This window comes from Anser anser (genome assembly GCF_964211835.1).
Source record: "Anser anser genome assembly, chromosome: W".
Classification (NCBI taxonomy): domain Eukaryota; kingdom Metazoa; phylum Chordata; class Aves; order Anseriformes; family Anatidae; genus Anser; species Anser anser.
This window is the reverse complement of record NC_139731.1, coordinates 12,146,647-12,218,333: the sequence shown is the minus strand read 5'-3', so window position 1 is coordinate 12,218,333 and position 71,687 is coordinate 12,146,647. Positions and strand designations below refer to the sequence as shown.

At 47.7% G+C, this 71,687-nt stretch overlaps 1 protein-coding gene and 1 pseudogene across 2 annotated transcripts in view; both read left to right on the top strand.

Moving 5' to 3' along the window:
- Window positions 1-25,855: 25,855 nt before the first annotated feature.
- On the top strand, window positions 25,856-50,889 carry LOC310888763 (aquaporin-3-like; the record flags this gene model as incomplete). Its single annotated transcript, XM_083815831.1, has 5 exons — window positions 25,856-25,954; window positions 37,433-37,559; window positions 37,730-37,867; window positions 39,362-39,480; window positions 50,677-50,889. Coding segments are annotated over 4 exons (483 nt in total), but the record flags the coding sequence as incomplete, so codon positions are not given.
- Window positions 50,890-68,781: 17,892 nt separating this feature from the next.
- Window positions 68,782-71,687, top strand: part of LOC310888577 — a 4,819-nt pseudogene continuing 1,913 nt past the window's right edge. The window contains exon 1 of the transcript XR_014589231.1: window positions 68,782-69,314. The product of XR_014589231.1 is annotated as an uncharacterized misc_RNA (transcript). The remainder of the gene's footprint in view (window positions 69,315-71,687) is intronic.

Here is a 71,687-nt window from a genome sequence, read left to right as displayed (position 1 = left end):
AAAAAGCTTCCTTCTGGAGCAATTGGTGCTTTTCCAATTGTTGTGGTTTAACCCAGCTGGCAGCTAAACACCACACAGCCGTTCGCTCACCCTCCCCCCTCCCTCTCTGGGATGGGGGAGAGAAACGGGAAAGTGAAGCCGGTGAGTTGAGATAAAGACAGTTTATTAAGACAGGAATATAATAATAACAATAATAATAATAATAGTGATAATGATAATAGTATTAATAATAATAATGTGTAAGAAAACAAGTGATGCACAACGCAATTGCTCACCACCCGCTGACCGATGCCCAGCCTATCCCCGAGCAGCCGGCCCCCCACCCCGGCCAGCCACCCCTATATATTGTTTAGCATGACGTCAGATGGTATGGAATACCCCTTTGGCCAGTTTGGGTCAGCTGTCCTGGGTCTGTCCCCTCCCAGCTCCTGCTGCACCCCCAGCCTGCTCGCTGGCAGGACAGAGCGAGAAGCCGAAAAGTCCTTGGCCTGGTGTAAGCACTGCTCTGCAACAATTAAAACATCAGCATGTTATCAGCGCTCTTCTCATCCTAATCCAAAACACAGCACCCTACCAGCTACTAGGAGGGAAAATTAACTCTGTCCTAACTGGAACCAGGACAGATATCCACCCCTTATTCCATACCATTTATGTCATGCTCAGGTTACACTCTTTCCAATACATTCTAATTAATCACCATTTTCATCTATGATATATAGCAATCATGGTAGTGATGACATATAGTATTATATAATAACTAACATACTACAATTCAACTCATGGGCTATTCTCACCCAGTATCAAATCCCCTTGAGGTACACACCGGACCTCCCCATTCTTTTGCATTACCCACCAAGTGCATCCAGGTCCCTGAGCAAAAGCAATTCCACGAATGGGTTTGCCTTTTCCTGAGGCAGGAGTAGCCCAGACTGTTTTACCCAGCATGTTTCTTACGTGCACTACAGGAACTTTATCCCCTTCTACAGTGCGTAAGAGTTTTGTTTGGGCAGGTCCAGCTCGGTTGGCAGATCCCCTGGTATTGACTAACCAGGTGGCCTTTGCCAAATGTGTATCCCAATTTTTGAATGTCCCAGCACCCATTGCTTTCAGTGTAGTCTTCAACAGTCCATTGTATCGTTCAACTTTTCCAGAGGCTGGTGCATGATAGGGGATGTGATACACCCACTCAATACCATGTTCTTTGGCCCAAGTGTCTATAAGGTTGTTTTGGAAATGAGTCCCGTTGTCTGACTCAATTCTCTCTGGGGTGCCATGTCGCCATAGGACTTGCTTTTCAAGGCCCAGGATAGTGTTCCGGGCGGTGGCATGGGGCACAGGATATGTTTCCAGCCATCCGGTGGTTGCTTCCACCATGGTAAGTATGTGGCGCTTGCCGTTGCGGGTTTGAAGGAGTGTGATGTAATCAATCTGCCAGGCCTCTCCATATTTATATTTCAGCCATCGTCCTCCATACCAAAGAGGTTTTGACCATTTGGCTTGCTTGATTGCAGCACATGTTTCACAGTCATGAATAACCTGTGCTATAGTGTCCATGGTCAGGTCCACCCCTCGATCACGAGCCCATCTGTATGTTGCATCTCTACCTTGATGGCCTGAGGTGTCATGGGCCCATCGGGCTATAAATAATTCACCTCGTTCAGCAATATCTAAAGCCAGCTGAATGGCTTTCACTTCTGCAAACTGACTCGATTCACCTTCTCCCTCAGCAGCCTCTGCAACTCGTCGTGTAGGACTCCATACAGCAGCTTTCCATCTCCGATGCTTTCCCACAATACGACAGGACCCGTCAGTGAACAAGGCATATTTCTTCTCATTTTCCGGTAGCTTGTTGTACAGTGGGGCTTCTTCAGCACGGACCACCTCCTCCTCTGATGATATCCCAAAGTATTTGCCTTCTGGCCAGTCCATAATCACCTCCAAGATTCCTGGGTGACAGGGTTTCCTATTCGAGCCCGCTGAGTAATCAGTGCAACCCACTTGCTCCATGTAGCATCAGTTGCATGATGTGTAGAGGGGACCCTTCCTTTGAACATCCAGCCTAGTACCGGCAGTCGGGGTGCCAGGAGGAGCTGCGCTTCAGTACCGACCACTTCCGAAGCAGATCGAACTCCTTCATATGCTGCCAATATCTCCTTTTTCCCAGTTGTTTTCCTTTGCAATTCACGTACCCGTGCCTCTAGGGTCGCAGTAGATTTTCCATCCCATTTTCTCATGTCCTCTCCATGGCCACGTAGGTAAAACCACAGGGTGGCGCGGTGTGTGTGCCCACCATATTGTCTTCCTTGCATAGATGAACGTTTACCCCTAATAGCTGAGACACTGGTTTGTACAGGTGGGGAGGAAAATAATCTCTCTTCAAGTTGGTGGATCTTTTCAGAAAGTTTCTCCAAAGTATTCTCTTTTAGCTGGTGGACACTGGTTCGTTCAGGTGGAGGGGAAGGTAAATTCTCTTTAAGTTGGTGGACCTCTTCAGAGAGTTTCTCCACAGCCGAGACACAGGCCTGTAGGGAAGAGGAGAGATTTCCTTCGTACTGCCGGAGTAATTTAGCCACATCATTCACTGGGGGATTCTCCTCCGCTGTCCTGGTTCCAGTTAGGACAGAGTTAAGTAGCTCATAGTAGCTGGTAGGGTGCTATGTTTTGGATTAGGATGAGAAGAGCGCTGATAACATGCTGATGTTTTAATTGTTGCAGAGCAGTGTTTACACCAGGCCAAGGACTTTTCGGCTTCTTGCTCTGTCCTGCCAGCGAGCAGGCTGGGGGTGCAGCAGGAGCTGGGAGGGGACAGACCCAGGACAGCTGACCCAAACTGGCCAAAGGGGTATTCCATACCATCTGACGTCATGCTAAACAATATATAGGGGTGGCTGGCAGGGGTGGGGGGGCCGGCTGCTCGGGAATAGGCTGGGCATCGGTCAGCGGGTGGTGAGCAATTGCATTGTGCATCACTTGTTTTCTTACACATTATTATTGTTAATACTATTACCATTATCACTATTATTATTATTATTGTTATTATTATTTTCCTGTCTTAATAAACTGTCTTTATCTCAACTCACAGGCTTCACTTTCCCATTTCTCTCCCCCATCCCAGAGAGGGAGGGGGGAGGGTGAGCGAACGGCTGTGTGGTGTTTAGCTGCCAGCCGGGTTAAACCACAACAGTCCTTTTGGCGCCCAACGTGGGGCCCGAAGGGTTGAGATATCGACAAATCTGACCAGAGTGTGTTAAACTAAAATTGGTATAAGTATTGGACCTGCTTAATAGTTGCTAGTCACGATGTTGATTGCCTTAATCTCCAGTCTGCTGTACCTGTATTCCAAATTGAGTTTTATAGTGCGTTACTTTCTGTATGTGCTCCCTGTTGCACTGTTTATCCTTTCCGGGCCCTGGTTTAAGATTGTTATGGTACTGTGCGGTGTAGCAATGGCTTATGAAATGATGAGATATCTGGTCACGACTTTAACCTGGTATTTGTACTCAGCACTGACGTCGACTCTATACTTTGGAACCCATATCTCGGAAACTATTAGCAATTACACCTATTGCCTGTTTTCGTTAGGGAGCCAATCTGTGAAGGGGACAGGGGAAGACATGTTTCCCTACCTGTTCACTCTCCCTTTCTCCTTCACCACCACCCTCTTATCCCCCGAGTTAGTTACGGTGGTTCTCCGAGATGTTGAATATCCTTGGGATACTCAGACCAGCCTGCTCTTGTTGTTATGTCTCCTGAATGCGCTTCAGATTTTGTGGAGGGTTAAACAACTACTTAGGAATCTCATCCGGAGACCTGTCTTGAGGCGGGATAGTTGCGAGTGGCAGGGAGTGTGGGAGGATATGGGCAGGTTTCTAGAGCAGTGGTCACCTCCAGTGTTTTGGACATTCACCCCTGAACAACTGCAAAATCCTAAAAAGCTGGCAGAATGCTTGAAAAAAAGGTGTCATGACTCTGGCAGTTCCAAAGTGACACAAATCACTGTAGCGTGCTGGGGTCTGGCTTGTGCCTATCGAGCTGCAATTGATGCTACTAGCAACCTAGCTCCAGCTCCTGCAGCCGCTCCAGGTCCAGCTCCTGCAGCCGCTCCAGCTCCAGCTCCTGCAGCCGCTCCAGTTCCAGCTCCTGCAGCCGCTCCAGCTCCTGCAGCCGCTCTAGTTCCAGCTCCTGCAGCTACTCCAGCTCCAGCTCCTGCAGCCGTTCCGGCTCCTGCAGCCGCTCCAGCTTCAGCTCCTGCAGCCGCTCCAGCTCCAGCCCCTGCAGCCGCTCCAGCTCCTGCAGCTGCCCCAGCTCGTGCAGCTGCTCCCACTCCTGTGGCTGGGTCAGAGAAACGAGCTGTAGCAGTGCAAGTTGACCCCGCAGAGGGTATTCCAACCCCTGTGGCAGACCCTGTGTCTGGGTCAGAGAAAGGAGCTGTAGCAGTGCAAGTTGACCCCGCAGAGGGTATTCCAACCCCTGTGGCAGACCCTGTGTCTGGGTCAGAGAAACGAGCTGTAGCAGTGCAAGTTGCCCCTGTAGACAAGGTGAAAAAATGGTATAGAGGCTCAGGTCGTTTAAAACGCAGACAGTCTTCTGCTAAGTCTGGGCGTAGTGAAGACGAGGCTGGGCCATCAAAGGTGCAGGAGACTGAAGATGAGGATGAGGATGGCGAAAAATCAACAGTAACTACCCGGACTCCATACCAGCCATCAAAGGTGCAGGAGACTGAAAATGAGGATGAGGATGTCGGAAAATCAACAGTAACTACCCGGACTCTACACCGGCCATCAAAGGTGCAGAAGACTGAAGATGAGGATGTCGAAAAATCAACAGTAATTACCCGGACTCTATACCAGCGTGAGCTACGAGATGTGCGAAAAGATTTTGGTCGCTGTATAGGCGAGCAGCTTGTCACCTGGCTGCTCCGGTGCTGGGACACGGGAGCCAATTATGTGGAATTGGAGGGCAAGGAAGCCAGGCGGCTGGGATCCCTTGCTAGGGACGCATGCATTGACAAAGCAATTGGAGATGGAGCACAATCTCGCAGCCTCTGGAGGCATCTCCTGTCAGCTGTGAAGGAAAGGTATCCCTTCAAGGAAGAACTTGTATGTTTACCAAGCAAATGGACCACCATGGAGAAGGGAATTCAGTACCTGAGGGAATTGGCCGTACGGGAAGTAATTTATAAGGACCTAGACGACGCACAAACATCCGCAGATCCAGATGCAGTCCGGTGTACACTACCCATGTGGCGGAAGTTTGTACAGAGTGCCCCATCATCATATGCCAACTCATTGGCAATACTAGCCTGGAAAACGGAGGAGAATCCCACAGTGAATGAAGTGACTAAAATACTCCGGCAGTACGAAGGAAATCTCTCCTCTTCCCTAAAGGCCTGTGTCTCAGCTGTGGAGAAACTCTCTGAAGAGGTCCACCAACTTAAAGAGAATTTATCTTCCCCTCCACCTGAACGAACCAGTGTCCACCAGCTAAAAGAGAATGCTTTAGAGAAACTTTCTGAAAAGATCCACCAACTTGAAGAAAGATTATCTTCCCCTTCACCTGAACGAACCAGTGTCCACCAGCTAAAAGAGAATGCTTTGGAGAAACTTTCTGAAAAGATCCACCAACTTGAAGAGAGATTATTTTCCTCCCCACCTGTACAAACCAGTGTCTCAGCTATTAGGGGTAAACGTTCATCTATGCAAGGAAGACAATATGGTGGGCACACACACCGCGCCACCCTGTGGTTTTACCTACGTGACCATGGAGAGGACATGAGAAAATGGGATGGAAAATCTACTGCGACCCTAGAGGCACGGGTACGTGCCTCTACAACATCCGCTTTCCAGGCTAGCATTGTACAACAGCAGGTACAGGTACAATACAACAACAGGTTGTATTGTAATACAATACAGGTACAATACAACAATTGTACAACTAGCAGGTACAACATCCGCTTTCCAGGCTAGCATTGCCAATGAGCTGGCATATGATGATGGTGCACTCCGTACAAACTTCCGCCACATGGGTGGTGTACACCGGACTGCATCTGGATCTGCGGATGTTTGTGCGTCGTCTAGGTCCTTATAAATTACTTCCCGTACGGCCAATTCCCTCAGGTACTGAATTCCCTTCTCCATGGTGGTCCATTTGCCTGGTAGACATACAAGTTCTTCCTTGAAGGGATACCTTTCCTGCACAGCTGACAGGAGACGCCTCCAGAGGCTGCGAGGTCGTGCTCCATCTCCAATTGCTTTGTCAATGCATGCGTCCCTAGCAAGGGATCCCAGCCGCCTGGTTTCCTTGCCCTCTAATTCCACATAATTGGCTCCCGTGTCCCAGCACCGGAGCAGCCAGGTGACAAGCTGCTCACCTATACAGCGACCAAAATCTTTTCGCACATCTCATAGCTCACGCTGGTATAGAGTCCGGGTAGTTACTGTTGATTTTTCGACATCCTCATCCTCATCTTCAGTCTCCTGCACCTTTGATGGCCCAGCCTCGTCTTCACTATGCCCAGACTTAGCAGAAGACTGTCTGCGTTCTAAACGTCCTGAGCCTCTATACCATTTTTTCACCTTGTCTACAGGGGCAACTTGCACTGCTACAGCTCGTTTCTCTGACCCAGCCACAGGAGTGGGAGCAGCTGCACGAGCTGGAGCTGCTGCAGGGGCTGGAGTGGCTGCAGGAGCTGGAGCTGGAGCGGCTGCAGGAGCTGGAGCTGGAGCGGCTGCAGGAGCTGGAGCTGGAGCGGCTGCAGGAGCTGGAGCTGGAGCAGCTGCAGGAGCTGGACCTGGAACGGCTGCAGGAGCGGGAGCTAGGTTGCTAGTAGCATCAATTGCAGCTCGATAGGCACAAGCCAGACCCCAGCACGCTACAGTGATTTGTGTCACTTTGGAACTGCCAGAGTCATGACACCTTTTTTTCAAGCATTCTGCCAGCTTTTTAGGATTTTGCAGTTGTTCAGGGGTGAATGTCCAAAACACTGGAGGTGACCACTGCTCTAGAAACCTGCCCATATCCTCCCACACTCCCTGCCACTCGCAACTATCCCACCTCAAGACAGGTCTCCGGATGAGATTCCTAAGTAGTTGTTTAACCCTCAACAAAACCTGAAGCGCATTCAGGAGACATAACAACAAGAGCAGGCTGGTCTGAGTATCCCAAGGATATTCAACATCTTGGAGAACCACCGTAACTAGCTCGGGGGATAAGAGGGTGGTGGTGAAGGAGAAAGGGAGAGTGAACAGGTAGGGAAACATGTCTTCCCCTGTCCCCTTCACAGATTGGCTCCCTAACGAAAACAGGCAATAGGTGTAATTGCTAATAGTTTCCGAGATATGGGTTCCAAAGTATAGAGTCGACGTCAGTGCTGAGTACAAATACCAGGTTAAAGTCGTGACCAGATATTTCATCATTTCATAAGCCATTGTTACACCGCACAGTACCATAACAATCTTAAACCAGGGCCCGGAAAGGATAAACAGTGCAACAGGGAGCACATACAGAAAGTAATGCACTATAAAACTCAATTTGGAATACAGGTACAGCAGACTGGAGATTAAGGCAATCAACATCGTGACTAGCAACTATTAAGCAGGTCCAATACTTATACCAATTTTAGTTTAACACACTCTGGTCAGATTTGTCGATATCTCAACCCTTCGAGCCCCACGTTGGGCGCCAAAAGGGCTGTTGTGGTTTAACCCGGCTGGCAGCTAAACACCACACAGCCGTTCGCTCACCCTCCCCCCTCCCTCTCTGGGATGGGGGAGAGAAACGGGAAAGTGAAGCCGGTGAGTTGAGATAAAGACAGTTTATTAAGACAGGAATATAATAATAACAATAATAATAATAATAGTGATAATGATAATAGTATTAATAATAATAATGTGTAAGAAAACAAGCGATGCACAGTGCAGTTGCTCACCACCCGCTGACCGATGCCCAGCCTATCCCCGAGCAGCCGGCCCCCCACCCCGGCCAGCCACCCCTATATATTGTTTCGCATGACGTCAGATGGTATGGAATACCCCTTTGGCCAGTTTGGGTCAGCTGTCCTGGGTCTGTCCCCTCCCAGCTCCTGCTGCACCCCCAGCCTGCTCGCTGGCAGGACAGAGCGAGAAGCCGAAAAGTCCTTGGCCTGGTGTAATCACTGCTCTGCAACAATTAAAACATCAGCATGTTATCAGCGCTCTTCTCATCCTAATCCAAAACATAGCACCCTACCAGCTACTAGGAGGGAAAATTAACTCTGTCCTAACTGGAACCAGGACACCAATGTACAGTAGTTCTTCTGTTATGTAAATGCTTACACTGGAAAATGGCTTCTCTACAGGAACAGCATGTGATGAACAAAGTTTATTCCTGTAAATCGGGACCAGTTTTAGGATGAGGAGTAAATCAGGCATGACAAGGAACCACCAGCGGGAACAGGCTGTGTTTCCCCAAAATAACTCTGGGGGATTCAACCCTACAGAACTCTTCTGAGTGATACGATGTATAGACTCATTTCAGGGTCACCTTTTGCTTCACTTGGTCCTGCGAGAAACTAAGTTGTGTTTTTGCAGTAGAGAACTAATTTTCTGTATTCAAAGGTAGTTGTGTAGTCATAACAAGGAGAAATGCTAAGTAGATAAGTGGACAGTAGAAGGCCTCACTGTTCCAAAATAAGGTAGAAGCTTGAGAAAAACAGGACAAGCAGTGAGAGAACAGGAAAACAAAGATCACAAATTCTCAAAACATAAAAAAGGAGGAAAAAAAGGGGAAAAGGAGAAATTAAAGGGTTGAAGAAAAAAAAATGTACATATATGGTATAGAGGAGCGTCGAGTAGCTTGTGAACGTGTAGTACTCAGCCAATGAGGAAACAGGGGAGGTGATCAGGTGTCGGGTAATAGGGAATAAAAGGTTATGATTTGTTTACTATAATGCGCTCCTAATTGGCAGGATGCTCGCCATGGTAATCGCGAATAAAATAGCTTCACAGAAGGTCCTGTCTGAAGAAAATTATTGAGAGTTTTCTCACAATTTGGGGGCTCGTTCGGGATCTTGTCGCCTACTGAAGAGTTCTTGCTACCACAGACAGGAAGGTGCACCCTGCTGATTTCAGCGGTCCTGTCGGAGGTGGCGGGTTGTCTCGGTATGGCCGGCAAAGGACCGAGACTGTTAATCTGAAGACAGGCTCTGCGAAGCACTGGGGAGAAGGGAGGCCAGCACTGACACACCACAGACACAGCCCAGACACAGTCCAGACAAGGTACAGGCACAGGGATTACTGCTGATAACCTGGACTGGGAAGCCGTGCACGGACCGAGGTAAGGGAAACTTTACCGTATCTTGCCTCGGGTTGGGTTCGGGGAGACTTGTGTGGCGTGTGAATGAGGCGCACTTTTAGTGCGAAGCGAGTGTGGAGTCCCGATCCGCGAGGTTCTGTAGTCCTGCGAGGGGACGAACGAAGTCCCCTCGGCCAGAGACGGACGAAGCGAAAGAGAGACAAGCGAAAGAGAGTCTCGGGGGTTTGGGCCCTTAGGTGTACGGTACCCCAAGCACGGTGAAGTGAGGTGCTCGGCAGTACACCCCACCTCTGTCCTAATCCTAGGTGAAGGCGTGTGGTACCCTGTGGGTGGTAAAGTCCACAGCATCATGTCAGGAAGAGATAGGAATTAAGGGTTCCAAGAGTCAGCAGGGTGGGGGTGGAGACCCTGGGATTGTGCCTAAAGATAGTCCTTTGGGGAGAATGATAAGGATTTGGAAAAAGAACCCAAAAACTAGGGAAAAAGATTTTAAAAAAATAATTTAAAAAAGGTTAGAGATTGTGTAATTGTCTGGCCTAAAAAGCCAATAAAAGGAACTTCAGTATTTTGGCCAAAATACAGGTCTGATGAAAATTCAGGCTTTGAATTTATATGTAAACATTAAGACTCCTTTTTCAGAGGCAGAATCAAGTTATGCTCCCTATAATCCTAATATTGCACCAGAGGCAGCGGCAGCTGCTCCAGGAGGGGAGGCAGGGGCTGCAATTGACGCTGTCCCTGGAGAAGTCGCGCTGCGGAAACGCAGAGCAGCGGGAGCGGAGGTGGGGGGGGGGGGGGGGGGGGGCCCGGTGGGGCTTTGGGGTCATGCAGGGGTGCCATGGGGCCGATGCCAGTCCCCCCTTACCAGCAGAGAGGTTAGGAGTTTTAAGAAGGAAATGAAGTCTTTAATTGAGGGCCTAGCAGTACAGTCAAATTCATTTCTAAGCCCTAATTTGTATTCCTGGGGGGGAAATGTCAATCTTGAGTATGTTATTCACTGGAGAAGAATGTTTAGGAGGGGAATGATTTGGCAGGCAGCTATGCAAGAATGGGAAAGAACTAACACCCCCCCAGGACCAAGAGTAATTCTGATAGAGCAGAAATATCTGCTTATCCAACTGAAATAATAACAACCCACAACACAGAAATCATATGAGAGACTTGGGGTCAGAATGAGAAAGTACTCGGGGATGAATCCTGAGGACCCAGTAGCCCAAGGGCTCTTGAAAGTTCATTTTGTGATTAAAGCCTGGCCAGATATACTGAAAAAGCTCCAGAAGGTGGGAGGATGGAGTGAACAGTGTAGGTAGTATGAAGGTGTATGCCAGGAGGGGAGATGAGAAGGAAAAGCAGAGAGCGAAACAAATGGTATTCACAGTGTACCAGGTAGTGAGGCAGAGGGTTGGAGATGATAGAGGGACTTTCGGGAGGAGTCGGGCCCAGGATGGAAAGGAGAGGAAGAGAGATGAAGGAATGGCAGACAAGAAAAGCTACCTGTGTTGCAGCCTAAATCCTAGCAGGGACAGGCTTTGAGAAGATGTTTTAAGTGTGGCCAGGCCAGCCACTTCAAATAGGAATATCCGGAGTGGAAGAAGGAGGAGAGATGGCTGTTATAAATTCAGAATAGGGGAGTCAGGGCTTCTCAGAAAGCTAGTTCCCTGATAAATGAAAAAGTGTACCTCAAGGGCTCCTCAAGTGTACCTCAGTGGGGAATCACACTACAATTATCATTGCGGGCAAAACAGACTTGGCATAGGAAGATTAATAAAATTTATTACCTATTGCTGATGGGCTGGAGCAGTGAGAAACAGAGAAACAAGCTGGGGACACCTTCCCACATCCACTCTCTTCCACCTCTTCCCTGCTCTGGGTGGCGCGGGGGGGCGGGAGTGGGGGCTGCAGTCAGTCTGTGGTGCTTCGTTTCCACCGCTCTTTCACGGTTGCTCTCCCCCCTGCTCTGGTGTGGGGTCCCTCTCGTGAGGTGCCGACCTTCCTGGGCTGGTCCTGTGTGAGTTTCTCCACAGGCAGCAAAAAACAGGCTCTTTGGAAGCTGCTCCAGGTGTGGGTCTCTGTCACAGCGTCTATTTGTCAGGAGCGGGTTGGTCCGGCTTGGGACCCCCTGGGGGTCACAAGTTCTCAAAACATAAGAAAGGAGAAAAAAAAAAAGGGAAAAAGAAATTAAAGGGTTGAAGAAAAAAAAATTGTACATATATGGTATAGAGGAGCATTGAGTAGCTTGTGAACGTGTAGTACTCAGCCAATGAGGAAACAGGGGAGGTGATCAGGTGTTGGGTAATAGGGAATAAAAGGTTATGATTTGTTTACTAAAATGCGCTCCTAATTGGCAGGACGCCCGCCATTGCAATCGCGAATAAAATAGCTTCGCAGAAGATCCTGTCTGAAGAAAATTATTGAGATTTTTTTTCTCACAGTCCTAAGCAGTGGACTTCATGAAGAGCCTTTTTCATGAATTTTAAATATTTTTCCCATTATTATAAGTCAAAGCCCAAACCCAGTTTGCCAACTTCCACGCCTGTTAGATGTCCAAGGAAACTAAATTAGAATTGCAGTTTCACCTTAAGTTTCTCAAAACACAGATGCCATCAACAGCCCTCAGCTGTGTAGACTACCACTGTTTCCAGGAGGAATTTATCCATTTTTCTAGCTCAAGATGGAGAGCTGAGAAGACCCAGACATGAAATAAACACCTGCCTCTGCCAATCTGGAGATTCAAGGCAGGATGTTGAAATCACTGCACTCAACCCTCCAGCTAGAATCGTTTAGAAAGCTTATAAACTTCCTACTCACTCACTTCCTACCCTGCCTTGCCAGGCAAGCTATAATTTTTATTTTTAATGAAATCTGCTGAACAGGTCACCATGTTCCTGTCAGGTAGATCATGGGAAGGAGATGGTCAGAGGTGTCTTCCAAAAGGAGATTTCACAAGAATGAATCCCGTCATGCTTTGACCCAGTGACCTCTCTTGGCATAACGGTGTTTGCACCAGGTGACCCAGTGCAACGACTGACTCATTACAGATTTGTGTGATTCATGCTCTTCTCCCTATTGGATTGCACCGTGTATCCTGGGATGGGGGAATGAATTTGACTTGGGTAAGATGTGGAACCAATCGGTCCAAGTTTACCCATTCAGCTGCTTGAGGATAAGTCTGGTTACTTTGTTAAACTTGTTTTTTTAATAAGAAAAATTACACTGCTGGAGGCTGATTCAGCGCTTTGCAGAAGCCAAGGAGTTCATAAGCCTGGGTTTATTCTGTGTCACTAGAGCCAGTAGGAAAACAGCTGAAGGGAAGCAGCCAAGGATTGGGTTCTTCCTTTAAAATTTCACCTGTGTCTTTCCCCTGGAGCAGAGCGATGAGGGAAGGAGTCAAGTGGCAAGGCTGAAACACAAACAGCAAACATGGAGCCTGGGTGTTGGTTTTGGATCATGTCTAGAAATAACAGCCCAAGCACAGTGAGTTTGTCATGGCACGTTGCAAGGTTCTGAAGGAGAGAAAGGGAAGGAGTAAGAAAGTGACAAACTTAGCAGACAAGTGCTCTGATGGACTGCAGTCAAAGGGCATGGGTTCAGATCTTGGTTTATCCCTAGATACTCCCACACTTTTGAGCCCCAGAAAATATTGGGATAGAAGACTGAGATTTATGGAATGAGCTAAACAGAACAAACAATGCTGTCCTGAGTTCCCTGCTGAGCTGAGCTTCTTTTTTCTCTTTGAGCTTTCCTCTGGGGGACAGTATTTTCCATAACTTAAAGTGTTACATTGCCCTTCCTTTTTTTTTTTTTTTGCCTTGATTTTTTGACACTGTACAGATTGATAAGGATAGTTCACTCTAGTTTACCTGACGCCGTGAATGACTACAGTGTTGGCACCACCACCAGGAGGTGAGGCATGAGTTCTTGTGACAGAGGTTTGGAAATTTCCTTTTTTTCAAACCCCTGTGCTGTGAAAGAGTGGCTTTGAATGTCCGTGCAAAGCAATGCTAAAGGTGTGGACATCTTGCTGTGCCCACCCAACATGAGGAAAGGCCAACAGCTCTGAGGGTCTACCACGTTGTCAGTCCTACTCCTATGTCTTTCCTTGTTTACTTCTGCTGACCCGCAGACTGCTAACCATGAGGATGGGTACCAGTACCTTGTGCACCAGGTAACAGGTCAGATGGGCTTCTTTGAAAAATTGTTGCTGATGACGCATATCTCCAGTTGTTTTGTGCTTGGGTCCTGTGTCCCTGGAGTCCAGCTGCTTGGTGTGGCAGGGCAATTCCTGCCTTAGCACAGAGAAGCTCCAGAATTGGCACCTTTCAGCCCTTATTCATACTTCAATTAATTATTGCTTCTGAAAAGATCTTCCACTTCCCCAGCATTGCATCACTGTCCCTTCCCCAAGCTCCTTCCTAGGTAATAACATGGCTCTTGGGAAAGCAATTGCATAAGGGGTTGCCCTTTATGTGAGGGAGTAATTAGAGTGTACCCAGCTCCACCTGGGGGAGGGTGAAGGACAAGTGGAGAGCTTGTGGGTGAGAGTTAAGGGGTGGGCTGGTATGGGGGACACTGTTGTGGGGGTGTACTACAGGTCACCAGATCAGGAGGAGGAGGTCGATGAGGCCTTCTACAAGCAGCTGGTAGTAGCCTCACGATCACCGGTGCTGGTTCTCATGGGGGACTTCAATTATCCAGACATCTGTTGGGTAAGCAACTCAGCCAGGCACGTGCAGTCCAAACGGTTCCTACAATGCGTTGAAGACAATTTTCTGACGCAAGTGGTGGAGGAGCCAATGAGGCGGGGGGTGCTTCTGGACCTTGTCCTTACCAACAGGGATGGGCTTGTTAGGGATGTGAAGGTTGGGGGCAGCTTGGGATGCAGCGACCATGAGATGGTGGAGTTCAAGATGGAACTTGGTGGAAGAAGTAAGGCTAAAAGCAGGATTGCTACCCTGGACTTTCAGAGAGCCAACTTCGACCTCTTCCGGGACCTGCTTGGGAGTATCTCATGGGCTAGCTTGCTAGAAGGCAAGAGTGCTTGTGAGAGCTGGGCTACATTTAAACAGCACTTCTTCCAAGCTCAGGATCGGTGCATCCCTAAGAGTAGGAAATCGGGGAAGGGGGGCAGGAAACCTGCGTGGATGAGCAAGGAGCTCATCGACAAGATCAAAAGGAAGAGGAAGGTCTATGAAATGTGGAAAAAGGGCCTGTCCTCTTGGGAGGAGTACAGAAGTGTTGTCAGGGCCTGCAGGGACGCAATGAGGAAGGCTAAAGCCCACCTAGAGATGAGGCTTGCAAAAGAGATAAAAGATAATAAGAAGGGTTTTTTTAAGTATGTAAACAGTAAAAGGAAGACTAGGGATAATGTGGGTCCCCTGCTGAATGAGGGGGGTGTCCTGGTAACAGGAGATGCCGAGAAGACGGAGATACTGAATGCTTTCTTTGCTTCAGTCTTTGCTTCAAGGACCCCCCCCCGGGACTCCTCGACCCTGGCGGGAGGAGAAAGGGTCTGGGAAATGGAGGGCTCCCCCCTGTTTGACGAGAGAGTGGTTCGGGAGCGTCTGAGTGGGCTCAACGCACACAAATCCATGGGTCCCGATGGGATGCATCCACGTGTATTAAGGGAGTTGGCAGAGGTGATTGCTGAACTGCTCTCTATCATCTTTGAAAGGTCCTGGAGAACAGGAGAGGTGCCTGAAGACTGGAGGATAGCCAATGTCACTCCGGTCTTCAAGAAGGGCAAGAAGGAGGATCCGGGAAACTACAGGCCAGTCAGTCTCACCTCTGTCCCTGGAAAGGTGTTGGAACAGCTTGTTCCGGATGCCATCTCCAAGCAATTGGAAGAGAAGAATGTTATGAGGAGTAGTCAGCATGTATTCACCAAGGGGAAGTCGTGCTTGACCAACCTCGTTGCCTTCTATGATGGCATCACCAGCTGGGTAGACGGGGGGAGAGCAGTGGATGTCATCTACCTTGACTTTAGCAAGGCTTTTGATACTATCTCCCATGACATCCTGATAGCAAAGCTGAGAAAGTGTGGTATAGGTGAGTGGACAGTTGTTGTGGTTTAACCCGGCTGGCAGCTAAACACCACACAGCCGTTCGCTCACCCTCCCCCCTCCCTCTCTGGGATGGGGGAGAGAAACGGGAAAGTGAAGCCTGTGAGTTGAGATAAAGACAGTTTATTAAGACAGGAATATAATAATAACAATAATAATAATAATAGTGATAATGATAATAGTATTAATAATAATAATGTGTATGAAACAAGTGATGCACAATGCAATTGCTCACCACCCGCTGACCGATGCCCAGCCTATCCCCGAGCAGCCGGCCCCCCACCCCGGCCAGCCACCCCTATATATTGTTTAGCATGACGTCAGATGGTATGGAATACCCCTTTGGCCAGTTTGGGTCAGCTGTCCTGGGTCTGTCCCCTCCCAGCTCCTGCTGCACCCCCAGCCTGCTTGCTGGCAGGACAGAGCGAGAAGCCGAAAAGTCCTTGGCCTGGTGTAAACACTGCTCTGCAACAATTAAAACATCAGCATGTTATCAGCGCTCTTCTCATCCTAATCCAAAACACAGCACCCTACCAGCTACTAGGAGGGAAAATTAACTCTGTCCTAACTGGAACCAGGACAGATATCCACCCCTTATTCCATACCATTTATGTCATGCTCAGGTTACACTCTTTCCAATACATTCTAATTAATCACCATTTTCATCTATGATATATAGCAATCATGGTAGTGATGACATATAGTATTATATAATAATTAACATACTACAATTCAACTCATGGGCTATTCTCACCCAGTATCAAATCCCCTTGAGGTACACACCGGACCTCCCCATTCTTTTGCATTACCCACCAAGTGCATCCAGGTCCCTGAGCAAAAGCAATTCCACGAATGGGTTTGCCTTTTCCTGAGGCAGGAGTAGCCCAGACTGTTTTACCCAGCATGTTTCTTACGTGCACTACAGGAACTTTATCCCCTTCTACAGTGCGTAACAGGTTTGATTGGGCAGGTCCAGCTCGGTTGGCAGATCCCCTGGTATTGACTAACCAGGTGGCCTTTGCCAAATGTGTATCCCAATTTTTGAATGTCCCAGCACCCATTGCTTTCAGTGTAGTCTTCAACAGTCCATTGTATCGTTCAACTTTTCCAGAGGCTGGTGCATGATAGGGGATGTGATACACCCACTCAATACCATGTTCTTTGGCCCAAGTGTCTATAAGGTTGTTTCGGAAATGAGTCCCGTTGTCTGACTCAATTCTCTCTGGGGTGCCATGTCGCCATAGGACTTGCTTTTCAAGGCCCAGGATAGTGTTCCGGGCGGTGGCATGGGGCACAGGATATGTTTCCAGCCATCCGGTGGTTGCTTCCACCATTGTAAGTACGTGGCGCTTGCCGTTGCGGGTTTGAAGGAGTGTGATGTAATCAATCTGCCAGGCCTCTCCATATTTATATTTCAGCCATCGTCCTCCATACCAAAGAGGTTTTGACCATTTGGCTTGCTTGATTGCAGCACATGTTTCACAGTCATGAATAACCTGTGCTATAGTGTCCATGGTCAGGTCCACCCCTCGATCACGAGCCCATCTGTATGTTGCATCTCTACCTTGATGGCCTGAGGTGTCATGGGCCCATCGGGCTATAAATAATTCACCTTTATGTTGCCAGTCCAGGTCCACCTGAGCCACTTCAATCTTAGCAGCCTGATCCACCTGCTGGTTGTTTTGATGTTCTTCAGTAGCCTGATTCTTGGGCACATGAGCATCTACATGGCGTACCTTTACAACCAGGTTCTCTACCCGGGCAGCAATATCTTGCCACAATGCCGCAGCCCAGATGGGCTTGCCCCTGCGCTGCCAGTTGTTCTGCTTCCATTGCTGTAACCACCCCCACAGGGCATTTGCTACCATCCATGAATCAGTATAGAGATAGAGAACTGGCCACTTTTCTCGTTCAGCAATATCTAAAGCCAGCTGAATGGCTTTCACTTCTGCAAACTGACTCGATTCACCTTCTCCCTCAGCAGCCTCTGCAACTCGTCGTGTAGGACTCCATACAGCAGCTTTCCATCTCCGATGCTTTCCCACAATACGACAGGACCCGTCAGTGAACAAGGCATATTTCTTCTCATTTTCCGGTAGCTTGCTGTACAGTGGGGCTTCTTCAGCACGAACCACCTCCTCCTCTGATGATATCCCAAAGTATTTGCCTTCTGGCCAGTCCATAATCACCTCCAAGATTCCTGGGCGACTGGGGTTTCCTATTCGAGCCCGCTGAGTAATCAGTGCAACCCACTTGCTCCATGTAGCATCAGTTGCATGATGCGTAGAGGGGACCCTTCCTTTGAACATCCAGCCTAGTACCGGCAGTCGGGGTGCCAGGAGGAGCTGCGCTTCAGTACCGACCACTTCCGAAGCAGATCGAACTCCTTCATATGCTGCCAATATCTCCTTTTCCGTTGGAGTATAGCGGGCTTCAGATCCTCTGTATCCCCGACTCCAAAACCCCAGGGGTCGACCTCGAGTTTCCCCAGGTTCTTTCTGCCAGAGGCTCCAGGTGGGACCATTCTCCCCGGCTGCGGTGTAGAGCACATTCTTTACATCTGGTCCTGTTCGGACTGGCCTGAGGGCTACTGCATGAACTATTTCCTGCTTAATTTGTTCAAAGGCTTGTCGTTGCTCAGGGCCCCATTGAAAAGCATTCTTTTTACGGGTTACTTGGTAGAGCGGGTTTACAATCAGACTGTAATTTGGAATGTGCGTTCTCCAAAACCCCACGACACCTAGGAAAGTTTGTGTTTCTTTTTTGCTAGTTGGTGGAGACATAGCTGTTATTTTGTTGATCACATCCATTGGGATTTGACGACGTCCATCTTGCCATTTTATTCCTAAAAACTGGATCTCTTGTGCAGGTCCTTTAACTTTATTTTGTTTTATGGCAAAACCGGCCTTCAGAAGGATTTGGACTATTTTCTTCCCTTTCTCGAAAACTTCTTCTGCAGTGTCACCCCACACAATGATGTCATCGATGTACTGCAGGTGTTCAGGAGCTTCCCCCTGCTCCAGCGCAGACTGGATCAGTCCATGGCAAATGGTAGGGCTATGTTTCCACCCCTGGGGCAGCCGATTCCAAGTATATTGGACTCCCCTCCAAGTGAAAGCAAACTGTGGCCTGCACTGTGCTGCTAGAGGGATGGAGAAAAATGCATTTGCGATATCAATTGTGGCATACCACTTGGCTGCCTTTGATTCCAGTTCATACTGGAGTTCTAGCATGTCCGGCACTGCAGCACTCAGTGGTGGCGTGACTTCGTTCAGGCTACGATAGTCCACTGTTAGTCTCCACTCACCATTAGACTTTTGCACTGGCCATAGGGGACTATTAAAAGGTGAATGAGTCTTGCTGATCACTCCTTGGCTCTCCAGTTGACGAATTAGCTTATGGATGGGACTCAGGGAGTCTCGGTTGGTGCGATATTGCCGCCGGTGCACAGTTGTGGTAGCGATCGGCACTTGCTGTTCTTCAACCCTCAGCAACCCCACAACAGAAGGGTCCTCTGAGAGACCAGGCAAGGTAGACAACTGTTTAATGTCCTCTGTCTCCAAGGCAGCTATGCCAAAAGCCCAGCGGAACCCTTTTGGGTCCTTGAAATATCCTCTTCTAAGATAGTCTATGCCAAGGATGCACGGAGCATCTGGGCCAGTCACAATACGGTGCTTTTGCCACTCATTACCGGTTAGACTCACTTCAGCCTCCAATACAGTTAACTGCTGGGATCCCCCCGTCACACCATAAATACAGATGGGCTCTGGCCCTTTATAGCTTGATGGCATTAGAGTACATTGTGCACCGGTGTCTACCAAAGCCTTATACTTCTGTGCGTCTGACGTGCCAGGCCATCGAATCCACACAGTCCAATAAACTCGATTGTCCCTTTCCTCCCCCTGGCTGGAGGCAGGGCCCCTCTAGTCCTGGTCAGAATCTTCATTTCTGTGTTTAAAGGACTGCCTGCTGGAAGTTGGAGCAGCAAACCTTTCAGAGAACTCCTTTTTCCCAATTGTTTTCCTTTGCAATTCACGTACCCGTGCCTCTAGGGTCGCAGTAGATTTTCCATCCCATTTTCTCATGTCCTCTCTATGGTCACGTAGGTAAAACCACAGGGTGGCGCGGTGTGTGTGCCCACCATATTGTCTTCCTTGCATAGATGAACGTTTACCCCTAATAGCTGAGACACTGGTTTGTACAGGTGGGGAGGAAAATAATCTCTCTTCAAGTTGGTGGATCTTTTCAGAAAGTTTCTCCAAAGCATTCTCTTTTAGCTGGTGGACACTGGTTCGTTCAGGTGAAGGGGAAGATAATCTTTCTTCAAGTTGGTGGATCTTTTCAGAAAGTTTCTCTAAAGCATTCTCTTTTAGCTGGTGGACACTGGTTCGTTCAGGTGGAGGGGAAGATAAATTCTCTTTAAGTTGGTGGACCTCTTCAGAGAGTTTCTCCACAGCTGAGACACAGGCCTTTAGGGAAGAGGAGAGATTTCCTTCGTACTGCCGGAGTATTTTAGTCACTTCATTCACTGTGGGATTCTCCTCCGCTTTCCAGGCTAGTATTGCCAATGAGTTGGCATATGATGATGGGGCACTCTGTACAAACTTCCGCCACATGGGTAGTGTACACCGGACTGCATCTGGATCTGCGGATGTTTGTGCATCGTCTAGGTCCTTATAAATTACTTCCCGTACGGCCAATTCCCTCAGGTACTGAATTCCCTTCTCCATGGTGGTCCATTTGCCTGGTAGACATACAAGTTCTTCCTTGAAGGGATACCTTTCCTGCACAGCTGACAGGAGACGCCTCCAGAGGCTGCGAGATCGTGCTCCATCTCCAATTGCTTTGTCAATGCATGCGATCCCAGCCGCCTGGCTTCCTTGCCCTCTAATTCCACATAATTGGCTCCAGTGTCCCAGCACCAGAGCAGCCAGGTGACAAGCTGCTCACCTATACAGCGACCAAAATCTTTTCGCACATCTCGTAGCTCACGCTGGTATAGAGTCCGGGTAGTTACTGTTGATTTTTCGACATCCCCATCCTCATCTTCAGTCTCCTGCACCTTTGATGGCCCAGCCTCGTCTTCACTATGCCCAGACTTAGCAGAAGACTGTCTGCGTTCTAAACGACCTGAGCCTCTATACCATTTTTTCACCTTGTCTACAGGGGCAACTTGCACTGCTACATCTCGTTTCTCTAACCCAGACACAGGGTCTGCCACAGGGGTTGGAATACCCTCTGCGGGGTCAACTTGCACTGCTACAGCTCGTTTCTCTGACCCAGACACAGGGTCTGCCACAGGGGTTGGAATATCCTCTGCGGGGTCAACTTGCACTGCTACAACTCGTTTCTCTGACCCAGACACAGGAGTGGGAGCAGCTGCAGGAGCTGGAGCTGCTGCAGGGGCTGGAGTGGCTGCGGGAGCTGGAGCTGGAGCGGCTGCAGGAGCTGGAGCGGCTGCAGGAGCTGGAGCTGGAGCAGCTGCAGGGGCTGGAGCGGCTGCAGGAGCTGGAGCTGGAGCTGGAGCGGCTGCAGGGGCTGGAGCGGCTGCAGGAGCTGGAGCTGGAGCGGCTGCAGGAGCTGCAGCTGGAGCGGCTGCAGGAGCTGGAGCGGCTGCAGGAGATGGAGCGGCTGCAGGAGCTGGAGCTGGAGTGGCTGCAGGAGCTGGAGCGGCTGCAGGAGCTGGAGCTGGAGCAGCTGCAGGAGCTGGACCTGGAACGGCTGCAGGAGCGGGAGCTAGGTTGCTAGTAGCATCAATTGCAGCTCGATAGGCACAAGCCAGACCCCAGCACGCTACAGTGATTTGTGTCACTTTGGAACTGCCAGAGTCATGACACCTTTTTTTCAAGCATTCTGCCAGCTTTTTAGGATTTTGCAGTTGTTCAGGGGTGAATGTCCAAAACACTGGAGGTGACCACTGCTCTAGAAACCTGCCCATATCCTCCCACACTCCCTGCCACTCGCAACTATCCCACCTCAAGACAGGTCTCCGGATGAGATTCCTAAGTAGTTGTTTAACCCTCAACAAAACCTGAAGCGCATTCAGGAGACATAACAACAAGAGCAGGCTGGTCTGAGTATCCCAAGGATATTCAACATCTTGGAGAACCACCGTAACTAGCTCGGGGGATAAGAGGGTGGTGGTGAAGGAGAAAGGGAGAGTGAACAGGTAGGGAAACATGTCTTCCCCTGTCCCCTTCACAGATTGGCTCCCTAACGAAAACAGGCAATAGGTGTAATTGCTAATAGTTTCCGAGATATGGGTTCCAAAGTATAGAGTCGACGTCAGTGCTGAGTACAAATACCAGGTTAAAGTCGTGACCAGATATCTCATCATTTCATAAGCCATTGTTACACCGCACAGTACCATAACAATCTTAAACCAGGGCCCGGAAAGGATAAACAGTGCAACAGGGAGCACATACAGAAAGTAATGCACTATAAAACTCAATTTGGAATACAGGTACAGCAGACTGGAGATTAAGGCAATCAACATCGTGACTAGCAACTATTAAGCAGGTCCAATACTTATACCAATTTTAGTTTAACACACTCTGGTCAAATTTGTCGATATCTCAACCCTTCGAGCCCCACGTTGGGCGCCAAAAGGGCTGTTGTGGTTTAACCCGGCTGGCAGCTAAACACCACACAGCCGTTCGCTCACCCTCCCCCCTCCCTCTCTGGGATGGGGGAGAGAAACTGGAAAGTGAAGCCGGTGAGTTGAGATAAAGACAGTTTATTAAGACAGGAATATAATAATAACAATAATAATAATAATAGTGATAATGATAATAGTATTAATAACAATAATGTGTAAGAAAACAAGTGATGCACAATGCAATTGCTCACCACCCGCTGACCGATGCCCAGCCTATCCCCGAGCAGCCGGCCCCCCCACCCCGGCCAGCCACCCCTATATATTGTTTAGCATGACGTCAGATGGTATGGAATACCCCTTTGGCCAGTTTGGGTCAGCTGTCCTGGGTCTGTCCCCTCCCAGCTCCTGCTGCACCCCCAGCCTGCTCGCTGGCAGGACAGAGCGAGAAGCCGAAAAGTCCTTGGCCTGGTGTAAACACTGCTCTGCAACAATTAAAACATCAGCATGTTATCAGCGCTCTTCTCATCCTAATCCAAAACATAGCACCCTACCAGCTACTAGGAGGGAAAATTAACTCTGTCCTAACTGGAACCAGGACAACAGTAAGGTGGGTTGAGAACTGGCTGACTGGCCAAGCTCAGAGGGTGGTGATCGGTGGCATAGAGTCCGGCTGGAGACCTGTGTCTAGCGGCGTTCCCCAGGGGTCGGTGCTGGGTCCGCTCTTGTTCAACATCTTCACCGACGACCTTGACGAGGGAATAGTGTCTGCCCTCAGCAAGTACGCTGATGACACAAAGCTGGGAGGAGTGGCTGACATGCCAGAAGGCTGTGCTGCCATTCAGCGAGACCTGGACCGGCTGGAGAGATGGGCAGGAAGAAACCAAATGAGGTTTAATAAGAGCAAGTGTAGAGTCCTGCACCTGGGAAGGAACAACCGCACATACAGGCTGGGGAATAACCTGCTGGCGAGGAGCTCTGAGGAGAAGGACTTGGGGGTCCTGGTGGACGACCAGTTGACCATGAGCCAGCAGCGTGCCCTGGCGGCCAAGGCCAATGGGATCCTGGGGTGCATTAAAAGGAGCGTGGCCAGCAGGTCAAGGGAGGTGATCCTCCCCCTCTACCCTGCCCTGGTCAGGCCTCACCTGGAGTACTGTGTCCAGTTCTGGGCTCCCCGGTACAAAAAAGACAGGGATCTCCTGGAAAGAGTCCAGCGGAGGGCCAGAAAGATGATACGGGGCCTGGAGCATCTTCCCTATGAAGAAAGGCTGAGAGACCTGGGTCTGTTCAGCCTGGAGAAAAGAAGACTGAGAGGGGGGGGTCTCATCAATGTGTATAAATACCTGAGGTGTGGGAGACAGAGGGATTTGGCCAACCTCTTTTCAGTGGTTTGTGGGGACAGGACAAGGGGTAATGGCCACAAGATGGAGCACAGGAAGTTCCGCACCAACATGAGAAAGAACTTCTTCACGGTGAGGGTGACGGAGCACTGGAACAGGCTGCCCAGGGAGGTTGTGGAGTCTCCTTCTCTGGAGATATTCAAGGCCCGTCTGGATGCCTACCTGGGCAGCCTGCTCTAAGGAATCTGCTTTGGCAGGAGGGTTGGACCCGATGATCTTTCAAGGTCCCTTCCAACTCCTTCAATTCTGTGATTCTGTGAAGTCTCTATTGCTTAGTTTAAGTCACTGGGTCTTGGGCTGTAGTGATTCACCCTCACGATGCCCCAGGAAGGGAATCCACTGTCACTCTCTCCAATTTACTGCTGGAGAAGCTGAGGTATGGAAAGGTGAAGGTTTTGCTCAGGGTCAGGCAGTGTAATTAATGGGCAGTGAGTCAGCCACGGAGCTGGTGTCGGAGTGCCCACCCCACCCTGGCTCCTCGGGCTCGCATCTGTCTAGACATTTCCAAGCACCAGCTTTGATGCTGGTGTTACCACTATCTTCTATCATCATCCTCGGAGCCCAGACAGCTCCCCTCCCTTCACCAGCCATGAGGAAATTTCTGTACCCTTGACTCTTACTTGTAGCCAGTGGGGATCGTGTGCTGAACTTGTGGGAGACACGTATCTGCTTATCTGGAGAACATCGCATCTCCACGTCCCTCCTGCTCTTCTGTAGGCTCTCTGGTCTTATGGCTTGCACACAGCATGGCCCTGTCCCCACCAGGGACCCTGTCCTCCCCACGGAGGAATGAACGGGATCCAGGACCCAGTCTAAATAAATTATAAACATACACCACAGCATCTGCCCACCAGTGGCTCAACAAATGGCAAAAAAAGCCCACAGATCTTAGCTTAGAAACACACCACAGCTTCACTTCTGGCTGCAGTGGCTTCAGACAAAGTCAGGGTGAAAAGGACAGAGCGGAATATAAAGGAGATGGGAAGTGCAGGAAGAAGTGAGGCAGAGGAGCAGCTGTGGGTCCTCCATGGCTTGGATGATGCACAGCGAGAGGAATATGGGGAGATAGAGGGAGAGGAAGGAAAAGTGGGTGTCCTTGGGACTGGTTTGCAAACCCCATGTTGCTGGAGTGCTTGCTGGAGGTTGGAGAACCCCACTGATGCTTGTGTTACCAAACCAGGCCCAGGCCAAAAGTAATGAGGGATGTTTTCCATCCCTGTAATTACATTTGGACCCAAATGTTCCCCTGCTTTTGATTCCTCACACCTTATTGCTTTCCTAACTGCTTTCCTGACTTGGATCCTTGGTCTGGCTGTGGCTTCTGTAGGGAATAAAAGCCCATTCATCACCACAGTGGAGAGCCGTGCTTTTCCAGCAGGAAAGTCGATGGTTAAAGAAGAGGAAAAGCTGGCAATCTGTGGCTTTGCAGAGGAGGTGAGGGAACAAATCCGGGAAAGGGGTCCCCTCAGTCCTGCGCATTCATCCAGCTGTGCTGCGTCAAGCCCCGCAGAGTCAAAGAGCCCGGGGAATTTTTACTGCTGGCTTAACAGAAACCAGATGCCCCAAGTGGCACATGTCCTGCCAGCAGCTCCAGATGCTACAGACTGGGAGAGCTTTTCATTCAGGTGGTCTCATAAAATCAGCCCAGGGTGATGCAGGATGTCACTGAGAACAAGGAGGCAGCGATGGTCAATTCTTGCGGGGTTCTGTGAGTCGGTGGTCTTCTTGCTGAGGTCGTGCTGGGGATCTCTTGTGGCTTTTCTTCTTTTCTTTCATGGGGACTGGACTGTGAATGCGCTCCCATAGCCTCGGGAGGTGGAAGCTGTAATGTCACCAAAGGTTTGGACCCAGCTGCAGCCCTTCAGCTGGGATGGGGAGCTGGGGGGAGGCCTGGCCTTGCTCTGTGACACCAGCTGCTGCTGGGGGGGTTACTGGGGGCAGGAGGTGCCTGGTCCTGGCCCACAGCACAGCTGTGGGGACCAACCCTCCTGCCCCACTGCTCTGCTACAAAAACCTCCACGGCCTCTGAATCAGGGGCAGCAATGCCTTTGCCATCCTGCAGTGGGCTTGGGAGGAAAAGCAAGCTGGAAGCAGGGTGCTGCGATCGCACAAATGGGCAATGATGTTGTTTGTTCAGCCCAGCTTTTGGACTTCAGTTGAAGAGAAGCAGCTACAGCCCCACGCATTAGGTGGTGAAAGCAACAGGGTTTTGGGCAGGACATCTTTGCCACCTTTAATTCCTCCTCCTTCTGAAAGTCCCGCATCTTTTGTTCACCTATGTGAGCAATAAAGTGAAGAAAACAGCTTGGTCTGTCTCATGCTGAAAAGGAGGAGAAAAAAGGGTTTTGAAGAGGCTGGAAGGGGTGTGGTCACTGGGAGGTGTGTCAGGCATCGTAAACTTATTTATAAGCAAAGGCAGCTCTGTTGGGGAAGAAACCTTGCTGAGGCTGTGTTACCTGATGTTTCCTGATACTGCTGGAAAGGTATCTTTGCTGTGATGGGGGGGGGCGCAAAAGGATGTTCTTGCTACTATTGAGGAGCACCTGAGGATCAGAAATAAATTAGCACGACAAGCTCTGGCTGAGTGCTCGGGGATGCTGATCTTGGTGGTGAGTCTGTGTTGGGGTGAGGGGGGCATTGTCCTGGCAAAGGGGCTGTGCTGCTGCTGGGATTTGTCCCGTGGATGAGCCCAGCTCCAGTGCTGTGGAGCGCAGGGAGCAGAGAAGGCTCTGTGTAAGAGCAGGAGTTTTCCTGGAGATTGTGCAAAGCTTCATTTCCCTCTCTGCTCTGGAATGTTTTCTTGGCACTGAAATAGTACAACTATTATCACCTGGGCAGTGAAAGCTTTTTCCTTGTTTTCTTTTCTTTGTACATTCTATGAATAAGCCAGAACTTAGTGCTGCAGTATTTTTTTCTGCTGCAGGTCTCTCAAGCCTTATCAGTGGAACTGCATGATGTCATGACAGCCTTTGCTGGCAGCTGATCATGTGTGTGGCAGTGCTGAGCTGTTGCTCCATGTATTTTTTTAAGTGCTGAAAGGCAACCAAACTTTTCTGCTTGTGTAGTACTTGGTTCCCAAAGGGATGGGGTATGAGGAATAAAGTGGGGTGGATATCTTTGAGGTAGAAGGCAAACTTCATCTGAAGTGGTGGGGATCCAGAGCAGTCCTCCAGGCTTCTGTGGAGTGACAGCAGGCTTACCTCTTGCTGTAACTGATAGCAGGGTTGTTTGGGGAAAAAACTGATAGTTGGAGGGGCTGAAAGCAGGGGAAGGCATGATGAAGCTGCCTGCCCTCTTGGGGACAACAGAGGGTCTGACACAGTGTCTTATGCTTTCATAGCATGTACTTTTCTGATGAGGAAGAGGGGACTACTGAATCTGGTGTGGGAGGATAAATGCTACCATAAAATGTTAATACTCCTAGAAAGAAAGCAGCTTTGCATAGTGCAATGGCTTTATCTCCAGAATGACCCAGCTCTGGTGACTTGCAAATCTACTGGTTCCTTAGGGAAGGGTTACTTGGATTAAGGTAAGGAAACCTTTCCTAGTAAGGATACTAGAAAAGAAGGAAAGAAGGGGGATGGGGCTGAAATTAGGCTTGTTGGAGCTGTAACAGGGGGAACAATGGCAAGGCCGGGGGAGAAGGCAATGGCCCAGCTGAAGTGCGTCTACACTAATGCATGCAGCATGGGTAACAAACAAGAGGAGCTGGAAGCCATCGTGCAGTGGGAAGGCTATGACTTGGTTGCCATCACGGAAACGTGGTGGGACCACTCTCATGACTGGAGTGCTGCAATGTCTGGCTATAGGCTCTTCAGAAGGGACAGGCAGCACAGAAGGGGTGGTGGTGTGGCTCTCTATATTAGAGAGTGTTTTGATGTTGAGGAACTCGAGGCTGGGAATGATAAGGTTGAGTCCCTATGGGTTAGGATCAGCTAGAAGGCCAACAAGGCAAGCATCCTGGTGGGGGTCTGTTATAGACCACCGAACCAGGATGAGGAGACAGATGAGGAGTTCTACAGGCAGCTGGCAGAAGTTGCGAAATCGTCAGCGCTTGTTCTCATGGGGGACTTCAACTTCCCAGACATATCCTGGAAGCACAACAAAGCTCAGAGGAAGCAGTATAAGAGGCTTCTGGAGAGTGTGGAAGCTTCCTGATGCAGCTGGTTAGAGAGCCTACCAGGGGAGGTGCCCCGCTAGACCTTCTGTTCACAAACAGTGATGGACTGGTGGGAGATGTGGTGGTCGGGAGCTGTCTTGGGCAGAGTGACCACAAAATGGTTCAGTTCTCTATTCTTGGCGAAGTCAGGAAGGGGACCAGTAAAACTGCTGTCTTGGACTTCCGGAGGGCTGACTTTGAGCTGTTCAGGACACTGGTTGGCAGAGTCCCTTGGGAGGTGGTTCTGAAGGGCAGAGGAGTCCAGGAACGCTGGGCGCTCTTCAAGAAGGAAATCTTAATGGCTCAGGAGCGGTCCGTCCCCATGTGCCCAAAGACGAGCCGGCGCGGAAGAAGACCGGCCTGGCTGAACAGAGTTGTGGCTCGAGCTTAGGAGAAAAAGGAGGGTTTATAATCTTTGGAAAAGAGGGTGGGCTACTCAAGAGGACTATAAGGATGTTGCGAGGCTGTGCAGGGACAAAATTAGAAAGGCCAAAGCTCATCTGGAGCTCAATCTGGCTACTGCCGTTAAAGATAACAGAAAACGTTCTTACAAATACATCAACACAAAAAGGAGGACTAAGGAGAATCTCCATCCTTTACTGGATGCGGGGGGAAACTTAGTTACAAGGGATGAGGAAAAGGCTGAGGTGCTTAATGCCGCCTTTGCCTCAGTCTTTAGCGGCAATACCGGTTGTTCTCTGGATACCCAGTACCCTGAGCTGGTGGAAGGGGATGGGGAACAGGATGTGGCCCTCACTATCCATGAGGAAATAGTTGGTGACCTGCTACAGCACTTGGATGTACGCAACTCGATGGGGCTGGATGGGATCCACCCGAGGGTACTGAGAGAACTGGTGGAAGAGCTGGCCAAGCCGCTTTCCATCATTTATCGGCAGTCCTGGCTATCGGGGGAGGTCCCAGTCGACTGGCAGCTAGCAAACATGACGCCCATCTACAAGAAGGGCCGGAGGGTAGACCCGGGGAACTATAGGCCTGTTAGTTTGACCTCAGTGCCAGGGAAGCTCATGGAGCAGATTATCTTGAGTGTCATCACGCGGCACTTGCAGGGCAAGCAGGCGATCAGGCCCAGTCAGCATGGGTTTATGAAGGGCAGGTCCTGCTTGACGAACCTGATCTCCTTCTATGACCAAGTGATGCGCTTGGTGGATGAGGGGAAGGCTGTGGATGTGGTCTACCTTGACTTCAGTAAGGCTTTTGACACCGTTTCCCACAGCATTCTCCTCAAGAAACTGGCTGCTCATGGCTTGGACTGGTGTACGCTTCGTTGGGTTAAAAACTGGCTGGATGGCCGGGCCCAAAGAGTCGTCGTGAATGGAGTCAAATCCAGTTGGAGGCCGGTCACTAGTGGAGTCCCCCAGGGCTCAGTACTGGGGCCAGTCCTCTTTAATATCTTTATCGATGACCTGGATGAGGGGATCGAGTGCACCCTCAGTAAGTTTGCAGACGACACCAAGTTAGGTGCGTGTGTCAATCTGCTCGAGGGAAGGAAGGCTCTGCAGGAGGATCTGGACCGATGGGCTGAGGCCAACTGTATGAAGTTCAACAAGGCCAAGTGCCGGGTCCTGCACCTGGGGCGTAACAACCCCAAGCAGTGCCACAGGCTGGGAGATGAGTGATTGGAAAGTTGCCTGGCAGAGAAGGACCTGGGAGTATTGGTTGATAGGCAGCTGAATATGAGCCAGCAGTGTGCTCAGGTGGCCAAGAAGGCCAAGAGCATCATGGCTTGTGTAAGAAGCAGCGTGGCCAGCAGGTCTAGGGAAGTGATTGTCCCCCTGTACTCAGCTCTGGTGAGGCCGCACCTCGAGTACTGTGTTCACTTTTGGGCCCCTCGCTACAGGAAGGACATGGAGGTGCTCGAGAGAGTCCAGAGAAGGGCAATGAAGCTGGTCAGGGGTCTGGAGAACAAGGCTTAAGAGGATCGGCTGAGGGAGCTGGGGTTGTTTAGCCTGGAGAAGAGGAGGCTCAGGGGCGTCCTTATCGCTCTCTATAGGTACCTTAAAGGAGGCTGTAGAGAGGTGGGGGTTGGTCTATTCTCCCACATGCCTGGTGACAGGACGAGGGGGAATGGGCTAAAGTTGTGCCAGGGGAGGTTTAGGTTGGATGTTAGGAAGAACTTCTTTACTGAAAGGGTTGTTAGGCATTGGAATGGACTGCCCAGGGAAGTGGTTGAGTCACCATCCCTGGAGGTCTTTAAAAGACGTTTAGATGTAGCCCTTAGTGATATGGTTTAGTGGAGGACTTGTTAGTGTTAGGACAGAGGTTGGACTAGATGATCTTAGAGGTCTCTTCCAACCTAGACAATTCTGTGATTCTGTGAAGGTGTGTAGAAGATAATAGGAAAGTAACTAGCAGAAAGCTGCTGTTTGTGAATCACTGATGTTGCTGCAGTTAGTCTCAGGATAGAAGCAAGGTAGTGTTTGTGAAGAGGAATTATGTCTACTGCTAGCCAAGTTAGTATTGATGGAGAAATGAGGCAAGCCTTTAGCCATGTGGATGTGAGTTTTCAGAAGGGCTTGTGGTTGAAAAAAATGTTATTCTTTCTTCCATCTGCTACAACTTGTCCCTACAGCGTTGCTGCTGTGAGGCGGAGAGGAGTCGGGATGTGCTCAGAGCATGGAAAGGTTTGGTCCAAACTCATAACCAGCTTCCAAAATGAGTGCCCCTCAGCCAGGGACTGCCCCTGGGAGCACCACATTTATTGTGTTTTAGTGTGTGCACACAAATCTTGTAGGAGTGACCTGGGATCTTCTGTGTCTCTCATGCAGAGGACAGAAGGCTGTGGGAGCTCTGCGCCCGTATGGGAGAAAATGGGGCAGGTGGTGGGAGAAATGGTAAAATCCCAGGCATGGCAAACGCTGCCTGGTTGTCAGCAGGCAGAAACAGGGTATGCAAAGGGGGAAATGAATCCATGAATCCCTTGGAGCTGTCCTAGTCTATTATTCTGTTAATGAAGTGCAACTTTGAGATTTTGTTTCTTTTAATAAGAAAAATCACTTTTTTTCTTGTTCCCTACCACCCAGATTCCTGTGCGTCTCTTATCAGCTGCGTGAAACAGAAAGGGCCTTGAAATTGACTTTTTCCCCCCCTTTAGAGGACCTGAATAGTGGTTTAAGCTGCATAATCCCAGGACAGAGATCTGGATTCTGTCTGGAGGGAAAATGAGCATTTGTATCCCACGATAGTTCTTGCTGCCTGCCCTGCCAGCAGGCTGAGCTGGGTGTGAATGCATTTATCTGCATCTGAGCCCAGTAAGAATCTGTTATGGGCTTCAGAGAATAAATACCTGAGGAAGGCCATGGGATCCATTCACAGGAGATGGTATTGACTGAACATGAATATATTGAAACTGAGCAATATTGAGGATGGATTTAAGGCTTGGTACTATTCACACTGAAGTCAACTTCCTGAGCCCAAAGGGAGTGAGAATGTTTAAAGTTTGCAGCTTACTTGAGATTGCACTGTGTAATGTAAAACTTGTCCCACTGTAGGTATTGGCATGGCTTCAGCTTCTCTCCTCCCTCTCACTTGCATAACTGTAACTCTCTAAAGCTCTTCTAGAGCAAAACCATTTCAGACCCCTGCAAAGTATCTTTGCTGGTAAGAATCGACCTGGTGCTTGATTCTTGCTCTCTTTAAAAGAGGTTGTAAAGGTAGCAGACCATTACCTAAAAAAAAAAGTGCCTTTTTTTAAAAAAGAGAAAAATAGTCCAGCTAAGCAGCCAAACCCTGAACAGCGCAAAGGTGAGGTGCTGTCAACTTGCAAGCAGCTTCCTCTGCGCACAGCACCTTGCACAACGGAGTTGCAGTCTGTGCCTGGTTTCCCTCCTGCTACAGGAATGGCAATGTTGATTCTGTTTCCTTTGATAATTAAGATGACCCTCCCCCTTCAAAATATACTTTCTGAATGGTACATTAGGTTTGAACTTTATAGCTGTGTCGGAAGCACCCCTTGCTGGCAGTGGTTAAGCAATGCAAATGCTGAAGGCATTTTCTGAGTGACTTGCTATTTGTGTTATTGCTGTAGCAACTCGCTGAAGCGAGATTTCCAGTGGCAGGTCTCTGTGCTTTCCTTAAAGGCTGGGTCTGTTTGCTTTGCTCTGCTGGCTATAAATACCAAAGGTGGCTCTGTTAGATTTTTATATTTGCAAGAGAAGTAACTTGCTGCTGTAACTGATTTTCCCAAGTTGGGCTAACTATGATTCACTGCTGTTGAGGCATGAGGAAAGAACAAAACTATTCCTAATTGCTTTTCAGTCGGGCTGTCCTGGCTTTGTGGCCAAGTGGGAGCTTTTTGGGATATGAGTGTGCTGTAGACCACAGAAACCAAAATACCAAAGTGGTTGGGATGATCAAGGTGATCATTAACTGTTGGCAGTGCAAAGCTTAAAGTCTGTGCTTGTGCTGCAGCCATCTGGGGTGGCACAGCAATTTCTAGTGTCGCTTACTTGATTTGTGCCAATTTTCTTAAAGCCAGCTTGTAGCACTTGGAGTTTTTATTATTATATTTGTTTTGGTAGGATTTAAAAGGGAGTGGAAATCTTTCTTTTGAAAACATCACTTGGTGGGATGCAGCTTTCCCCCAGCAATGCCCAACTCTGTGAGCAAAACCCCACCGGAAACTCAGGTCTTTCTAAGAGCTGAAGCCTCCTGATCCAAGGGACATCAGGGATATCAGAATGTGTTCTTGCTTCAGTGTGTGGGAAACAAGCTAAAGTAACAAGTTTCCTCACTAATGCCCAAATCCTCCACTGATGGCTGCTCTTTTTTGCCTTTTTTTTTGTTGGTGTGTGCTGAGAGCAGTCTCTCTCCATCTCTGAGCAGCGTTATCGTAGCACATGATGTGTGTATGGCACAGCTCCCCTCAGACTCCTTATCTCTCAAGTCCTGCTGCCCCACCTGGCTCTGAGACAGCTGGTGATGAAAAGAGTTGTAACATTACAGACCATCCACCTCTGCTCTTCCCTGCTGGGCTGTTTCTGCCTAGGCTGGCTACAGCTGTGCTGGACAAGAAGCCAGACTGGGATCTGATGTTTCTCCCCTGCTTTGCAAACTCTAAATGATGACCCATCTGTTTGTTTGAGAGAGATTTTGAGGAAGGGCGTAAGTGGTGCTCTTTGCACTGTCCCTGTGGCTTGTAGAGGTCCCCTCTGGCTGTGTGGGCTGTGGAATTGAGGAAGGTCTGTGGATGCTGGAGATGGATCTGCCTTCAGATCCACCCAGCTGGTCCCGATACATGGGAAGGGCAGCAAGAGGCCATGTTTGGGGTTTGCACTGTATTAACTCAGTCTCACATTGAGCTGCAGGGAAGGAGTTGGGAGGTGGCTTTAAACTGGCTGTAGTGAGAGCTCTTCCTCCTTGGGGAGGACTTTGGGAAAGTCCTAGGTTTTGAGTTCCCCTCTGATATGAAGAAAGGGGTCTCTGATACTTAAAATCTTTCATCAGTAGCTCAGGTTCCCTTCCTTCAGAGTATCCCCTGGGTTTGACTGCCCTTCTGTCATCTTCCCCACCTAACCAGAGGGCAGTGAGGGCTGAGCAACCTTTCCCATCCACCAAGGTGATTAGGGTGGACTTAGAGTGGGATCCTTGCCTAATTCCTGGTTTGTTTGCTAGCTGAAGAGGAGAGTTGCAGCTTGGGCAATACCACTCCTCCTGGGCTATGCCAACAAAACTTTCCCATCTTGATTTAGAGATCAGTCTGTCTGAAGTTCAAGTGCAAATGCATCCAGGCCTTTTGTGTTGTACCTGGAGATGTGAAAGAGCACTGACAAAGGAGAGAGAGGGCAAGTGAGGGAGGGAACCTGACTGCTGTGCAGGGGAGCGCTGGGCACTACCCTCCTAAGTTCACCTACAGAACTGCTTTGCACAAGAGCTCTCTGTGAACCCAGGTGGCCTCGCTTCTTCATTAGCTCTTTCAACATTTTATTATTTTTTTTGTCCTCCAAGATTTTCATACCAGCTCTGACTAACTCCAGGCCTTTTTTTTGTCTCTAGCCAGGGAGAAGATGGAGTGTTTGTCACCCAGTGTGACAAACCCAGCAACTTGCTACTATTCCTGTTATATTGTTATTAGTTGCTGCTTCTGGCTGTCCCCTCCCTTGTGCAGCCCCTGGAGTCTCTTAACCCTTTCACCTTTGAACTCTCTGCAGAACATGGTGGGCTTCTGTTCATTTTCTGCAGTGCAAGGAGTTGTGTTCTCCCTCAAGCTTGTGAGGGAGAAGCCTCCCTGCTGGCAGTGAAACCATTAGATCTGCCTGAGCCAGTGAGATGAAATTAGGGAGCTGACTTCCATTATCCTGGTGTAATGGGGGCAGCGACCTCACTTCCTAGGAGAGTAGCTTTAATACATCAGAGTAATGGCTTGTTGCAATCATTTTATTAGCACTTAAAAAATTGCTTTTGAACTTGCCTAGTGACTCATGGAGATATAACAGCTGACTGCTGCACACCCTGCCATGTGGGGGACTAACCTGGGTTTCTGTTGGTTGGGATGTTTTCTAGTAATTTAAAATCAGCGTGGTGGCAGCAGTTATTAAAATCCTGAGAGTGATCTTCCCTTGGGTGTGCACTGCTATCTCCTGACCATAGTGGTCTAATATTGACTAAGGACTTTTACATCCACTGTGTGAACTTAAAGCATTCATCCATTTAAAAAAAAAAAGTGCTGACTTGCTTTTTATTTGACATTCTCTGCCTTTCATCTCAAACTAGCTGCTCCTGAACTCCTATGTATTGGAAAAAGGAGACTTCAAACTTTAAAAAAAAAAAAAAAATAATAATAATAATAAAATAAAATACATGGTGAGGGTATCCCATATTTTATAGCTTGGGGAATTAGAGGGAAAACTAACAAATAGGGGAAGTGGAAATGGTGTGATTAAGTTTTGTCACTACCACAACAAAATGATGGGCAGCTGGCAGGGCAAAGATTTGGAAAAGTGGATCATGACAAAATCTGAGTTGTAAACTTTGTCTGAATTCTGTCCCTTTGAGCAGCATGGCAGACCATAGTGACAGTATGTGCTCCAGGTGCTGTTACTGTCACTGATGCTTCTTTAGAGTCTTGAAAGAGTATATCAAAAGGAAAAAGTGTCATTGTGGTAGTGGGGGTTTGTTCTGCCCAGACTTAGGAAAGTCAGAGTTGGCTGCCTGGAGTGCTGACTACATCAGCAGAGAGAAATGAGACGCTAGATCGAACTACTTGGTGTGGCTGCTCATCTTGGGAGGATGGGTTTCCTTTCAGATGTTGCAATTTCTCTCCATTGAGTGTGGGGGGGAATTCAAGATGACCAGATCAGACTCATCATATAACTCAGATGTATAAAGGTGCAGAAAGTCCCACTCCAGGTAAACATGTATTTTGCACATACATGGTGATAGTTATTTTAACTTCTGTGTCTGTAAATGTAATCATTAAGCTGCATCCCTCCAGACAAAACTGTGTGATACAACTTGTGTCAAGGCTACCCCTGCACCTGACTTGTGAAGGTGTACCACTGGCTGATGCTGAGTGCTGCTGGATTGTACCAGATGCTATAATGTAAAACCACTTGCCACAGGAGCAGGGATAAGCATGATTTGAATGGATTACTAAAGTTCAAGTGCCATTGATGGATGTCACGTATAAGAATGTGTTCACGTTTTAAAGGACTTCATTGGTAGGGCATGGAATTGCACACAAGCATATCAAAGTTCAAACTTGTTCATAAATATCACCTTTTTTTTTTAAATCTGCTTAGGGTTAGGTTTTCTGTTGTTATGCTGAATTAAGCCAAACAGTGCTCAGGGCTCATCTGATAAATAGTTGTAATGCTTCTGTGGAGTGGCCTGGAGGTGTTCTTGCATGGCCCATAGACTTTTTTCTGCAGAAAAGCTGGAGAGCGATTTTTAAGGAGGAGGATGGGGAATAACCTCTTGAGAAATGGCAGAGCTGGAATTCCTTCAGGTTGAGACAAGACCTTTGTGGGTAGATGAGGTGGTAGATGACAGGGTGGAGAATTTTTACTTTGTGGTTTCTGTGGCTAATGAGCTACCAGTTCTTTCAGTGTGAATAACAAATACCTTCATCAACAGGAATAAACTGGGGCCAATCCTGCCAAACTCAGGTGCCCACTGCAGCTTTTTGTGGGCTCATCCCTCTCTGGTCAGACTGATGTGCTTGCTGTGTGGCCTTAGAGGTGAACACCATGGCCAAATACTCTGTTGAAACTTCTGTCTGAAGTGTTCAGGGGCTCCTCTGGGGTAAGAGAAAGAACAGATGTCACCCTGGCCATTAGCCAGTATTTATTTGTTCAGTTGGAGCTACATTCCCCTCAGCAGCTTGGACATGGCTGGGAGTGATGGCTGTTTGCTGCACAACAAACAAGACTCATCCCTTCTGCCTTCAGCTGGGTGTCTTCTCTGCCGTGGCTTTCCAGTTGGGAATCTTGGGGTTAGGACATTGGAGGGGCTGTTCTGATTCTACCCAGTAGAGAGCAGTGCTGGATGTCACCTCCTGTTAACTAACAAGTTCTGCAGGTTCCTTTGTTCTTTCTAAACAAAATCCTGTGTTGGGGACCTGGCTTCTTGTCAGGAGGTACCTGTGTACAGTGTCCACCTTGTGAGTTCGCCTCCAGACTATCTGGCCACCCCTTTCCCAGAAGGCTGAGTGCAGTGTTTGCTTTGTTAGTAATTCATCAGTTATCAGGGGGATGAGTTAGCTGTGTTTTGGCTTTGCCCTTCCTTGGAATTGTGTTGCTCAACAGCATGTCCAGTGTTGGCAGGAGAGGTGAAGAGATCCACCCCTGTCTCCCAGTGCCTATTTGGTGGCTTATCCCCTAAGAGCAGATGCTGCCTGTGAGTAAGTAATCCCTGGTACACACTGAGAATCAGTTCAAGTAGAGTCAGTGGAAGGTACAAGCAAAGAGAAGGTCAGGACTAGGGCCCCTTAAAGTACATGGTAGGTAGTGGAAAGACTTGGCCAGGCAGAAGCAATCCAGCAGGATGAGCGATGAACTGAACCACCTGGGGAAACTGCTCACCCTTAACAACCCAGGCCATAGGAAGCATGGCTTTTGGATGTGGTTGGGAACATAAGGATCACACATCTTGAGCAAATGTCTTTGAACATGAGCATGTGCTTCCTTTAGCTATTAGGCAATACCCCTTATCACCCAACAGAAATAACTTTTGTTGTCCAAAGTACTTGATGCATGTTGGTACTGTAGAGACAGGCCAGCTGTGTTGTTCCAGTCCTTTCCTACATAATTTTGCTATAGGAGGGATGTGGCTGGCTTGGGGTGGTGTGGGCTGTGCTCCAAGTGCCCACAGCAGGGAGCATGCCTTGGGTTTGGGACAACTGCAGGTAGCTCAGCTCAGGGAGGCAGCCCCAATCCCTCAGCCAGGGCTGCTTGAAGGAGTGTCTGTGAATGCCAGGCTGATCATGACTTCAGCCATGTCTTTATTTTCAGGCAATAGCAAAATAGTGCCCTGCTAATCTATGTGCTACTGGGTCAGACTATTATTAGCCATTTTTAACAGTAAGGTGCCCAGTTCCCTTGTGTGAACAAGTTGTACTGCAAATACCTTGGTTCAGGGTGCTGTCTCACTGATTCTTCTTGCCTACCTTTAGCTGCCTTAAATTGAGATGTTTGGATAAAGATATTCAGTCTCTTAGAGATGTGAGCTATGGGCTGATCTTTCTTCAGATTTTTTGTTCCTTGCTTCAGTTCCTCTAGCCAGGTGCTAGGCTTGCCTTGTGTCCTTTCTCCTTCCTTGCTGTTGCTGGTTATGACAACTGAGGGTTGAAGCTTTACAGCTCACCCATGACTCAAAGCCTTCAGTGGTGTAAGCAGAGCAGTCAAGGGTGTCAGTCAGCAACTGGCCCTGATGTGAAACAGAGGGTAACTTCAATCTTTTTTTTTCCCCCCAGCTGTTTGGCTGTGGCTCTGTTGCACAGATTGTGTTCAGCAGAGGGACTCATGGAGGCTTCCTGACTGTTAACCTGGCCTTTGGCTTTGCTGTGATGCTTGGCATTTTGATCTCAGGACAAGTGTCAGGTATGTTGTGACTTTGTGTGGGCTGGAATTCACTTGTGGCAACTGGTGTGTAGTCCTAGATGGCTGCACGTTTCCTGTGTGGCACTGGTATGGAGACTGGTGTGCCTTGACTCATCTCTGGGACCCAAGTTCTGCTTGCAAAAGTGCACTAATCTCCAGTCTTTCTGCAGGTGGACACCTGAACCCTGCTGTCACTTTTGCCATGTGTTTCTTGGCCCGGGAGCCCTGGATCAAGCTACCAATTTATGCCCTGTCCCAGACTCTTGGGGCTTTCCTGGGAGCTGGCATAGTCTTTGGGCTCTACTATGGTATGTGCAGATAGTGTGTGCACACACATCTATTATCCAGATTAAAACGTATCTTCCAAAAATGTTGATGAAATGCTAGTAGTAATAGAGACTTTCAATCTGAGCATTGTTCCAGAGCCATTTTATCCTTCTTGTTAAAAAAAAGAAAAAAAGATAAACTTCACCTGATTTTTTTTTCTGCATTGTCTGGATGCTAGTGTGAGACAATCAGACTTCTAGCAGCTTTGGCAGCTCTTAAGCCCTTATCAGGATGACTGTATGTCCTGGAAAACATCCCAAAAATCCAGTTCCTCATAAGTCTATTCCTCTGTCATGGTGCTCCTTGATACAACAATATTCAGTGGACAAGAACTAAACACTCTTTGTGCTGATCAGGAAAAGGTTTAATGCTGTGTCTTGGTTCCAGTTAGGACAGAGTTAATTTTCCCTCCTAGTAGCTGGTAGGGTGCTATGTTTTGGATTAGGATGAGAAGAGCGCTGATAACATGCTGATGTTTTAATTGTTGCAGAGCAGTGTTTACACCAGGCCAAGGACTTTTCGGCTTCTCGCTCTGTCCTGCCAGCGAGCAGGCTGGGGGTGCAGCAGGAGCTGGGAGGGGACAGACCCAGGACAGCTGACCCAAACTGGCCAAAGGGGTATTCCATACCATCTGACGTCATGCTAAACAATATATAGGGGTGGCTGGCTGGGGTGGGGGGCCGGCTGCTCGGGGATAGGCTGGGCATCGGTCAGCGGGTGGTGAGCAATTGCATTGTGCATCACTTGTTTTCTTACACATTATTATTATTAATACTATTATCATTATCACTATTATTATTATTATTGTTATTATTATATTCCTGTCTTAATAAACTGTCTTTATCTCAACTCACCGGCTTCACTTTCCCGTTTCTCTCCCCCATCCCAGAGAGGGAGGGGGGAGGGTGAGCGAACGGCTGTGTGGTGTTTAGCTGCCAGCCGGGTTAAACCACAACATGCTGCTAATTCCAAACAAAACAGTACTGCTGTAATTCTGTAACATAAACAAGTAAAAGCAATCAGCACTTACCATTGCTCAGGATTTAATGGGTGTTAGAGCTAAAACAGTGTTCCAGTAGTTGGTGGGCTGAAGTCAGATTATCTGCAGAAGAGAACTAACCCTATCCTAACTAGCTGCCTAAAACAGGGTTGAGCATCTATTTTCCTCTTAACTGACCACAGAGGGAACCTATAGAATGTGCTTAGGGTAGTTATCCAGCTTCTATACAGCAGTAGGTGAAGGGCCAACTGCTCTATAGGACAGCCCCAAGAGGTGAAAGTAATTGCATATTGGTTTAGAGGAAGGTGCAAGATTAGCCCAAATCATATTTGCTGCAGATCAGATCCATAACAATATCTTATGACTTCTGTAGCACCACAGGTGTTTAGGCACATTGTGGGGGGGGGGGGAATTAGGATTTGGATTAGTGTTTTGTTTTTGGGCTCTAACTCTGGTGCCTTTTCCCCACCTCCAGATGCCATCTGGGCTTTTGGTAACAACCAGCTGTATGTAATGGGACAGAATGCCACTGCTGGTATCTTTGCCACCTACCCATCTCAGCATCTGAATGTTGTGAATGGATTCTTTGACTAGGTAAGAGGGTGCTGGGAGGATGCCAGAATTTGAAGAGGTATCTTTTGGGATGGTTCTGGGCCTCTCATTTGGTTAGAGAATGAATTGCAACTTCAAGACGAGATAGATTGGCTTCGAAACCCTTGCTGTATTGGTCCCTTGCTAGCCTGTAGGAAGGTCAGAGCTAGAAAGACTTAAAGCAAGAAAGCTTGTCTTAAAGTGACTAACCAGTGTTAGTCCCAATGCTTGCCAGGACACCAGTGAAAATGACATTACTTGGTCTCAGCTCCTGAAGGATGTCTCTTCCTCGCTCCCATTGCACTACTGTGGCTGTTGCACAACCTGGAGGTCAAGTGGGTGTGGGGTGCTGGCTGGTGGTGGAGGGGTCTGTCTCCTCCCTGTTATAAGCGAGACCATGCAATTTTCTGGTCGAAGATAATTTATTAAGTAAGCAGGTACAAGCAAAACAGTGCTGGGCGGCTGGGGAGTCTCCGCTCCATCACAGCACGCAACTTTCCCTTTTCAGTGTCGCCGTTTTATAGTATCCAAGTTTTGGCTTGTCAGGACTTGTTGAATCTTCTGAAGCTGCGCAGTTCCTTCTGTTTCTTTCAATGATCATGCGTTGTGCTCGTGTTCAAGGGTAGTAAAGCGGCAAACAGTATTTCACAGAGTCTTTGTTTTACCAAGGACGTTTATCCAACACCCCCTCCCCACTATCTACTTGCTTAGTCTTCCCCTTAACAAGGTCGTAAATTGCAAAACCTTATCTTCTCAGCAGATTCTCTGAATTCCTTTTAAAGACAATGAACAAACACCCGCTAATTTATCACAATCCCTCCTTTTTCTTTTTCTAACATATTTTGTTCATTGATGAATTTTTGAAGCACTTGTTTGCTCAATATTAAAGTTTCTGCGTCATCCTCCTCCTGTTCAAGAGATTCATATTTCGCACACACAAGCATAAGGTGAGCTGCCTCTAATCGGTTTTTTACAATCGTGATTACTCGATTGAATATACATGGTCCAAAAGTTAGTGTAAATATGAGCAGCAACAAAGGTCCTGCTATAGCTGATAGCAGTGTAGTGAGCCAAGGCGAGTAATTAAACCAGGATTTGTACCAGTTTTGGTGGGCTTCATTCTCCCTTTTTCGTTTTTCTAGCCCTTCTCTCAATTTAGTCATTGTATCCCTTACCACTCCAGTATGATCAGCATATACACAACACTCCTCTCGTAGGGCTGCACACAGTCCTCCTTGTTGTAGAAAAATCAGATCTAATCCCCTACGATTTTATAGTACTACTTCAGATAAGGATCGCACAGATTTCTCTAAAGCTGATATAGATTGCTCGATACGGGCCAAATCCTCATCTACAGCAATGCGTAAAGATGTAAATTCTTGGCTTTGTTTTACCAGAGAGGTAATTCCAGTTCCGGCTCCTGCAGCCCCCAGAATCATCAGAGTGGCTAAAGTAACAGCCGTAATAGGCTCTCTCTTCCTTAAGTGGTTTTTTGCCATAGCATGTTGGATGTACATATACTCCTCAGAATGGTAAAGAATCCTTGGGATAATTACTACCTGTACACAGAAATCATGAGACGAGTTGAACAATTTCAAAGATAAGCATGGAGTTACCCCCAGAGACGAACATACCCATCTGGTGTTATCTGCTGGTATTAACCATTTTTCTTTGTCTAATTGTGTAACATTTTCTGTAATATTGCATAAATGGAACTTCTCACCAGGGACCGTGCCTACGCATCTGCCATTCCCAGTTACTTCCGTTAACGTTATTCCTACATCCCTTCCCCAATTGCATTGTGGGGGATCGGTTTCGTTTGAACGGGTGGTCTCTCCCAGATCCCCAATGGCATCGTAATATGGGGGCCTTATATCAAGACATAACCAGCAAGGTCTAGGCACGTCTGGATTTGTTTGATTCAACAACTGATAACTAGCATTCATGATTCTCCATATGTTATTCCCGGTCACCCCTTCATTTCTAATCCCGTACTCCGAGTTTACTGATTTATTAGTGTTGTGGTTTAACCCGGCTGGCAGCTAAACACCACACAGCCGTTCGCTCACCCTCCCCCCTCCCTCTCTGGGATGGGGGAGAGAAATGGGAAAGTGAAGCCTGTGAGTTGAGATAAAGACAGTTTATTAAGACAGGAAAATAATAATAACAATAATAATAATAATAGTGATAATGGTAATAGTATTAACAATAATAATGTGTAAGAAAACAAGTGATGCACAATGCAATTGCTCACCACCCGCTGACCGATGCCCAGCCTATTCCCGAGCAGCCGGCCCCCCACCCCGGCCAGCCACCCCTATATATTGTTTAGCATGACGTCAGATGGTATGGAATACCCCTTTGGCCAGTTTGGGTCAGCTGTCCTGGGTCTGTCCCCTCCCAGCTCCTGCTGCACCCCCAGCCTGCTCGCTGGCAGGACAGAGCAAGAAGCCGAAAAGTCCTTGGCCTGGTGTAAACACTGCTCTGCAACAATTAAAACATCAGCATGTTATCAGCGCTCTTCTCATCCTAATCCAAAACATAGCACCCTACCAGCTACTATGAGCTACTTAACTCTGTCCTAACTGGAACCAGGACAGATATCCACCCCTTATTCCATACCATTTATGTCATGCTCAGGTTACACTCTTTCCAATACATTCTAATTAATCACCATTTTCATCTATGATATATAGCAATCATGGTAGTGATGACATACATTATTATATAATAATTAACATACTACAATTCAACTCATGGGCTATTCTCACCCAGTATCAAATCCCCTTGAGGTACACACCGGACCTCCCCATTCTTTTGCATTACCCACCAAGTGCATCCAGGTCCCTGAGCAAAAGCAATTCCACGAATGGGTTTGCCTTTTCCTGAGGCAGGAGTAGCCCAGACTGTTTTACCCAGCATGTTTCTTACGTGCACTACAGGAACTTTATCCCCTTCTACAGTGCGTAACAGGTTTGATTGGGCAGGTCCAGCTCGGTTGGCAGATCCCCTGGTATTGACTAACCAGGTGGCCTTTGCCAAATGTGTATCCCAATTTTTGAATGTCCCAGCACCCATTGCTTTCAGTGTAGTCTTCAACAGTCCATTGTATCGTTCAACTTTTCCAGAGGCTGGTGCATGATAGGGGATGTGATACACCCACTCAATACCATGTTCTTTGGCCCAAGTGTCTATAAGGTTGTTTCGGAAATGAGTCCCGTTGTCTGACTCAATTCTCTCTGGGGTGCCATGTCGCCATAAGACTTGCTTTTCAAGGCCCAGGATAGTGTTCCGGGCGGTGGCATGGGGCACAGGATATGTTTCCAGCCATCCGGTGGTTGCTTCCACCATTGTAAGTACGTGGCGCTTGCTGTTGCGGGTTTGAGGGAGTGTGATGTAATCAATCTGCCAGGCCTCTCCATATTTATATTTCAGCCATCGTCCTCCATACCAAAGAGGTTTTGACCGTTTGGCTTGCTTGATTGCAGCACATGTTTCACAGTCATGAATAACCTGTGCTGTAGTGTCCATGGTCAGGTCCACCCCTCGATCACGAGCCCATCTGTAGGTTGCATCTCTACCTTGATGGCCTGAGGTGTCATGGGCCCATCGGGCTATAAATAATTCACCTTTATGTTGCCAGTCCAGGTCCACCTGAGCCACTTCAATCTTAGCAGCCTGATCCACCTGCTGGTTGTTTTGGTGTTCTTCAGTAGCCCGATTCTTGGGCACATGAGCATCTACATGGCGTACCTTTACAACCAGGTTCTCTACCCGGGCAGCAATATCTTGCCACAATGCCGCAGCCCAGATGGGCTTGCCCCTGCGCTGCCAGTTGTTCTGCTTCCATTGCTGTAACCACCCCCACAGGGCATTTGCTACCATCCATGAATCAGTATAGAGATAGAGAACTGGCCACTTTTCTCGTTCAGCAATATCTAAAGCCAGCTGAATGGCTTTTACTTCTGCAAACTGACTCGATTCACCTTCTCCCTCAGCAGCTTCTGCAACTCGTCGTGTAGGACTCCATACAGCAGCTTTCCATCTCCGATGCTTTCCCACAATACGACAGGACCCGTCAGTGAATAAGGCATATTTCTTCTCATTTTCTGGTAGCTTGTTGTACAGGGGGGCTTCTTCAGCACGAACCACCTCCTCCTCTGGTGATATCCCAAAGTATTTGCCTTCTGGCCAGTCCATAATCACCTCCAAGATTCCTGGGCGACTGGGGTTTCCTATTCGAGCCCGCTGAGTAATCAGTGCAACCCACTTGCTCCATGTAGCATCAGTTGCATGATGCGTAGAGGGGACCCTTCCTTTGAACATCCAGCCTAGTACCGGCAGTCGGGGTGCCAGGAGGAGCTGCGCTTCAGTACCGACCACTTCCGAAGCAGATCGAACTCCTTCATATGCTGCCAATATCTCCTTTTCAGTTGGAGTATAGCGGGCTTCAGATCCTCTGTATCCCCGACTCCAAAACCCCAGGGGTCGACCTCGAGTTTCCCCAGGTTCTTTCTGCCAGAGGCTCCAGGTGGGACCATTCTCTCCGGCTGCGGTGTAGAGCACATTCTTTACATCTGGTCCTGTTCGGACTGGCCCGAGGGCTACTGCATGAACTATTTCCTGCTTAATTTGTTCAAAGGCTTGTCGTTGCTCAGGGCCCCATTCAAAAGCATTCTTCTTACGGGTTACTTGGTAGAGCGGGTTTACAATCAGACTGTAATTTGGAATATGCATTCTCCAAAACCCCACGACACCTAGGAAAGTTTGTGTTTCTTTTTTGCTAGTTGGTGGAGACATAGCTGTTATTTTGTTGATCACATCCATTGGGATTTGACGGCGTCCATCTTGCCATTTTATTCCTAAAAACTGGATCTCTCGTGCAGGTCCTTTAACTTTATTCTGTTTTATGGCAAAACCAGCCTTCAGAAGGATTTGGACTATTTTCTTCCCTTTCTCGAAAACTTCTTCTGCAGTGTCACCCCACACAATGATGTCATCGATGTACTGCAGGTGTTCAGGAGCTTCCCCCTGCTCCAGCGCAGACTGGATCAGTCCATGGCAAATGGTAGGGCTGTGTTTCCACCCCTGGGGCAGCCGATTCCAAGTATATTGGACTCCCCTCCAAGTGAAAGCAAACTGTGGCCTGCACTGTGCTGCTAGAGGGATGGAGAAAAATGCATTAGCGATATCAATTGTGGCATACCACTTGGCTGCCTTTGATTCCAGTTCATACTGGAGTTCTAGCATGTCCGGCACTGCAGCACTCAGTGGTGGCGTGACTTCGTTCAGGCCACGATAGTCCACTGTTAGTCTCCACTCACCATTAGACTTTTGCACTGGCCATATGGGACTATTAAAAGGTGAATGAGTCTTGCTGATCACTCCTTGGCTCTCCAGTTGACGAATTAGCTTATGGATGGGACTCAGGGAGTCTCGGTTGGTGCGATATTGCCGCCGGTGCACAGTTGTGGTAGCGATCGGCACTTGCTGTTCTTCAACCCTCAGCAACCCCACAACAGAAGGGTCCTCTGAGAGACCAGGCAAGGTAGACAACTGTTTAATGTCCTCTGTCTCCAAGGCAGCTATGCCAAAAGCCCAGCGGAACCCTTTTGGGTCCTTGAAATATCCTCTTCTAAGATAGTCTATGCCAAGGATGCACGGAGCATCTGGGCCAGTCACAATACGGTGCTTTTGCCACTCATTACCGGTTAGACTCACTTCAGCCTCCAATACAGTTAACTGCTGGGATCCCCCCGTCACACCATAAATACAGATGGGCTCTGGCCCTTTATAGCTTGATGGCATTAGAGTACATTGTGCACCGGTGTCTACCAAAGCCTTATACTTCTGTGCGTCTGACGTGCCAGGCCATCGAATCCACACAGTCCAATAAACTCGATTGTCCCTTTCCTCCCCCTGGCTGGAGGCAGGGCCCCTCTAGTCCTGGTCAGAATCTTCATTTCTGTGTTTAAAGGACTGCCTGCTGGAAGTTGGAGCAGCAAACCTTTCAGAGAACTCCTTTTTCCCAATTGTTTTCCTTTGCAATTCACGTACCCGTGCCTCTAGGGTCGCAGTAGATTTTCCATCCCATTTTCTCATGTCCTCTCCATGGTCACGTAGGTAAAACCACAGGGTGGCGCGGTGTGTGTGCCCACCATATTGTCTTCCTTGCATAGATGAACGTTTACCCCTAATAGCTGAGACACTGGTTTGTACAGGTGGGGAGGAAAATAAACTCTCTTTAAGTTGGTGGATCTCTTCAGAAAGTTTCTCCAAGGTATTCTCTTTTAGCTGGTGGACACTAGTTCGTTCAGGTGAAGGGGAAGATAATCTTTCTTCAAGTTGGTGGATCTTTTCAGAAAGTTTCTCCAAAGCATTCTCTTTTAGCTGGTGGACACTGGTTCGTTCAGGTGAAGGGGAAGATAATCTTTCTTCAAGTTGGTGGATCTTTTCAGAAAGTTTCTCTAAAGCATTCTCTTTTAGCTGGTGGACACTGGTGCGTTCAGGTGGAGGGGAAGATAAATTCTCTTTAAGTTGGTGGACCTCTTCAGAGAGTTTCTCCACAGCTGAGACACAGGCCTTTAGGGAAGAGGAGAGATTTCCTTCGTACTGCCGGAGTATTTTAGTCACTTCATTCACTGTGGGATTCTCCTCCGTTTTCCAGGCTAGCATTGCCAATGAGCTGGCATATGATGATGGGGCACTCTGTACAAACTTCCGCCACATGGGTAGTGTACACCGGACTGCATCTGGATCTGCGGATGTTTGTGCGTCGTCTAGGTCCTTATAAATTACTTCCCGTACGGCCAATTCCCTCAGGTACTGAATTCCCTTCTCCATGGTGGTCCATTTGCTTGGTAAACATACAAGTTCTTCCTTGAAGAGATACCTTTCCTTCACAGCTGACAGGAGACGCCTCCAGAGGCTGCGAGATTGTGCTCCATCTCCAATTGCTTTGTCAATGCATGCGTCCCTAGCAAGGGATCCCAGCCGCCTGGCTTCCTTGCCCTCCAATTCCACATAATTGGCTCCCGTGTCCCAGCACCGGAGCAGCCAGGTGACAAGCTGCTCACCTATACAGCGACCAAAATCTTTTCGCACATCTCGTAGCTCACGCTGGTATAGAGTCCGGGTAATTACTGTTGATTTTTCGACATCCTCATCCTCATCTTCAGTCTTCTGCACCTTTGATGGCCGGTGTAGAGTCCGGGTAGTTACTGTTGATTTTCCGACATCCTCATCCTCATCTTCAGTCTCCTGCACCTTTGATGGCTGGTATGGAGTCCGGGTAGTTACTGTTGATTTTTCGCCATCCTCATCCTCATCTTCAGTCTCCTGCACCTTTGATGGCCCAGCCTCGTCTTCACTACGCCCAGACTTAGCAGAAGACTGTCTGCGTTTTAAACGACCTGAGCCTCTATACCATTTTTTCACCTTGTCTACAGGGGCAACTTGCACTGCTACAGCTCGTTTCTCTGACCCAGCCACAGGGTCTGCCACAGGGGTTGGAATACCCTCTGCGGGGTCAACTTGCACTGCTACAGCTCGTTTCTCTGACCCAGACGCAGGGTCTGCCACAGGGGTTGGAATACCCTCTGCGGGGTCAACTTGCACTGCTACAGCTCGTTTCTCTGACCCAGCCACAGGAGTGGGAGCAGCTGCACGAGCTGGGGCAGCTGCAGGAGCTGGAGCGGCTGCAGGGGCTGGAGCTGGAGCGGCTGCAGGGGCTGGAGCTGGAGCGGCTGCAGGAGCCGGAACGGCTGCAGGAGCTGGAGCTGGAGCTGGAGCGGCTGCAGGAGCTGGAGCTGGAGTGGCTGCAGGGGCTGGAGCGGCTGCAGGAGCTGGAGCGGCTGCAGGAGCTGGAGCTGGAGTGGCTGCAGGGGCTGGAGCTGGAGCGGCTGCAGGAGCCGGAACGGCTGCAGGAGCTGGAGCGGCTGCAGGAGCTGGAACTGGAACGGCTGCAGGAGCTGGAGCGGCTGCAGGAGCTGGAGCTGGAGTAGCTGCAGGAGCTGGAACTGGAGCGGCTGCAGGAGCTGGAGCGGCTGCAGGAGCTGGAGCGGCTGCAGGAGCTGGAGCTAGGTTGCTAGTAGCATCAATTGCAGCTCGATAGGCACAAGCCAGACCCCAGCACGCTACAGTGATTTGTGTCACTTTGGAACTGCCAGAGTCATGACACCTTTTTTTCAAGCATTCTGCCAGCTTTTTAGGATTTTGCAGTTGTTCAGGGGTGAATGTCCAAAACACTGGAGGTGACCACTGCTCTAGAAACCTGCCCATATCCTCCCACACTCCCTGCCACTCGCAGCTATCCCGCCTCAAGACAGATCTCCGGATGAGATTCCTAAGTAGTTGTTTAACCCTCCACAAAATCTGAAGCGCATTCAGGAGACATAACAACAAGAGCAGGCTGGTCTGAGTATCCCAAGGATATTCAACATCTCGGAGAACCACCGTAACTAACTCGGGGGATAAGAGGGTGGTGGTGAAGGAGAAAGGGAGAGTGAACAGGTAGGGAAACATGTCTTCCCCTGTCCCCTTCACAGATTGGCTCCCTAACGAAAACAGGCAATAGGTGTAATTGCTAATAGTTTCCGAGATATGGGTTCCAAAGTATAGAGTCGATGTCAGTGCTGAGTACAAATACCAGGTTAAAGTCGTGACCAGATATCTCATCATTTCATAAGCCATTGCTACCCCGCACAGTACCATAACAATCTTAAACCAGGGCCCGGAAAGGATAAACAGTGCAACAGGGAGCACATACAGAAAGTAACGCACCATAAAACTCAATTTGGAATACAGGTACAGCAGACTGGAGATTAAGGCAATCAACATCGTGACTAGCAACTATTAAGCAGGTCCAATACTTATACCAATTTTAGTTTAACACACTCTGGTCAGATTTGTCGATATCTCAACCCTTCGGGCCCCACGTTGGGCGCCAAAAGGACTGTTGTGGTTTAACCCGGCTGGCAGCTAAACACCACACAGCCGTTCGCTCACCCTCCCCCCTCCCTCTCTGGGATGGGGGAGAGAAACGGGAAAGTGAAGCCTGTGAGTTGAGATAAAGACAGTTTATTAAGACAGGAAAATAATAATAACAATAATAATAATAATAGTGATAATGGTAATAGTATTAACAATAATAATGTGTAAGAAAACAAGTGATGCACAATGCAATTGCTCACCACCCGCTGACCGATGCCCAGCCTATTCCCGAGCAGCCGGCCCCCCACCCCGGCCAGCCACCCCTATATATTGTTTAGCATGACGTCAGATGGTATGGAATACCCCTTTGGCCAGTTTGGGTCAGCTGTCCTGGGTCTGTCCCCTCCCAGCTCCTGCTGCACCCCCAGCCTGCTCGCTGGCAGGACAGAGCAAGAAGCCGAAAAGTCCTTGGCCTGGTGTAAACACTGCTCTGCAACAATTAAAACATCAGCATGTTATCAGCGCTCTTCTCATCCTAATCCAAAACATAGCACCCTACCAGCTACTATGAGCTACTTAACTCTGTCCTAACTGGAACCAGGACAATTAGCAACCTCCAGTGGTTTAGGGCTATTAGGAGTTAGCATTCTAAAAGCTTGTGTAGGCTGAATCCTCAAAACATTCCCCGACAGTTTCTGATTTGGTCCCACCCGTTGGGGACTCTTAGTCTCTTCCTTCTTTATATAGATGATGCCTCCCCTATCAGTCCCGCAGCAACCTTGGTTCGAATCCGAGTCACGGCACCAAATTTGTTATAAGCGAGACCACGCAATTTTCTGGTCGAAGATAATTTATTAATTAAGTAAGCAGGTACAAGCAAAACAGCGCTGGGCGGCTGGGGAGTCTCCGCTCCATCACAGCACACAACTTTCCCTTTTCAGTGTCGCCGTTTTATAGTATCCAAGTTTCGGCTTGTCAGGACTTGTTGAACCTTCTGAAGCTGCGCAGTTCGTTGTTGGGGGTCGTTCTGTTTCTTTCAATGATCATGCGTTGTGCTCGTGTTCAAGGGTAGTAAAGCGGCAAACAGTATTTCACAGAGTCTTTGTTTTACCAAGGACGTTTATCCAACACCCCCTCCCCACTATCTACTTGCTTAGTCTTCCCCTTAACAAGGTTGTAAATTGCAAAACCTTATCTTCTCAGCAGATTCTCTGAATTCCTTTTAAAGACAATGAACAAACACCCGCTAATTTATCACACTCCCTTAAGTTGCCACCAACCACAAAGGCAGAGCAGCTGCTCAGCTGTGGCAGCTTGGAAGCAGGTTCAGGAAGATGTCTTCAGCTGCTTTTGGCTGCTTGGATGGTTGTTCATAGCTCTCCTGTGAGTAGGGAAAAAGGTGTAGGTGTGATGGAGCTTGTTAGCTGCTAGAAGGAGTGAGCTCTATTGTCCCAATGATGTCCCAATGATCCCAATGGGATGCTGTCTGATAATGCCATGGGATGACTTAGTGCAGCTCTTTAGAGAATTGTGGTGGTTTTACCTTGCTAAGCAGCTGAATTCCACCCCAACTGCCCTCTCACTTCTCCTCAGAAGAGGAGGGGAAGAAGTAAAGGAAAGAAACAACTCACGGGTTGAGATAAGGATAATTTTCCTTAATAATTATTTTTCCCTTTAATTAAAAATAGTACTAATTAAACAATTTAACTGAAGGGGAAAAAACAACAAGTAAAGGCTGTGTGGAAGTGCAGAGGAAAGAAATTACTCTCTACTTCCCACAAATGAGCGATGCTTGACCACGTCCTTGAAGCAGGGCCTCAATGCATGTAGCGGTTGTTCGGGAGGACAGATGTTTTTGCAACGAGAGCCCACCCCTCCACTCTTCTTCCTTTTCCCACCTTTTATTGCTGAGTGTGACATATGGTATGGAATATCCCTTTGGTTGGTTTAGGTCAGCTGCCCTGATGATATTCCTTTCTCACTTTTTGCCCACCCCCAGCCTGCTGACTCTGGGAGGGTTAGAGAGAGTCCTGATGCTGTGCCAGCACTGCTCAGCAGCAGACACAACACTGGTGTGATACCAGTGCTGTTCTAGCTATGAGTGCAGAGCACAGCACTGTATGGGCTGCTGCAGGGAAAGTTAACATCCCAGCCAGACCCAGTACAAGAATGAGTCCTAAAACCATGGAACTTCAGAGGAGTTAAGTAACTTGGTTAAAAGATTGGCCTGGAATAAATTTTCTTTTTTTTTTTCCCCTCCCTTCCCAGTTCATTGGCACTGCCTCCCTGATTGTTTGCATCTTGGCTATTGTGGATCCCTACAACAACCCTGTCCCCACGGGTCTGGAAGCTTTCACAGTTGGCTTTGTTGTCCTTGTTATTGGAACCTCCATGGGCTTCAACTCTGGCTACGCTGTCAACCCTGCTAGGGACTTTGGGCCTCGTCTCTTCACAGCCATTGCTGGCTGGGGCTCTGAAGTGTTCTGGTAAGTGCTTGCCAATGAAGACTTTGGGCATCAAGGGGAAAAAACAATATAAATCCAAGTAGGTGGTATTTCTGGCATCGCAGAAAGTCTTAGCACCGATGAGGTATCTCTGGACTGTATAGACATTTTAAAGAAGACACTGTTAGCTCTGCTGCTGCTTAAGAAATTGTACGAGTAGGGCAGTTTCCAGCAAATGACTTAACTTTGCTATCAGGAATGAAACCTCAGGGCGTCTATGAGAAGTTCAGGTGTACCTTGAACATGATTTTTTTTTTTTAGTGGTAGGAAACGTAGGGCCTTTGTTATAACTGTTTCCAGGTATAACAAAATCTAATTAAGAGTCATGAACAATACAGGCATGTGTTGTCAAGGGATGCTTTCCTGCAAGTGGTGGGAAGGAAGTGAAGGTGCCTAGCTCAGACACTGCAATGGTTTCTCTCCTTTCCTTGTGGGGAAACACTTTTGGAAGTCCTGGAAGCAGCTGTTCTGAAATACTTGTCACCCCAGCTTGCAGCAAGAGGCAACATCTGTCTTCCATGTTGCAGTGGACACGGGGTTGCTGTCGTCTTTTGTCTCCAAATATCCCATTGACTAGATCTTGCACTTGCTCTAAAGTCAATGACTTGACACCAGGAATGGACTTCTAAAAAGATTAGCCAATTAAAATCTTTTAGACATCTCCCATGAGCTTCCAGAAGATCATATCAATCCATTTGATCCATAATATCAGAGTGGATAGTGAGACTGCACTGGATTTTAATATAACACAAAGACAATGTTTATAAGCCACTGCACCCTGGTGTTTTAATCACAATTTTTAATATTGCCAACTCATGGAAGATAACACAGGAAGTTCTTGTTTTAGTCAGGGGTTAACCTGGAAAGAAAGCTTAGCTCCCTGTAGTAGCCTTTCTAATTAATCAGCTTTGTATATATATACTGCAAGCAGCTAATAGCCAAGTTCCACTGAAAACATGGTGTTAAAGTTGTGTGTGTTCATGTAAATTTCACAATAGTATTTTTTAATAGATATGTAAATGCACTCCTTAAAAAGCTGTTACCGCATACCAGGGTTGGGATGAGTTCAGTTAATTTAAAGATGTGTGGGAACTGCCTAGTCTCTCTCAGCTTTGAGATTTGTTGGATTTTCCCAGGATAGCCTTAGATCATGGAATTGTGTTGTTGGAGCATTTCGTTTTCTACCTTGCAGAATTGCTGGGGTATCCCTGGTACTCACAGCACTCTTACCACATTATTTCTGATGAGAGCCTGAGTTCCAGCACCTCCTATATTAGCAGTGCTGGTGTGCCAGAGGATCTCTGGTGTTTTCAATGCCATACAGAGTATTTGAAACAAGCAGTATCAGTTGTGAAAGAATTGGTTGGTCCCATGGCAATGTGTTAAAGAAACAGGCTTTAAGAGTTTCTTTAATGTGTGAATTCCTTGAAATATGTAACTTTATATACATTTCTAATCACTGAAATTATGTATTTTTTTTGCCTTTTAAAAAATAAAATGTCAATACTCACACTGTAAAATGTTAGCGCCAGTTGTATTTCTAAGCTGTTGTCAGTAAACTTTGCTGTGGAAAGGAAGTCATCTATTGCAAAGGCTTCCTCAAAACCCTTTCCTCTCCTCAGCCTGCAGTAGCAAAATGGAATTAACCCTTCCAGGCAGTACATCTACATGCTCCATTTGTGTTTTATTCCTTTCCCTTTGGGGCAGGTGGGAGGAGATCTGTGCTCTGTGCGAAGGCCAAGGTATTGGCTAGTGGGTGGGGGCATCCTGCTCTTGGGCATCTTCTTAAGACAGAAGAAACAAGTAGTCGGTGTTTGTCCCATGCCCTTTGTACTATTTAGCTTCTCTTATTTTTTTTAATCAATACAGTTCTTCTGGTAGTGGAAATCCTACTCTGTATCTAGCGTATATTCCAGCATACTTTACTAGTATTTTTTTTCCTTGCATGGCTTAGCTAACAAGTATTAGACCTGAACCCAATACTTAAAAAATTGCACAGCTCTTCCAGCCTACATCCTCTGAAATACCGTTATTGTTGCTCTTTAGCTGATTTGTTGTGTCCTGTTGTGTTTTTACTGTGCAACCTGTACAGCCTTAAAATAACTCATAACTTCCCATACCGTGCCATAGAAAACAACTCAGTGTAGTCTGGATGAATGATTTCCTGCAACTCACCAACTAGAAATCAAATGATTTTTTTTCTTAGCAAGAAAGCTGCTGAGTTTGGTATGTTATATCCTTGGTTAGTATGCTGATTTATCCCATTTCTGTCTTTTCCCTCAAAATCTGTTTAGAATTCTTGTATACTATTGCAATCAACTAGCATTGCTGCAGAGGTCACTTCCCTGATTCCTTCAGGACTGTTAGTCCTTTTCCCACTCTTCTGTCACGTCTTCAACTGGCTTGATTGATGTACTAAAATTCTTGATTGATGTACTAAAATTCTTACTACTACTACTAAAATTCTTACTACTTAAAATTCTTACTACAGACCATATGACTTTGGGAGGTCCCGGTTGACTGGCGGCTAGCCAATGTGACGCCCATCTATAAGAAGGGCCGGAGGGCAGACCCGGGGAACTATAGGCCTGTCAGTTTGACCTCAGTGCCGGGGAAGCTCATGGAGCAGATTATCTTGAGGGTCATCACGCGGCACTTGCAGGGCAAGCAGGCGATCAGGCCCAGTCAGCATGCGTTTATGAAAGGCAGGTCCTGCTTGACGAACCTGATCTCCTTCTATGACCAAGTGACGCGCTTGGTGGATGAGGGAAAGGCTGTGGACGTGGTCTACCTTGACCTCAGTAAGGCTTTTGACACCGTTCCCCACACCATTCTCCTCGAGAAACTGGCTGCTCGGGGCTTGGACTGGCGTACGCTTCGCTGGGTTAGAAACTGGCTGGATGGCCGGGCCCAGAGAGTTGTGGTGAATGGAGTCAAATCTGGTTGGAGGCCGGTCACTAGTGGAGTCCCCCAGGGCTCGGTACTGGGGCCGGTCCTCTTTAATATCTTTATTGATGATCTGGATGAGGGCGTCCAGTGCACCCTCAGTAAGTTTGCAGACGACACCAAGCTAAGTGCGTGTGTCGATCTGCTCGAGGGCAGGAAGGCTCTGCAGGAGGATCTGGATAGGCTGGAGCGATGGGCTGAGGTCAACTGCATGAAGTTCAACAAGGCCAAGTGCCGGGTCCTGCACCTGGGCTGCAACAACCCCAAGCAGAGCTACAGGCTGGGAGATGAGTGGCTGGAAAGCTGCCTGGCCGAGAAGGACCTGGGAGTATTGGTGGATAGTCGGCTGAATATGAGCCAGCAGTGTGCTCAGGTGGCCAAGAAGGCCAACGGCATCCTGGCCTGTATAAGAAGCAGTGTGGCCAGCAGGTCGAGGGAAGTGATTGTGCCCCTGTACTCGGCTCTGGTGAGGCCGCACCTCGAGTACTGTGTTCAGTTTTGGGCCCCTCGCTACAGGAAGGACATGGACGTGCTCGAGCGAGTCCAGAGAAGGGCGACCAAGCTTGTGAGGGGTCTGGAGAACAAGTCTTACGAGGAGCGGCTGAGGGAGCTGGGCTTGTTCAGCCTGGAGAAGAGGAGGCTCAGGGGCGACCTCATCGCTCTCTACAGTTACCTGAAAGGAGGCTGTAGAGAGGTGGGGGTTGGTCTATTCTCCCACGTGCCTAGTGACAGGACGAGGGGGAATGGGCTAAAGTTGCGACAGGGGAGTTTTAGGTTGGATGTTAGGAAGTACTTCTTTACCGAAAGGGTTATTAAGCATTGGAACGGGCTGCCCAGGGAGGTGGTGGAGTCACCATCCCTGGAGGTCTTTAAAAGACGTTTAGATGTAGAGCTTAGGGATATGGTTTAGTGGAGTACTTAGTGTTAGGTCGGAGGTTGGACTCGATGATCTTGAGGTCTCTTCCAACCTAGAGAAATCTGTGAATCTGTGAATCTGTGAATCTGTGGATGCCAGTTGTCTGTTTGCTTTCTGTGTACTCCCTACCCCATTCCTCCTGCTTCTCTCTGGCGTGTGGTAATTGCCTTGCTCCATACCCTTATTAAAATTGCAACAAAACACCATACAGTTTTCAGGTAAGATCTTGACTATCTTTTGTCATAACTGTGTTCCCACCATGTAAGGCTCCTACTTTTTTGGGATCTGTCGGAGGAGCACTGAGTGCAGCTGGGCAGATCCATTGCCACATGGAAAGTGGTAGGTCCAGCTTGAGGTGAGCAGTTGAGGAGCTGTGCAGGGCTCTGCCTCCTCTTCCAGAGGGGTCTGTCCCACGTGAGACAGGCACAGGGCTGCTCTCTGCTAACCCTGGGAAGAGGGCAGTGCATAGGATGGTTTCATATGCCAGATCTCAAGAGCTCTGGAACTGCTATTGAAGTGTGGGGAGGGAAGGATGGCATATTCCCTGGCAGCAGGCACCCATAAGTTGCTGTAAATTGTGGTTGTTTTCAGCTGCCTTGAAAGAGCTTCTGGGCATTGTTCATTTGGCAGGCCCACACAAAATAAAAGACTACTTCCTCCTTTTATCCATTTTTTTTTTTTAATTTTCAATACCTAAATGTCAAAGACAATGAATCATCATGTTCTTAATACTTTACCTCTCCAATGATTCCAAAAGCAAGATTCATCTGGCCAAATAAAGACAGCTAGGTTTTAGGTCAGATGAACTCTATCAAGCTATTGAAGTATACTTACTTTGTAGGAAGAAATAAATCTACAGTTTAAACTATTCATGCTTGACAGGGAGAGTAATTAGTCACTGGAACAAAATGTTAAAAGAAGTTGTGGATTCTCTATTGTGTGAGCTTTGAATTAAGACTGGCTGTCTTGCAAAAAGGTCTTTCAGTTAAACTGCAAGCTGTACTCGAAGAGCAAGTCCCACTGGAGGAAATTCCCAGACCTTTATATTACAAAAGGTCAAGTTGACAGGAATTGTCACCTCTGACTTTAAAACCTATGAAACTCATAAGGCAGGCTGGAAAACTGGTCAACTCTTTGGTTCCTTTTAGTTCTCAGGTGGGTCTGAGTTCTTTGCTGCAGATGCTGTAACATGGTGGCATACTAGCTCTGACCCAGAGAAACCTCCTCTTGGTTCCCAGTTCTCCTGGTACCTTGTGATGTGAGCCTCAGGAAGCTTTTCCAGTTCTGTTTGCTTTGTCTGTCTGTGAAATGGCGGCAGCAGCACTGATCCCTCCCAGAGCCTGCTCTGCTCTGGACAGCACTGATGGACAGCATTGGCAAAGAGCAGGCCCTGAAGACTGCTGTATTTCCTGCTGTCTTTTCTAAGTCCTTGGTAGTTCTGCATGCTCATGCAACAGTTGAACTCCCAGCTCTCTCATGCATCCAAAGATTTTGCCTTCATCATGTATCTCAAGGTGAAAAGAAGTCTTGGCCCACTGCTCAATTCCAGTATGACCAGAGTCATGGTGTGTCCAGGGCCTCTGAGCTTGTTGGCTTTCAACTCTTTAGGGGCCTCTGTAGCTTTGTACTAGAAGCCTTGGACACAGATCTGTACTGGGTCTGTCTGGGATGTTAACTTTCCCTGCAGCAAGGTAGACAACTGTTTAATGTCCTCTGTCTCTAAGGCAGCTATGCCAAAAGCTCAGCGGAACCCTTTTGGGTCCTTGAAATATCCTCTTCTAAGATAGTCTATGCCAAGGATGCATGAAGCATCCGGGCCAGTCACAATACGGTGCTTTTGCCACTCATTCCCAGTTAGACTCACTTCAGCCTCCAATACAGTTAACTGCTGGGATCCCCCCGTCACCCCATAAATACAGATGGGTTCTGGCCCTTTATAGCCTGATGGCATTACAGTACATTGTGCACCGGTGTCTACTAAAGCCTTATATTTCAGTGCGTCTGATGTGCCAGGCCATCGAATCCACACAGTCCAATAAACTCGATTGTCCCTTTCCTCCCCCGGCTGGAGGCAGGGCCCCTCTAGTCCTGGTCAGAATCTTCGTTTCTGTGTCTAAAGGACTGCCGGCTGGAAGTTGGAGCAGCAAACTTTCCAGAGAGCCCCTTTTTCCCGATTGTTTTCTTTTGCAACTCACGTACCCATGCCTCTAGGGTCGCAGTAGATTTTCCATCCCATTTTCTTATGTCCTCTCTATGGTCACGTAGGTAAAACCACAGGGTGGCGCGGGGTGTGTACCCACCATATTGTCTTCCTTGCACGGATGAATGCTTACCCCTAATAGCTGAGACACTGGTTTGTACAGGTGGGGAGGAAAATAATCTCTCTTCAAGTTGGTGGACCTTTTCAGAAAGTTTCTCCAAAGTATTCTCTTTTAGTTGATGGATGCTTTCAGAAAGTTTCTCCACAGCTGAGACGCAGGCCTGTAGGGAAGAGGAGAGACTTTCTTCGTACTGCCAGAGTTGTTTAGCCACTTCATCCACTGTGGGTTCCTCATCATCTCTCCAGGCTATTACTGCCAATGAGCTGGCATATGATGATGGTGCACTCCGTACAAAATTCCGCCACATAGGTCGTGTACACTGGACTTCATCTGGATCTGTGGATATTCGTTCGTTGTCTAGGTCCTCATAAATCACCTCCCGTACTGCTAATTCCCTCAGGTACTGGATTCCCTTCTCCATAGTGGTCCACTTGCCTGGTAGACATACAAGTTCTTCCTTGAAGGGATACCTTTCCTTCACAGCTGACAGGAGACGCCTCCAGAGGCTGCGAGGTCGTGCTCCATCTCCAATTACTTTGTCAATGCCTGCTTCTCTAGCAAGGGATACCAGCCGCCTGGCTTCCCTGCCCTCTAATTCCACACAATTGGCTCCGGTGTCCCAGCACCAGAGCAGCCAGGTGACAAGCTGCTCACCTATGCAGCGACCAAAATCTTTTTGCACATCTCGTAGCTCACGCTGGTATAGGTTTCAGTTAATTACTGTTGATTTTTCGACATCCTCATCTTCATCCTCCTGCACCTCTGATGGCCCAGCCTCGTCTTCTCTATACCTAGACCTAGCAGAAGACTGCCTGCGTTCTAAACGACCTGAGTCTCTATACCATTTTTTCACCTTGTCTACAGGGGCAACTTGCACTGCTACAGCTTGTTTCTCTGACCCAGCCACAGGGTCTGCCACAGGGGTTGGAATACCCTCTGCAGGGGCAACTTGCTCTGCTACAGCTCGTTTCTCTGACCCAGCCACAGGGTCTACCACAGGGGTTGGAATACACACTGGGCCCATCCCAGGGGCTGGAGCAGTTGCAGGAACTGGATCGGCTGCAGGGGCTGGAACGGCTGCAAGAGCTGGAGCGGCTGTGGGAGCTGGAACAGCTGCAGGAGGTGGAGTGGCTGCGGGAGATGGAGCGGCTGCAGAGACCATCGTAGGGGTTGGAGTGGCCGTTGGGCCTGTCACAGGACTTGGAGTGGCCTCAGGGTCTGTCACTAGGTTGAGAGTAGCATCAGTTGAAGCTCGATAGGCATAGGCCAGACCCCAGCTCGCTACAGTGATTTGTGTCTCTTTGGAACTGCCAGAGTCATGACACCCTTTTTTCAAGCATTCTACGAGTTTTTTAGGATTTTGCAGTTGTTCAGGGGTGAATGTCCAAAACACTGGAGGTGACCACTGCTCTAGAAACCTGCCCATATCCTCCCACACTCCCTGCCACTCATAGGCATCCCGCCTCAGGACAGATCTCTGAATGAGATTCCTAAGCAGTTGTTTAACCCTCAACAAAACCTGAAGCGCATTCAGGAGACATAACAACAAGAACATGCTGGTCTGAGTATCTCAAGGATATTCAACACCTTGGAGAACTATCATAACTAGCTCGGGGGATAAGAGGGTGGTGAAGGAGAAAGGGAGAGTGAACAAGTAGGAAAAAATATCTTCCCCTGTCCCCTCCACAGATTGGCTCCCTGACGAAAACAGGCAATAGGTGTAATTGCTAATAGTTTCTGAGATATGGTTTCCAAAGTATAGAGTCGACGACAGTGCTGAGTACAAACACCAGGTTAGAGTCATGACCAGAAATCTCATCATTTCATAAGCCATCGTTACACCGCACAGTACCATAATGATCTTAAACCAGGGCCCGGAAAGGATAAACAGCGCGACAGGGAGCACATACAGAAAGTAACGTGCTATAAAACTCAATTTGGAAAACAGGCACAGCAGACCTGAGATTAAAGCAATCAACATTGTGACTAGCAACTATTAAGCAGGTCTAATACTTATACCAATTTTAGTTTAACACACTCTGGTCAGATCTGTTGTTATCTCAACCCTTCGTGCCCCACGTTGGGCGCCCAAAAGGACTGTTGTGGTTTAACCCAGCCGGCAGCTAAACACCACACAGCCGTTCGCTCACCCTCCCCCCTCCCTCTCTGGGATGGGGGAGAGAAACGGGAAAGTGAAGCCGGTGAGTTGAGATAAAGACAGTTTATTAAGACAGGAATATAATAATAATAATAATAATGGTAATGGTAATAGTACTACTACTAATGTATATGAAACAAGTGATGCACAATGCAATTGCTCACCACCTGCTGAACGATGCCCAGCCTATCCCCGAGCAGCCGGCCCCCCACCCCAACTAGCCACCCCTATATATTGTTTAGCATGACGTCAGATGGTATGGAATACCCCTTTGGCCAGTTTGGGTCAGCTGTCCTGGGTCTGTCCCCTCCCAGCTCCTGCTGCACCCCCAGCCTGCCCTCTGGCAGGACAGAACGAGAAGCTGAAAAGTCCTTGACTTGGTGTAAGCACTGCTCTGCAACAATTAAAACATCAGCATGTTATCAACATTCTTCTCATCCTAATCCAAAACATAGCACCCTACCAACTACTAGGAAGAAAATTAACTCTATCCTAACTGAAACCAGGACACTGGGATTAAAACTCAGTAATCTTGGACAACAGGCCAGTGCCTACTGATCCAAAGCACCTTTGGCCCCAGGGGAAACAGCTGTCTAATTAATGTCACTCGTACATGGTCTCTGCCAAGGTTGCAGCTGGCAAGAGTACACTTTGCCACGAGCATCCTGCTGGCAAAGCCCCACATTTTCCACTGCCTAGAAGGACGTCTCTCTTCATTTCAGGGATACCTTCCACCACCAGTGGACTGCTCCTGCCATTTTGAGAGCCCCCACCCAGCACACTAAGCCCTGCAGAGTTTGCTTCCACTTCCACTAGAGAAGGGAGCTGATTCTCTTATGCAATATTTCACAAGCCCTCAAAGCCAGAGATGTTTTTCTACATGCTTCAGCCTACAGCACGAGTGCAAGACTCAACTAGGCCAGAAATTTCACAAGGCATCTCCAAATGAATCATTACTACCAAGTTATATGATTACTTAACATACTGTACGCATAACTGGATGAAACCAGCTCTCTCCCCTCTTTTCTTTCTCCTTTGTCTAATATCCCCAATTATCTTAATCTATTGAAGCCAAGCTCCTTTCAATACCTCGAGCTTGCCAGGGAGAGCTGTCCCAGCTTGCTAGCTAAATTATAACACACCCTCCAAATAAGACTCTGGCTCAGAAATCGCTTAAGTGAGCATATCCCTTAAGTGAATAACAAGGAGAGCACGGTTGGATGAGTAATTGATTCAATTTGGATTGAAATGGAAAAATCTAGTCAGGTCCCACTCTCGGTTTTCTCCTCCTGTACTTGCACAGACAAAACACCTGTAGCAGGTTTGTTCTCGGGGCTCAGAGATGAGTTAAAGTCTGGGCTGTATTTCCTTCAGAGGGTGACTGGCTTGGGGTCACCAAGCAGCTGTCCTCTTAGAGAAGAACAGAGAGCCATGGGACAGAAGCACAGGGCTGCATGGGTGGGCAGGTGGTAGTCCTGCCTGGGGGGCTGTTGTTCAGTGAGAACATGCTCAGACCTTCAGGACTTGACTATAAGCTGTACGGCTGGGAATAACCCCAAGGCAGCCAAGCAATGGGCTGAGCATCATCCATTTTCCCTTTAAATTCACAGGTTATTGTGTTCACAGGGACAGTGGCTGCCCTGGGACTGACTGAGCAGTCACAGCCTGGGCATGATTTTTGGAAAGAAGGAAGGGGGTGTATACTGGGTCTGGCTGGGATGTTAACTTTCCCTGCAGCAGCCCATACAGTGCTGTGCTCTGCACTTGTAGCTAGAACAGCACTGGTATCACACCAGTGTTGTGTCTGCTGCTGAGCAGTGCTGGAACAGCATCAGGACTCTCTCTAACCCTCCCAGAGTCAGCAGGCTGGAGGTGGGCAAAAAGCAAGAAAGGAACATCACCAGGGCAGCAGGGGTTTGAGTTCTGAATAAATTTCAATTCAATTAGCCAGAATGCGTAATATAGGTGTTAGGTAGCAGGTATGATTTTATACATACCTGACCCAGCACACACCACACTGAAGACAGAGTTAGTATGTGGTTCCCTGCTGACAGTAGCCAGGCTAAACCTTGTCCTCTCTGTCCCTGCCAGCTTGGCCACATGGCCTTACCGTAGTGCCCTCTGCGTTGCAGAGAGTAGTGATCTTGGTTTGGCTGCCATGGTGTGATACTATGGGCTTAGTGAGGTCAGGAGACATCTGATCTGACCTAGAGACAAAATAGTGCAGACACACTGTGCTGGGTCTGATCCGGACAAAGCTTGCCAGGTCAGAGGTAATCCTTGGAATACATTTCTGACAGCAGTGTCAACTTCTGCTGTGCCAGAGCTTTGCTTCACGTGGCTACAGCTTTTATATTCTGGTATTCAGAGCCCTCTTGAACCCCTTGCCGCAGCTCTTTGATGTGTATGGAGAGGACTGGATTTCTGCCTACCCAACTTCATCCACAAGAACATCTCAGCTTTGACAGGACAGTATGGGAGGAAATGTCTATTCTTTGGCACAGACAAAAAGCAGGTCAAGACCTGTATTTCTGCAGCTATTTTCCACCTCGTTCATAAATAGCAGGTCTTGATGGGTGCAAACCTATGTGGAATGCAAAAGCAACAGGTAGTATAACAACAGATGTGTTTAGATTGGTGTAGCTGGATCAACCCTAGCATGATGCTGTGTGTCTTGCTTCACCTGTGCCTTGCTTTCAGAGCAGGAGAGCCTTCTTGGTGTCTCTAACCCTGCTGTGAGGAATTATCACTGCAAAGGGGGTGTCATGGGGAATGAGCATTATAAGGATCACTTTTGGCAGGTTACTTCTCCTGTCTGTGAGACCATGAGCAAGTCACTTAGCTTTTTGTGTTCAGGTTTCTTCATTAAAGCATTTAGGACCTGGTCTTGCCTCTTTCTACACACGTATACGGTGCTGGCATAACTGGATTTTACTGCAGTTATATTTCCGTAGGGATTGTTATAAGGCAAAACGCTATCATAGAATCTTGTGAATCTGTGGGTTTAATAACTTTGGATCACCTGATACAGAATACATTGTAGAGCCGCTGGGGATAACACGATGCACAGGAGCCACAGGTGTTCTTCTTGTAGGCTAAGACTCATGCATTTAGGTGCCATTTGAAATGCCCTGTGGTATCTGAAAAACCCACGTTGCTGTCAAACCTGACACAGGAACTACAGCAAACCCGTAAGAGCCGCTTAGCACGGCAATTCAAAGGGTGCACATAGCAGATACCTACATTTGAGCCCTATTTCAATAGCTATGTTCAGGTTCCCATACCATCTCCATCACTGTGCTGCCCCCAAACTCAACACTTCTCTTGATCTTCAGCCACAAAATGGACAGGGCTTGTGTACTGGTTTGAAAGTCCAGATCTCATTGCTGGGTTGTGCACAGACATCTATTTCTCCATTCATTCTTGAGTTGTCTGATAGCAAGATTGTGTATGTCTTTCTCAAAGCCACAGCTTCATCTTTGCTTTTACCTTTCTTTCTGCCCTCTTTTGCTTCTGCGCATGGAGCTGCATGTGCAAATTTGTCACCAGTGATGCTCTCTTTTCTAAGGATGCAACTATATTCAGAGTAGTCCTTCAAAATATAGATGCATAATTAACGCATCATGAATTGGTGGGTCTTCATACCAGGATTTTCTGAGCTTTTTGCCCAGTTGTATTAAGCTGAACTCCCATGTCGCAGTAAAGCAGACAGGTGGTAATGAGAGAAGCACTATTTCTCGGTGTTCAGTCTAACCAGAGACAAGTCTCCAGGAATAGTTCCCTGACCTGACCTCCTGAGCCATGCCCTGCAGCACAAGCTCAGCTGCTGGGTCTGCAGTGTTGGGCTACTCATTGACCTGTCTTACGCTGGCTGGTCTGTACCATGACCTTCCAGGCAAGAGGGTTACAATAAAAATTTCCAATACTCTGTCCATGGCCAGAGCTCCCATAGTGTTATCCTCCCTTGAGGTGCCATGTGGCTGCCCTGGTGAAGCTCATCTTTTCCTCCGGTGAACATTTCCTTTTGCAAGAGGAAAGGGATAATACACCAATCCTCTACATCCCCAGGCTGGAGACAGAAGCTGAACCCTCTTGATTATGTTTTTCCCTATGTGTCTTTACTCTACACATGGTTAGGGTTTGGTTACATTTCACTTGGAGATAGACCTGGATGGGCTCTGCCTTTCCACTGAGGAGGCCTGGAGAGCTTCTACAGGAGCTACAGGAACTCTGATATATTCTGCTTTTCAGAGTATTGGCTCAGAGCTCCCCACTGCTTGCTGTGGACTTTCTAGTACACAAGTCGTCATGGTCATTGTATAAACCTCCTATGGAGAAATGTATTTTCCATTTGTGAAGAAAAGTAGAGCTGGTGTATGCTGGAGAGGCAGCAGGCAGGATGGCTAATAAGGTAATGTTTTGCTGACTATTTTAAGAAAGGAGAATTGTTTCATTTTACAATCATTCAAAAACTTAACTTAGAAATTGTGAAAATACTCCCTTCAAGTGAAGCTGAGTATCCCTCCAAAAGACATTGTTTCCTGTTTTCATCAGTCTGGTTAATGAAAGGAAATTAAAAATAGAGCAGTCCTTCCACTAGTTTCACTGTTGTCTTTCTCTCATCTGGGCATGGCCCAAGAGAAGTCAGACATCTGTGCATTGCCAGCAGTTTGTCTTTGGGATGGTGACTTTGAGAAGGTCCTGGTACGGAGAGGAGCAATATAGCTCATATGGTCTCACCAACGTCCTTCCTGTAGAACTTTTCCCAGGAGACAGCACCAGCATGCCACCTTTTTTGTTCAGTGTCACCATTACACTAAGGTCTTCCATGTAACCAGTGAATGTAATTTCGGCTTTTCTCAAACTAAGATAAAAAGTGATGATCCTATTTGATGACTTTATACGGGTATTTTAAAGAACAAATTAAGGTAATATAGAAAGATGAAGTCCAATTTTACTCCTCAATATTTTACTCTGTGTTCATGAAAAAAAAAGTTCATATATGAAAATGCCAAAAACTTTCTTGAAAAAAGTTACATTAGGGAGGACATTTTTGTCCTAATAGGGAACTGCCCTAGTCTTTTAATAATCTTATAATCCCCATTTTACGTCTGCCTTTCTTCTTTCACATTTGGTTTTATTTTCATTTTATTTTCATTTCATACCACTAGAACAGGAATTTTCCATGTCTTATCTTTATGCCATTATTTTTTATTTACTCATTATACTGCCTGATTAAGTTGTAAAGTAATATTCTTTTAATCTGTTTCCATAAAACCCAATGTCTTCGGGGCAGGCTCATTAAAATCTTGTGGTTTCTCAGATGATTCCTTGAGGCCTAAAAGACAAACAAACCCCATCCATTTATCAGTACATCACCTGTATCAGGTATATTTATAATATACCAGGTTTGAAGATGCGGAGCAGACTGATTAAAGACCATGTTTAGAGGGATTTTGTTTGCATCTATGTCACTGATATGTTAAGAAACTTTTTATTGGAACATACGTTTGTTGTAAATCTTTAATTTCATATAAACAAATATGTTGGAAAGGACCCCAGGATAAATTGCAGCCTAGTCTCCTGACTTGCTGAAACCAGTATCTTTTTGGTTGCTATAGCAGAGTGAGGGCTTACATGTGAAAATGCATTTATTACCATATATTATTCTGGAGAGAACTCCTTGCTCCTTGACTGTTAGCCTCACAATCAGGCTGTTTGTTAGAAAGTGAGAAACCCCAGTTCACATCCTTTTGGGCTGAATAGGTAGGACCCCATAGGAGCACAGTATCCATGGAAGTCTTTGATTGTCCCTAGCAAGTTTACTCATCTTTTCCTGCTCATCACTTCTGCCTGGTCCTTTCCAATCTGTCCAGCTGATGGAAAGCAATGATAAAGCCATTTTCTGTGTTTCTTACACAGCTCTGGACACTGGCCTCCAGCAGCTGCTTCTGGTCCCTGACTCCCTGACCCCCGGTCTAACAAGGCGGGAGGCTGCTGCGCGAGCATCTCCACGCCGTGCAGGGCAGCTCCCTTTGCTTGCTGTGGATCCTGGAGGTCAGGATAGCACCTCCACACCCAACCTGCTTGCATGACCCAAACATGACATCTCTGCACAGTGCTGTGCTCTGAGCTGTACCAGCTCACACTGAGCTACTGCAGGCACATCCACGCTGGGTACTATGGAGGTTTGCTTGGATCTCTCCCTCTTGCCTTTCACTGTTTGCTGTTTCTAGATATTTTTTCTGATGTTTGATATAGTATTTGAACATCCCACAGTACAACTTGGTCAAACAGTTGCCTGGGGGCCCACCATACCTTGGGCAATGGACATATTTCCTCACAGATGTGTAAGAAAACGGAAGAAGAAATAATATGCTTTCTTCAGCTCTTAAAAGCAATAGCTTTTGTCTTTTGAAAGTCACTGTTGACTAGAAAATCTGCCTGAACCAATGCAGGTTTTGAGCAAACCTGCTCTTCTTAGTGCTGTATGACACACTCGTCTGGATGATGCTTATCACACAATGAATAATGTTGGATGGGAAGTGATGGGAAAGATGAACATCATTTGGAAAGTTGGGAGCATGTCTCTTGGTACTGCAGGGCATGGCTTTCTGGGCTTTTCCTTATGCAATGTGCCATGCTTCATGATAAGGGACTGGAAAAAGGAGGCAGAAGCTGGCACTGATAAGTGCACAACACCTGGGCTTATTAGAAATGACATGTGCATTGCACACACATGAAAAATCCTGCAATAGAAAGGAATGACATTGACAGAGTGAGGTCACACGTCTCAGAGAGATGATGCCTAAACCTGTAATCAGGGTTCACGCAGTTCCAGATCACTTTAATTTAAGAACAGGTGGGAAATGAGGTTGTCTGGATCTTCAGACTTCAAAGACCTGTGGTACAAACAGAGCAGCTCCATCTGTGTGATGGTTCAAAGAAAAACCTACATGCAAATACTTCCTACCATGGAGAAAAGTCTGTAGCCACAGCCTAGACTTTTGTCTTGGGCCGATTGGTAACACATTTATTTTTTGGATTTCTGATTTGGCTGCATTTGCCCATTTTTAATGAAACTTACTTAGCTATGACTACTACTTTTCATGGTAAGATCTTGTTTCCTGCCGGTGGGACTCGGTTCATAATTGATTGAGTGGGAAGAGAGGTGTGGGAAAGTGATAAAGTCATACTTTTAATAATAAAGGCAATCAAGAGCAAACCCAAATCCCTTTACCATCACACATCTCCTATTTACAGGTATCTCATAGTCTGTTCTAAGGAGGCTTCCTGTGCCAGAGGAGTCCAGATGGGAGAAACGGATAGCTGGGGGGAAGGAGTGGATGAGTCAAGGGCTGAATAAATCTTTGATCAGCCCAGTACCTGCGATCCATAGATGCCTCCTCTCCAGGTTGATTTTGTCTGGCTCCTTTTTTTGCCCACAAAATTAGGCTTTTAGAGGAAGTTTATAAATTATCGTTCTGTTCATTGCTTCCTTCACAAATTCCAGCATGACGCAAAGGGCAGCTATTTGTGCTTCACAGGACTTGGGACCTTCATCACCAAACCCAGGCTTCAGTTGTATGGGGGTGGGTAGAGAGCTCCTTTTAATGAAAGCAGCAGACAAAGAGGCCATTTAGAAAAGCCAGAGCCTTTCATGTATGTTAAGTCAGGTCACATGAGACTCACGGTCAAGCCAGTTTCCCAAGGGGCAGAGTGGACACAACTTACTTGAGTGCCCACTTAGAAGTGATCCCTAAAATTCTGAATTTCTATTCCATTTTGAGGGTCCTAACCACTGCCATAAATAAGTAAAATGCATGAATATTAGTATTGCGATACTAATTACAATACTCCTCTTATACATTCTTCGTCTACTGATACCATTCTAGAGAAGCATTAGCTTTATGTTAGTGAACCAGTTAAAACCATCAGACTGGTCTGCCTCAGCCAATAGCCTGGAACGCTTAGAGCAAACGAGAGTTTGCTGCTAGCAAATATTAACTAAGTCACGTGTCAAAGCTGAAGGGGAGGCTGAAATATGAATGGCTAATAGGGATTTACTTTTTACATCATCACCAGTGGATATGATTAAGCAGTTGCTGTTATCTTGATTGCTTGAAGATGACATTGCTGATCATTCATGCAGGAGCAGATGACTAGTTCAACACACTAACGTGCATGCAAATCTATCTTCTTTCCAGGATGCCTGAAAAGCAGCTGGATTCCCTAGCAATTATTTCAATTGAAAAGGTAATTGCTGGCCAGGATACCAAAATTCATCAGTGTTAATGCCATTGTTACCATAAATGATGTTGGATCAAAGGTAAAATAAAATGTCTCCTGTACTCCTTTAAACATCTAGATCTCTGGAAAAATGAAGTTACACAATTTGATTATATTCAATCATTTGATTATATATATTTTCACTACAGTGTTGTTGCACGTGTGATAATGTCAAATATCACGTTCTTTAGCCACAGAAAAAATATTTAAGTAAAGGTTTTATTAAAATCACACGTCCGTATTAATTCCAGCTTCCGACATCTCTTCCCTGATTCCCAAATCGTCAGGAGTGCTCCTCTTAAGGGGATGAGCTGGGAAGGAAAGGACATTTCCAGGCAGGTCTGGAGGCAGGAGGGAGCCCACAGCTGGGGACAGTGGGAGGACAGGGCTCAGTGCAACAGCCTTATAGCCAGCAGTGGCTCTGAGCTGTCAGAGACCCCCTTGCCCTAGGGGACCCCACTGGTATTGCAGCCCCCTGTGGGGCTCTGCCTGAGCTCTGTTTTGGAGCGTGGTTCCCTCCTACACCATTGCTGGTACCCCATTAGTAACAACAGCATTGCTTTCAAAGAGAAAAAAGGGCTGTGCTCGGAGGAGTCCTCTAGGAAATATTAATGTCCATCAATTAGCACCCTGTTACAACTGCTCTTTCCAGGCACACACTAACCTCCTTGCTGACAAGCCCTTGGGACCGCAAGCACCCATGTGTGCTGTGGCTGCACGTGGGCTGTCCCCATGGGGCTGGAAGCAGGGCCTCAAGCCTGTGTCTGCAGCTAGGCTCTTTTCTAGGGAAAAAGGCTCCTTTTGAATGGCTGGCAGGAGATGGCATGTGGTCTGGTTGCTGCTCCTGTATAGGTAGGGATGGCTTTGCTCCCATAAACCGTCTGGTTGCCACCAGTCCTCCATCCCTTGCTCCAGTTTCAAGCAGTGATCCCGAATCAGCAACAGTTAGGAAGAGACAGTAAATCCCCACCTCTCCGGTCTGCCCTGGGGTGGTGAAATTCTGGGGGCAAACGCAGCTGAGGGGCTGCTTCTTGGGCTGTTGGGAAGATCCTAATCAGGAGTGGGAATTAGATTGACACTGACCTCCCACCACCTGGCTGCTTTACTAATTTGTGCAATTAAGAGCAGAGACAAATAATCGTTAAAAGCTTTTTCAGTCTGTCTCCAGCAAGCAAACAGTGGGGTTACTCCTGCCCTTGTCCTTTGAGACAGGTACACTAATCCCTGTATGGTGTGGTTAGGGTGTCTATTTTATATGACCTTGCCTAGTGAACCAGCTTGGCAGGTTTTGCCAATCTCTCCCATTGAGCTGGAGAACAAGCCATTGGCTCAGAAAATAGATGGGTTTGATTCTTCCACAATTTTTTTTATGGTCTACAGGTGACTTCACTGTTGAAATGTCCCAACATGTTGTGGTTCTGTTCTCTAGCATCTTGGGTAAAAGGAGACATGGGAGACACCTCTGCTCTCTCTCTCCCACAGAAACTGTGCCTGGGCTTTTGGGATGTTGTTAGACCTGTTCTCTCCTATTAGTGATGTTAGAGCTGCTGTGGGGGTACAGGGCTCTGCAGCCATATGCAGCCCCAAAACTACCCCAAAACTGCCACAAGTGGGCACAGTGAGGGCTGAGAGTCAGTACTGTTCTCCAGCAGAGAAGCTGTATTGCAAAGGTCTCTGCTCTGCTTCTTGTTTTTATCCTCCATTGCACAATGCAGTGTGCTGGCTTCCCAGCCTCTGTCACTGCACTGCCATCCCTCGGAGCTACAGTGAAGGTGAGCAAGGAGCACTAGCAGCTGCAGTGCTCTCATCCAGCCCCAGCTTCCTATGCAAGTCTATTTTCCACTCCACCTTTGCCACTTTTCTTACTTCTTCCAGAGCTTTTTGACCTGGGTTCTTCGGCTGTGATGTAAACCAGATTCATTAGCCTCATGCTTTGATGGCAAATCTTTATGTTTGGGCTCTGGAAACTGCTGGCATTTTCTGTGTGGCAAGTTCCCTGATAATTTTTGTCAATGCTCTAGCCTAGACCAAGGTCTTTCTTTTGCTGAACGTGTCTTTTCAATGTATTCACTCTTTCTCACCTTCCTGCCAATGTTATTTTCAGGTTTGGATTTCTAACTTCTCCTGCCTCCCAAACTTCTCTGGCCTCTGCCTCATCTTCCTCTAGGGTGTCACTGTGAACTAGCATTTTATCATCCTCCTCCACTTCTGTAAATGTGGGCATGCTACAGAAGACAGGCCCTTCATGCACACCATGAAACCATTAAAGTATTAGGAGCCAATTTAGAAAGGATCTTGAGAGAGAGATACTAATCCATCTCAGCCCTACAGCAGGATCCCATCAACTTCAATAGTTCCCTAATAATTATTTGCCTCGCCTGTTTTCCCAAGTCACCTAGCATGGTTTGGGAAAACCTAGGCAATTAGCTCTAGTACTACACCATTCTCGCTGTTAGAAAATTCCCCCTTTCTTAACCTAAGCTGCCTGTGATAGTTTCTCCTATCCAGCCTTTGATTTCGGAGATATATGGGAATATGACTAGCTGTCCCCTGAGCACCTTCATTGTTTCCATCTTCTTTCATTTGCTAGGTCTTTTATTGCTGTAAATCGTGGCTGCTCCTTACTGCAGTTGGTTTCATCTCTAAAAATGCACACCAAAAGGCTGCAGTTTCACACCCTCCCTCCATGAGAGATGGGAAATGGGTGAGTTCAGTGTAATTCAGTGGGACTAGTGCATTTATGTCATTCAGAGAACCCCCAGGCACTTCAATAATCATCTTAAATGAAAGGCTATGAAATTAAAATCACCAGTTACATCCACCCATCTCTTTATCTGTACCTGCAGTCCCACATGTAGTTAAAGGGCAGGAACATGTTGATCTGAGGACCCCAGCCTGTCTGGGGACAGGGTTTTATCCAGTCTGAGTTTAAGATGAGCAAGGAATGAATTGTAACCCTAGAGAGGCTGCAGTCAGAAGTTTGGTTTCATTACGTATCTCCTGTGGCATAAGACCATTTCTGAGTTGAAAATGAAATTCAAGGTGAGGATTCCATTCTCCCTTGTTTTCTTGTGTTGCCAGCTTTGTGGGTGTTGGGGGAGCTAGGCTTTTATCCAGAGTAATTGCACAAATTTCCATTTTCATAGTGCCCTGGGCTTAGCTAAGAAGAGGCCCCACTGGAACACTCAATGTATTTGGAAATGGTGTGAGACCACTTTTCCTCTGAAGAAGTTAGTCCCAAATGGGAAAAGCAGGCAATAAGGTGGGAGAGAGAAACAGCAAATCAGAACAAAAGAGAGAGTGGAAACATCCATGCATTCTGTGGTTTTTCTCTATGGACTTGCAGGAAGTTTTTGGTAGAGCCAGGAAAGGTGCTTAGCTCATTTATGCAGCGGTAGGAAACCTCAGCAGTGAAACCCTCTCTGCTCTTCACCAAACATCTAACCCTGCCAGGCTCAAAGTGAGGCTCCCTCTGCAGAGGACTGGATTTCCCTGCTGCATGATGCATCCCCATGGGCAGCCCTTGCCCTGGGCTAGAGCTGTGCTGGGCAGCAGGATGGATTGGGTGAGATCTGAAAGATCCTTGCACCTCATATTTGTGATTTGTTACCCCCCTATATTTGTAGTCTGCATGTTCCTGCTGTGGAGGACTTATTTGGGTTGTTGTTGTTGTCTAGAGGCCAGATGATCCCAGTGCCCTGCTGTGCCACACAGCAAAAAGTCTGCCTGGAGCAGTATCTGGCCCAAAGAGCGTAAAGAGCAGCAAGGGCTGATAGGGCAGGAGAGGAGGCATGATGGCATTTCAGTGCGCCTGCTGTCACTGCAGAAAAATCCTGGAGGACCACAAACTAACTGGCTGTGTCCTACCTGCTGTAGGAGAGGAGCACAGAGGATGTTTTCTGGGTAGGGAATGGTTTTGGTGAGGCAGCACATCCTGGTAAAAGCTGCACATGGCACAGGGAACCTTAGGACTAATGGCAAACTGGCCACTGCTGCTTGGCATTAGTTTGTCTTTGGATCCCAAGGCATGGAAAACCTGCTAGAACATCACCTAAGCTGTGACCAGGCTGTCTGACAGACATGTCAATGGCTTCTCCCATTTAAATGGTTTGATTTAAAGCCCAAAGGAACAATAGAATAATTTC